This window comes from Theropithecus gelada, chromosome 6 (assembly GCF_003255815.1).
Source record: "Theropithecus gelada isolate Dixy chromosome 6, Tgel_1.0, whole genome shotgun sequence".
NCBI lineage: Eukaryota > Metazoa > Chordata > Mammalia > Primates > Cercopithecidae > Theropithecus > Theropithecus gelada.
The window spans coordinates 58622777-58694865 of record NC_037673.1 but is presented as its reverse complement, the minus strand read 5'-3'; the positions used below and the strand labels follow the sequence as shown (position 1 = coordinate 58694865).

At 42.4% G+C, this 72089-nt stretch overlaps 1 protein-coding gene and 1 pseudogene across 1 annotated transcript; one reads left to right on the top strand and one right to left on the bottom strand.

Annotated features, from left to right (window-relative positions):
* Positions 1-12047: 12047 nt before the first annotated feature.
* C6H5orf64 (chromosome 6 C5orf64 homolog) lies at positions 12048-58361 on the bottom strand. Its single transcript, XM_025389397.1, has 3 exons — positions 58316-58361; positions 29949-30136; positions 12048-12215 (listed from the first exon to the last, which is right to left on the bottom strand). Exons 1-3 carry the CDS (start codon positions 58359-58361, stop codon positions 12048-12050), a joined length of 402 nt encoding a protein of 133 aa, XP_025245182.1.
* A 567-nt stretch (positions 58362-58928) lies between these two features.
* LOC112627189 lies at positions 58929-59023 on the top strand (annotated as a pseudogene).
* Positions 59024-72089: the final 13066 nt, after the last annotated feature.

Sequence of the window (72089 nt, the reverse complement as noted above, 5' to 3'; positions counted from 1 at the left end):
AAGCACACTTCAAAGTGGGTCCAATGGACCCATGAACTCAACCTGTGGTTATTTCCCCAATGTCCAAGAGCATAATTTGGATGGATAAACAAAGTAGCAGCAGAATCCTCCCACAGGTTCCCTAGCCTATTGAGTAAAAGCCATTAGGGTAGGAAGGGACACGTGGAAGTCTCTGAAACTATCCAGCACAACCCCACCAGCCAGGAGGCTGTACCCAAGTCAGCACTATTTCAAAAGAAAATTAGTGCCACCAGCAAAGAGAATTGGTACCACCATTTCCACTGGATGATATTCTCCAGCATCTCTATATATAATTCACCTGAATGGTGCTTGGAAAACTAAACTGACAGATCATGGTGGATGACAGTGGACTACCCTAAACTTAATCAAATGGTAGCTCCAACCTCAGCTGCTGAGCCAGATGGGATATCTTTACTAAACAGACCAATAGAGCCTCTGGCACTCAGTATGTTGCTATTGATCTGGTGAATATGTTCTTTTCAATCCTCATCAATAAACGGGATCTAAAGCAGGTCTCCTCTAAGTGAGAAGGACATCAGTACACATTGATAGTCTTGCCTAAGGCTATGTGAAGCCTCTTGTGCAATGTCACAAAATAGTCTGCAGAGATCTTAATTGTCTTAATATTCCAGAGGCATATGGACTATACTGGCACACTATCTTGATGGCATTATGCAGATTTAACCTGCTAAACAGAAGTACCAACTTGAGTGTCGGGGGTGAGAATGAAACTCCACAAAGATTCCCCAACCTGCCCATCAGTGACATTTTTAGGAATCCAATAATTTGAGGCACGCTGGCACAGAGTCTTTGAGGTAAAGCACAAGATGTTAGATCTTGTACCTTATTCTGGCTTTCTATTGCTACATAACAAACCACCCCAAAACTTACTGATGCAAAACACCACAATACGGCTAAACTCATGGATTCTGTGGGTCAGGAATTTGGACAGAGAACAGCAGGAATGTCTTGTCTCTACTTTTAGATTTCTGCCAGCTTTGCTAAACTGGGCATCCATAATAGAATTCAGCTGTAATCCCTTAAAGCATCCATTTATGTGAAATGAACTAATTTCTCTCCTAGGTATTTAGAATGATATAGTGACGTGCCATACTTGGTAGAACTGAGAAAATAGTCATTCAAACCATTTTCTGTCTTCTGCAGCTCAGATAAAAAATACTCTAGTTGAGAAAGGCTGGCTATAACCTAAGTTGGAAAAACTCAGGGCTGAGGGGTGACACAAACTGGGCTGAAATCTTCTGGAGTCATCTTCATTTACATTTCTAATGCCTAAGCTGTGTCACTTGAAGGCTGGGCTCATTGAGGACCATCGAATGGAACTCCAACGTATTCCCTCTCCATGTGGCTTAGACTCTTCATAATACAGCAGTTTGCAAGTAGTTGGAAGAGGAAGGATCCTACTGAACAAGAAAGAAGTGACCTGGTCTTTTATGATCTAGCCTCAGGAGTCATATAGTACAGTACTGCACTATATGTATTTTGTGTGTGTGTGTATAATATACATATATATTTTATATATACACACACAAAAGTATATACTGTAGTATACTAAAGTTATATAGCATAGTAGCTTTCACCATTCTCTATCAGTTGAACCAGTAAGAAGCCTAGCCAGATTCCAGGGGATATGACATAGACCCCATCTCTTGACAGAAAGAATATCAAATAATTTTGAGATGTTTTAAAGCCACTTAAAATATTTAGAAGTCAGAGATAGCAAATACTTCTCTTGGGAATATTGCTGTAACTCATTTTTTGGGTAACTTGCAAGGCTGCCAGTTTTGAATGTCAGAGTAAGATCTTCAGCAGATCCAGGCTATGATACAAGTGGCCCTGACACTCATGCTAGATAGCCAGCAGATTTAATGGTGCTACTTATTGCAAATAAAGATGTTATGTGTATGGAGTCTCTGACAAGTTCAGAAAAGAGAGTTGCAGCACAGATCCTATGGTTCTGGAACTAGGCCTTCTTTCTCCAACAGAAAAGTACAAACCATTTGAAAACTAGCTCCATTCTGAGCTCTGACAGAGATGAATCTTCTGCACATGGGACATCACGTGACCATGCAGCCAGAGCTACCCCTGTTCAGCTGAGTATTTTCAGATCCACAATGTTGGTCACAATGTCAGGCAGGCACAGCAGTAATCCATCATACAACGAAATGGGCCAGAAGAGATCCAGAGGGCGCAAGTCAATTCCATCTGCCCTAGATTTCTGTTACCTACCTCTCTTGTTCAGTTCACATCTAAAGTCTTTTTTTGTTTTTTGTTTTTTGTTTTTTTTTTTTGAGACAAAGTGTTCCTCCGTCACCCAGGCTGGAGTGCAGTGGTGCGATCTCGGCTCACTGCAACCTCTGCCTCCTGGGTTCAAGCGACTCTTGTGCCTCAACCTCATGAGTAGCTGGGATTACAGGCGCAGGCCACTGTGCCCGCCTCATGTTTGTTTTCTTAGTAGAGACAGGATTTTGCCATGTTGGCCAGGCTGGTCTCAAACTCCTGACCTCAGGTGATCTGCCCACTTCGGCCTCCCAAAGAGCTGGGATTACAGGCGTGAGCCACCACGCCGGGCCCTAAAGTCTTGTAATTCCCTATAACCAACCAATGAGGACAAAAACTTGAACTGAGTTCATAGATGGGCTGCCTTAACAGGCTGGTGGTAGTGAAAAATGGACTACCACCAGGCTAGAGTTCTATGGAGGGGTGGTCCTGAGGACAGTGAAAGTTACCCCTCCCAGTAAGCAGAGCCGAGAACAATGCACTTGCTCATTCTCTTTGTAGGGTGGGAGAAGTGGTCTGAGTGAAGGTTGTATCTGAACCCACTGGCAGTGGCGAATGGCTTGCTGGTTGGGTCAGAAGCCTCAAAGCAGATGGATCTATAGTACTGGACACATAGCATGTAGATTTCTCTCTCACATCAAGGCCCACCAGAGAACCTCCTCTGCAAGTGAGGCACTAAACAACAAGGTGACAGGATGTCATGAGGATATCAGCCAGCCTCTCTCCTTAGCCACTGCATGACAGAGGGAACATGGGACAGGGATAGAGGCTCTGCATGGCCCCAATGGCATTAGTGCCATCTCACCAAGACCAGTCTAGCAACTGCTGTCCTGAATATGTGATTTTCACCAGAGAGACTGATGTGAAACACTCCATCACTCCATGTGGTACACGTCTTGAAGACCAGCCAGTCACTTGGTGATAGGCTTTTTACATCAGATGCCTTCTACACTGGAAGGATCAGTGATTCATTCTTACCAGAATAGACACTTATCTGGACAAGAGGTTGCCTTCCTTGCCCCAATGACTCTGCTAGCACCACCACCAACTTACATTCCGACATGTTTGCACAGGATGTTTGAGGAGTTAGCATTCCAGGGGAAACCCTTGACCAACAGATGCCAGAAGCCAGGAAATGTTCCTCTCTTCTGTTCTTTGAGAGGACAGTCCTGAGATATAATCTCTATAGTTCTTTAGAGAACCAAGCAGGATGGAGGCCCACTTACCACAATAGAGACCAGTTCAGTGGAGCACCTTGATCAGCCTTCCCTCCTCTTTGATATCTCTCAGTCTCCCATTCCTGGTGCGTCTATTTCCCAAAACAAACCACGTGCATTCATGCACTTTTACCAGGCTCTGCTTTCTGGAAAATTAAGGCTAAGAAGACACTGTCTCTCTTGTGCTTATTCAGAAAGCATGCTTTTTCTATAAAGTGAGAGGTCTGTGTGTTATAGTTCAAGAAATTACTCATATTGGCACCAAAGGGCTGGGTGTGTGTGTGTGTGTGTGTGTGCGCGCGTGCACATGTGTTTACGTAACAAGGTTCCTGCCTAGGTACTGTGGAGGCTTTGAAAGGATTCTGCTCATGGCTGTGGCACCCATCCCACTGGTCTTCATGTAGGTTGTGCAGGGCTGCCCTGTCCAAGTGGGCTTGGCCGAAGAGTGAGTGAGGGCTTCATTCACCAAGCAGAGCACTGTGGCACAAGCTGCATCTACACAGGGGAAGGGTGTCTGTTCCTAATTTATAAAAGGAACTGTCAGCTCACTAAGCCCTGTGCCCTAGAGGCACTTCCACCCAAGGTGGGTGTATTTTCTTTTCTTTTCTTTTCTTTTCTTTCCTTTTCTTTTCTTTTTTAATTATTTTAAGTTCTAGGATACATGCACAGGATATGCAGGATTGTTACATAGGTAAACCTGTGTCATGGTGGTTTGCTACACCCACCAACCCATCACCTAGGTATTAAGCCCAACATGCATTAGCTATTTATCCTGATACTCTCCCTCCCCCTGCCTGCACCCCACAGGCCCCAGTATGTGTTGTTCACCTCCCTGTGTCTATATGTTCACATTGTTCAGCTCCCACATGTAAATGAGAACCTACAGTGTTTGGTTTTCTGTTTCTGTGTTAGTTTGCTGAGGATAATGGCTTCAGCTCAATCCATGTTCCTGCAGAAGACATAATCTCAGTCCTTTTTATGGCTGCCTAGTATTCCATGGTGTATATGTACTACATTTTCTTTATCCAGTCTATCATTGATGGGCATTTGGGTTGATTCCATGCCTTTGCTATTGTGAATAGTGCTGCAATAAACATATGCATGCATGTATCTTTATAATAGAATGATTTATATTCCTTTGAGAATGAGTTCATGTCCTTTGTAGCGACATTGATGAAGCTGGAAACCATCATTCTGAGCAAAATATCGCAAGGACAGAAAACCAAACGCTGCATGTTCTCACTCATAGGTGGGAACTGAACAATGAGATCACTTGGACACAGGGCAGGGAACGTCACACACCGGGGCCTGTCATGGGGTAGGGGATGGGGAAAGGATAGCATTAGGAGAAATACCTAATGTAAATGACGAGTTAATGCGTGCAGCAAACCAACACAGCACATGGATACATATATAACAAACAAAACGTTGTGCACATGTCCCTAGAACTTAAAGTATAATAATAATAATAAAAGAATGATTTATATTCCTTTGTGTATATACCCAGTAATGGGATTGCTGCGTCAGATGGTATTTCTAGTTCCAGGTCTTTAAGGAATCGCCACACCGTCTTCCAGGATAGTTGAACTAATTTACATTCCCACCAACAATGTAAAAGTGTTCTTATTTCTCCACAGCCTCACCAGCATCTGCTGTTTCTTGACTTTTTAATAATCACCATTCTGACTGGCATGAGATGGTATCTCACTATGGTTTTGATTTGCATTTCTCTAGTGATTAGTGATGTTGAGCTTTTCTTCATATGTTTGTTGGCCAAATAATGTCTTCCTTTGAGAAGTGTCTGTTCGTGTCCTTTGCTCACTTTTTAATGGGGCTGTTTGCTTTTTTCTTGTAAATTTGCTTAAGTTCCTTGTAAATTCTGAATATCAGAACTTGTCAAATTGATAGACTGCAAAAATTTTCTCCCATTCTGTAGGTTGTCTGTTCACTCTGATGATAGTCTCTTTTGCTGTGCAGAAGCTCTTTAGTTTAATTAGGTCCAATTTGTCAATTTTTGCTTTTGTTGCAATTGTTTTTGACATTTTTGTCATGAAATCTTTGCCCGTGCCTATATCCTGAATGGTGTTGCCTAGATTTTCTTCTAGGGTTCTTACATTTTTGGGTTTTACATTTAAGTTATAATTCATGTTGAGTTAATTTTTGTATAAGATGTAAGGAAGGGGTCCAGTTTCAATTTTCTGCATGTGGCTAGCCATTTCTCCCAGCACCATTTATTAAATAGGGAATCCTTTCCCCATTGGTTGTTTTTGTCAGGTTTGCCAAACATCAGATGGCTATAGATGTGTGGTCTTATTTCTAAGTTCTCTATTCTGTTCCATTGGTTTATGTGTCTGTTTTTGTACCAGTACCATGCTGTTTTAGTTACTGTAGCCTTGTAGGATAGTTTGCAATTGGGTAGCATGATGCCTCCAACTTTGTGCTTTTTGGTTAGGATTGTCTTGGCTATTCAGGCTTTTTTGTTGTTGTTCTATATGAAATTTAAAACAGTTTTTTTATAATTCTGTGAAGAATGTCAATGGTAGTTTAATGGGAATAGCATTGAATCTATAAAATACTTTGGGCAGTATGGCCATTTTCACAATATTGATACTTCCTATCCACGAGCATGGAATGTTTTTCCATTTGTTTGTGTCCTCTCTGATTTCCTTGAGTAGTGGTTTATAGTCCTCCTTGAAGAGGTCCTTCATTTCCCTTGTTAGCTCTATTCCTAGGTATTTTATTCTCTTTGTAGCAATTGTGAATGGGAGTTCACTCATGATTTGGCTCACTGCTTGTCTGTTGTTAGTGTATAGGAATGCTTGTGATTTTTGCCATTGATTTTGTATCCTGAGACTTTCCGAAGTTGCTTATCAGCTTAAGAAGCTTTTGGGCTGAGACAATGGGGTTTTCTAGATACAGGATCATGTCATTTGCAAACTGAGACAATTTGACTTTCTTTCTTCCTATTTGAATACCCTTTATTTCCTTCTGTTGCCTGACTGGGGGCACATTTTCTAATCACCGGAAAATCCTCCTATGGGCAGCAGAGGCCCAGAATCCACCTACACTCCCATCTCTGCTACTCACATCTTGACGCCCCTACATTTGGTTCAAAGCTAAGAGCATTTTATGAATTAATTAAAAACTCAGAACATAGCTCAGGTCCAGAGCTAGGGAGAAAACCATATGGTTTTTTGGTTGAAAGAAACCGTAGATATTATTTAAGGTTAGCCTAACTCTTTCATTTGACAGATAAGGAAACTGTCTACAGAGCCTCTTCTGTATTGCCTCCTACTCTCAACAGTCCAGATGTCAGGCTTCAGCCAGGGCACCACTCAGCAGTATGTGTGACCCAGTTCAGTTTCAGTGAAAAACTATTATAATTGACTAAATTACTCCTTTCCTAACAGCAACTTTATAAAGATGAGTAAAATGAGAAAATGAAGCACCAACCAACATTTTGCAAACTACATTATACACTTTTACACTTTTACAACTACATTATACACTTTTCACTTGTACATGAAGTTTTTGGAAGAGTTTCTGTTTTCTATGAACACTAGGCAATCTCTTTTGACTTTGGTCACTAGGCACCTGTGAAATTGAGGACATCTTGTTGCATTCATATTATTTCAATGTACATTGAATACCAGGCCAGAAAAAAAGAAAGAAGAAAAGAATGGAAGGAAAAGAGATTTGTTGAATGGCCTCTTGATTGTTGTGTTTTCAATAAGTCATGGACATTATATTGGGGACTTTTGACTCACTGGTGATACAGCTTTCGGTGTGTTCTGTTGTCATTAGAAATTGACCATATTTCACTCAGAAATGAAAGATGAGACTGACAAAAAATCTTGTTATAAAGCCCCTGGCTAAGAGGAAGGCAAGAAAGAAATACAGGTAAGCTAGTTTCCAAGAAATGAAATAAAGAGCACGAGAGATCATGCTGTGGCCCAGGCTTAAAGAATTCTTGAATTTCCATCTGAGTTCTGTCAGTTACCTCGATGTTTCATGTTGGTTTTTCCTCATTATTTTACCCAGGTGACTGCTCCTTACCCTACATAGGTTAGGGGATTAATTGATGATGGTGACATGCTTGGCATCCTCCATGCAAGGAAAGAGGCTGCCCCATCCCCTATTTTGGCCCAGAGCAGATAGCTGAACTGGAGTATGCTTTAGTCATGACTCTCCGTGGTGTATATTTTGGAAACTAAGGACCCACCTGCTGACCTAGGCCTTGAAAACCTCACAACTCCAGTCTCCATTCTGTCTGATCCCAAGGAAGATAAGACAAAAAAGCCACTACACCCCTGCCCCCATCTGCTGCTGACCATTGCTGGGGATCTGCACTCTTCATTCTGCCTGCAGCGAGTGGGAAGTGACCCTGGAGGAGTACAGTGTGAAGCATGGATGAGATTTCTGCAGATCTTCATCTGGGCAGTGGAGAGTGTGTTCCAAAATGTGAGAGACTCATTTCAGCAGTTAGAGAGGGTGATCCCATTCTCTCTGCTCAAAGTAGCAGGGAGGGAATGAGGACGGCCCTTTTATGCAATACTGGATAGTGATTCAGAGCCTGCATGGAGGACCCCCACTTCCTGGTCAGAGTCCAGGTCTGCTGTTTATCAACTCTGTGATTTGAGGCAAGTACCTTAACATCTCTGTACCTCAGTTTCCTTATGTGGGAACTGGAGACAGGCTTGCTACATGAAGCCCAGTTCAGAACACTTTACTCATATTTCTCCAACTAATCCGCACAAACATCCCAGTAGGTAGACACTATTATTATCCCCATTTACAGATGAGAAAACTGAGTCACATAGCTGGGAAATGGCAGAGGCAGCATTCAGATCTAAGCAGCCTGGCTCCATTTTCAATGTTCTTAGTTGCTCAGTAGATTGGGGAACAATGTCACTTTCTTCATAGGGTTGTTGTGAGAATTAAATGAGTTAATCATGTTGCGTGCCTACCACAAACAGTGCCTCCCCCCACCGCTTACTCTAAGCAAGTGCTCACTAGATGCATGCTACCTCTTGTTAAGCTGTCACGTGGGGCTGGTGACGAAGACACTGAAGTGAAAGACAGCATGGGAACAAAGATGGGACAGCAGGAAGCAGTGAGGTACATCGGAGATGACTTGGGTCTTCCTTTCCCTGGCAGTCCCCTCTTCTCTTCAAGCAGCAAGGATGATAATATTGGGGTCTGAAAGTACACAATTTTATCTCTGAATAAAATTCCATGAAGAAATTTTGCTCTCAGTTTGCATTAGGTGATCTGTGATCCCATCCCCACATGTTTGAAGCTCTGAGCACAGGCAAAAAAATCAAATTACTCAGGCCATCTTGCCCCAACAGGCTCTTCCTTTCTGTTTCAGCTTCTTAAGAAATACCCCTTTTCTCCCGGGGACTGACATTCTGCTCATTGTGTTTGCTGCACAGGCCCCATGGCCAGACCCATTTTTTGCCCTGCTTTGCCCCTTTCTATGCACCAGGAGGCTGACTCTAGGAATCTCCTGCCAGCTGGCTTCCCATAGGGCTTGGTCAGCAGAAGGCACCAGCAGAAAATGCAGGAGGAAAGAGGTCAGGGCACTTCTTCCCGGCCTCACTGGTGTCTGACAAAATCTGCGATGCTTTGCTGTTGCAGCTCCCATGGAATGAGGGGAGTTCCTTCACAACTCCTGCCCCCAGGGCTCTGGTAACTCTATTTCCTCCTGTTGTCCTTCTGGCCCTAGGAGTGATCGTGGCTTCCCAGTGTTGCTGGTGTCTGGTGACTTGTCACCCTTGTTTGCTCCTTATGCCTTTGCACAGCACTGTAAGCCACACCTGATCCACACTCCATTTGTGCCATCTGGTTGAACTCAGGGCCCTGCCATGACCATGGCTGACACATCTACATGCCCAGGATCACTTTACCCATGAGGCCCAGAGGTGGAGCCATATATTTTCCATTAGCTATCATTGTAAAAGTTTTTCTCGTTGAAAATGTCAGATAGTACATTTTAAATATTTATTGACACTAAAATTAGAATTGATAGATGAACATGAAAAAGAAAACAAGTATCATACATATTCACAGCACACAAAGATAACTGCTATTTTACCATGTGCATTTTTTCCTATTACAAAAAATGCATATACTATTGTTTATTGGCTGAAATATTGTGAACAATTTCCTTCATCAATAAATATACTTCAATGTCAATACATTTATTTCTAATACTTCATCAAAATTCTTAATGACTACAGAGTCATATTTAGGCCTGTACCACAGTTTAATCATTCCCCTATTAGCAAGCATTTGAGTAGGTTCCAGTTTTTCCTTGTTATAAACAGTGCAGCAATAAACATCTTTGTACAATATAAAATACTTGAAAATACAACACAATCAACTTAGTCTTCCTAAACCAAAAGCCACACATATGCAGCAGCAGCAGCAGCAGCAGCAGCAGGGTCACTCCCTCTCAAGAGATAATAATATCTGCCTCCCCTGCCTCCCACTGATGTTGTGAGGTTCAACTGAGAAAATGTATATGTAAGTTCTTTATAAACTGTAAAGTGGATGGGGTGGTTATTATAGTATGAGCTTATTCTTTCATAACAACCCTGTAAGACAGCACTGTGGATATATCTTCAAGGCACATTGTACCGACAATTTTGCCAGACATAAAGAATTGAAAGCTTACTTTTAGGCTTTTATATATTTATTTCTCTTTAACACAACAAAGAATGGTGTACGAGAAAAGCAGCCTTCCTGTACAAGAGTAAACTACCAGCTGGCAGTGCATTCTATCTCTTCTGGTGCATGTCAGCTCATTACATCCCCTCAAGAGGACCACTGCAAACAATTGAAGGAATTTGAGTTGCCTAAAATGTCCCCGTGGCACTGAAAGTCCCTCCTGTAATACTGGTTACCCCAACTCCTAAAGCAGATTAGTCATAATGACTACTTTCCATTCCTGTCCTAATAGTCTCTTCTAAAAAGCACTTTAGATAACTCTGCTTGATTAAAAAAAAATTGAGCAGCGGTTCCGTTTCTTTTTTAATGGGAACTTTTATGTCAAGTGTAGAAGCTGCACTGACATCTCACATGAAACTATCCCATCACTCAGCAAGAGGCACTCCATTTTGGATGGATTCTTGATTTACTTTCTGTGAATCTAAGTTCATGGATTTTCTACTCTTGCTAAGGCAATACTATTAAAATGTCAGAATGCAGTTTCCCAGAGCAAGAGTCTTATACAGTTTTCAATTCTTAATGAGAGGCATCAGCCAAGTTTTTAAAATCTTGACTTGAATCATGCTTAATGCTATTTGTTAACTGGTGTGAAAAGGTTTCTATGTGTTAAAGTGGTAGCATTCTACCAAGGTAAATGGCGTTCTGGGGCATGATATTCTATCTGGCTGCTTGCTTTCTATCCCTATTTGACTTTTTTACAAAAATTCAGTGGATGGGGCATAGCCCTACTTTACAATGTTAAGAAGTGTTTTTACTTTAAGTTGGCTCAAATTAATAAAAGACACAGGGCCAGGTGCGGTGACTCAAGCCTCAGGGCCAGGTGCGGTGACTCAAGCCTGTAATCCCAGCACTTTGGGAGGCCAAGGCGGGTGGATCACGAGGTCAGGAGATTGAAACAATCCTGGCTAACACGGTGAAACCCCATCTCTATTAAAAATACAAAAATTAGCTAGGTGTGGTGGTGGGCACCTGTAATCCCAGCTACTCAGGAGGCTGGGGCAGGAGAATCATGTGAACCCAGGAGGCGGAGGTTGCAGTGAGCCAAGATCATGCCACTGCACTACAGACTGGACAACAGAGCAAGACTCTGTCTCAAAAAAAGAAAAGAAAAGAAAAGAAAAGAGACAAAGCCTCCTCTTGAACTGTTTTCTCAACTACTTGATCATTTTTGTCTCTTCTGGGAAGGATGGACAGGCAGAGCAGGGCCCAGTGCTCATGTGCTGAATGTAACTCGTCCTAACAGCACAAGAAGCCCAAGGGCTTGTTTTCTGTGTGAGTCAAGGAAACACCTGCTACCTCATGAGACAAGTCTGATCCAGGGGTATTGGCAAGGAAAGGTATGCAGGCCTTGCACAGAGATACTGAAATTGCTTTTGTTTCCTTCCTTCCTAATTTTGTCTCTGTAGATGTCTCACTGTTTCCATGGGTTTATTCATTTCCATCACCACCACTACCCCCACTTTTTTTTACAGTTGTGTATTCAACCAGAGAAAATGAGTTTAAAAAAACAATTATGATAGTGAAAAAAAAAGCAGATTCAAAACTGCCATATGTGAGGCCCATGGGAGTCCCTGATTAATTTTCATTTTTATCATTTAGTTCTGAGATTGGCCTGTTTCAGTAAATGTGAGAGCAAGTGTGGTTATGGACTTGATTTCCTTGCAACCTTAAAAACAAATGAACCAGCTTGAGTCTTTTTCTTACCGTGGTGGGTTCCTGTTAGGCAAGAACTGTAACTCCATGAGCAAGTCGTCCCAACACCACAGGGGCAGACCTTCGTCACACAGCAACTCCCAAAATGGGAATTTGGGTGGATTTTAGAACACAGTCAGCTAACTTTGAGAACATCATGGTTGTAGGCAAAACTTTCTGTTCCTCTATTTGTCTTTCTGCTCCATTCTTGGGTCCATATTCCCCTACACATATTGGATGATTGAAATACTGACTCTGAAAGAATAATCAATTAGCAAATAGTTACAAGGAGTAGGACACTCAAGGAGTCTAGTTGAAAAAAAAAGGACCAGCATGATAATTGTACAAAAAGTATTTGTAGAAATTCAAACATGGAGAAATCACTGTATATTGGGAAAGATTAGGAAAAGTTACTTATAGAACAGCAAGGTAAGCTGAGCCTTAAGCAGATAGGAAGGTTGGATGAGACCCAGCAGGGTAGACAGGAGAAGCCATGGCATATGTGGAGTATAAGTTGACAGAGGCAAGAAGGTAGGTTTGGTCAGGTGTGTTAAGGAGACAGTGAGTCTGGTTAGAAAGGAGTTTTCAGGGAGTGGAAATGGCACCTAAGGGCAGCATATTGTTAGGCACCAGTTTATTGAAAGAAAGCCTCCAAGGGCGGTGGCTCCTGCCCATAATCCCAGCAATTTGGGAGGCCAAGGTGGGCAAATCACTTGAGCTCAAGAGTTTGAGACCAGCCTTGACAACATGGCAAAACCCCGTCTCTACACAAAGTACAAAAATTAGTCACACGTAGTGGCATGCACCTGTAGTTACTTAGGGGGTTGAGGCAGGAGGATCGCTTGTACCCAGGAAGTTGAGGCTGCAGTGAGCCATGATTGTGCCACTGAACTCCAGCTTGGGTGACAAAATGAGAAAGAGAAAAGGGAGGAAGGAAGGAAGGAAGGAAGGAAGGAAGGAAGGAAGGAAGGAAGGAAGGAAGGAAGGAAGGAAGGAAGGAAGGAAGGAAGGAAGGAAGGAAGGAAGGAAGGGGAGAGAAAGAGAGAGAGAAAGAAAGAAGGAAGACAGGGAGAGAGAGAGAAAGAAAGAGAAAGAGAAAAAAAAGAAAGAAAGCCTAGGGGATTTGGATTTCATCCTACAGGCAAAAGAGTCATGGACATTTTTGGGCAGGAGACTGGCATGGAGGGAGATACTTCTAAAGATGATTAATCTGATGCGAATCATCAAAACCAGTGTCAGGAGGCTCCCACACAGTCCAGCTGTGAGGCCATGAAGCCTGGGAGACTGGGAACTGTCCACTGCCAAGAACTCTGGAGGCTTCCCAGGGTCCCCTCAGGAAACACCTTGCAGATAAAGCCTTTCCCTTTCTCTAAAAATCTCCACATTCTAATCCCCTACGGTTTGGTCGACTATGCTGTACTAAGATGTTAAGAGCAGATTATAACTTAAAGTAGGTACAAGAGAACACAAAATTTCATAGGTATGAGAAATACTAAGAAGCAGGCTCACTATGAGAAATAACTTCTCATAGAAGCCTTCAGAACATATCTAGTAACATCTAGTTTACAATAGTAAGAAACAAAAAAACAATTTGGGTGTTCTGGGATGGGGGAAGTTTCACAAGATGGCATTTACTTCAAATTTTTCTTCAAGTGGTGTCATTTGGGTTGTGGTTGATGGCTATGACACCAAGAGAAAGCAAGTTAACTTGGATTAAGTCTCTTTTCTGCTTTCCAAATTACATAGATTTCTCAGGGTCTTTGCCCTCCCCACATCTGGACTCCAGGAATGAGTCATTTAAGGAGACACCCCCAGACAGGAGTTTCTGTTCTCTGCAGTCGTTCTAATGAGCACTCTGTACTTCGACTGCCTGTCAGACGAATCAGGGAAGAAAGCAGGAGTCTCTAAAGCAGTCAAGCAGATTTCCCCAGGCTTACAGTCTCAAAGAAATTGGGCCTGGCCAAAATGACCTCAGGCATCCACTGAGGAGAAGAACTTGCTTCTAAGAACTTCTCTCCAGCCTTCCATGTTTCCTTCCATGACAGGCATCTGTGGGGTGACAATTAGGTGTGGTGGGTGGGCATTTCTGTGGGCTGGCAGCCTATTTTAACTTCCAACTGTGGGAGTGAGCTTTAACTCTGTGCTAAAATTAGGGGAATCCAGCAACTCCTGTGGTTATTTCAATCAGTTCCCACTTATTGAGTAGCAGCGGCACAGTTAAGTAATAACATGGTAACCTTGCCAAGACATAAATGAAACGCTGAGTGTTGCCCAGTTGGAGCTGAAATCGCTTCAATGATCTAAGCTGAGAGCCAAACCAACAAAACGGCTGCTGGCCTCTGGGGGTGGGGGAAACTGGGGACATGGAACAGAATCCCCAGAGCAGCTCTTTTGATGCTGGGGTCAGATTTAAGGGAGTGGGCACTGATTGGCCTGGCAATCCAAACTTCACTACAGAAATGCCAACAGCCCCAGGAATCAGAAAGGCTCAGTTTGCTCTTCCTCCAAGAGAGGGCACGTGGGCTCTGCCAGAGGAGCCCACTGCCAGACCCAGGGATCCTGGAAAGACCCTGGCCCCTGGTGCTTGAGTTCATACCGTTGCAATGAATGTAATCATGATCCAGAGAAGCAGCTCCTAAGCCACACTGTGGAGAACATTGTTCTGATTGGCTCTGCTTTGAGAAGATGGTTTCCTCTAGCTGAGAGAGACAGAGGCGCCATGCCAGCTCCCGGTTCAGATCGGCAGGTGAGGTCAACAGAAGATCAAAAGAAGGAGAAGGGCAGAACCTTGAAGAAAGGTTCTATCCAGGATTCTTAGGGCACCAAAGGGCCACCAGGCCCTAAGTCATCCCCCTTGGGTTGGGGTTAGAGCTGGGGGAGGGACCTGCGGTGATGGAGGCCACTGATAACTGCAGACTGAGCACTCAAGTTTTCAGTTCATGCAGGACTCTTTAGCTCCCCTTACCCACTCTTCTGACAGTCTTAGGCATTTTACTCTGATGGTTAAGTGGACCTGAGTTCAAATCCAGTGTGCACTCCAGGAGTCAGGGCCTACAGAAGGCCAGGAATGCCAGGAGACAGGATTGTTGGTGGCCGTCTCAGAAGTCTGCCTGCCACACATTATGATCATTTAGCCCAGGGGTGGCCAATCTTTTGACTCCCCTGGGCCACATTGGAAGAAGAATTGTCTTGAGCCACACATAAAATACACTAACACTAATGAAAGCTGATAAGCTAATTTAAAAAAAAAATCACAGAAAAATCTCATTATGTTTTAAGAAAGTTTATGAATTTGTGTTGGGCCACATTCAAAGCTGTCCGGGGCTGCCTGCAGCCTGTGGGCCATGGCTTGGCCAAGCTTGATTCAGCCTGAGAACCGAGTGAGCACCAGAGGAGAAGGAAAAAGGAAACCCGTCCACGGCACTACCTGTTTTACAGTGGCTGTCAACTCTGGCTGCATTTCAGAATTACTTAGGAGCTTTTTAAAAATACCTATACCTGGGCCCCACACCACATATTCTAATTTAACTGGTCTCAAGTGGGTGCTGGGCTTCCTCCCCATGTGATTCCAATGAGCAGCAGGCCGGGCAAACACCGATTTCATCTCTCTAGCAAAGGTTAGGTAAGGAAGGGGATTTAAGCTTTGACTAACACAAAGGATGAGCATAAACTCTGAAGGGTTTCCAGGTGGAAAGGCATGTTAAAGGTCACCAGACAGATCCTGTTCCTCCCGACCTGAGAACACCATCCCCGACACCATCACCTCCACACCACCCCCGACAAGGAGAGACACATTGACCTCTGCACCCCCTTCTCCCCCATGCACCACTCGAGGCCAGGCAGTTCACAGTGGGACACAGCTGACTGCTCAAAGGTTACCTTATGTTGAGCTGATTTCAATGATCTCTTCTATTTTTATTCCCATCCTTTGAGTTTTATTAGAAAGACATAAAGAAAATTCCACATGATGTTGTTTTAAAAAAAAAAAAATCTGAGCACCGGCTGTGTTCCTGGATTGAAGGTTTGGCTCTGTTGTACTTTCAAATAACGAGGATGCCTGCCCAAGTCAGAGGGACAGGTCTCAGCAGCTGTGAAGCTCATCTCCTCTCTCTGCCCCTGGAAACTCACCTGCCCTGTGTCCTAGCCTGTCTATACCACAGCATCTCTCATCTTCTAACAGTACCAGGGGATTAAGAGCTTAATGGGTCTCCTTGACTTTTGTTATAACAATTACCTTCACTGCCTTACAGTAAAATTGAGGCTATACAAAAAAAGTCACTTTTATATCATTAATTAAGTAATGTTTTCATTTTATAATTTTTTTTTTTTTTGAGATGGGGTCTTGCTCTGTTGCCCAGGCTGGAGTGCAGTGGCACCATCTCAGCTGACTGCAAGCTCCGCCTCCCATGTTCATGCCATTCTCCTGCCTCAGCCTCCTGAGTAGCTGGGACTACAGGCGCCGGCCACCACACCCAGCTAATTTTTTGTATTTTTAGTAGAGACGGGGTTTCACCGTGTTAGCCAGGATGGTCTCGATCTCCTGACCTTGTGATCTGCCCGCCTCGGCCTCCCAAAGTGCTGGGATTACAGGCATGAGCCACCGTGCCTGGCCTTACAAATATTTTTTTTAAAGCTTATTCTGTTTCCAGAAGTGCTAGTTTCCAGAGAAGTTAATGGTGAAGCAAAGGCAGACCCAGTTCCCCATCATGGGAACCTTAACTATATAATCACACAAACACATGTTAGACCACACCTGTGATCTGGGGTGTGCAGGAGAGGTACCTGGTGATTTGAGGGCACATCACCCTTGCCTGGGTGTCAGGGAGGGCTTCCCTTGAAGATCTGAGGCTTTAGCAGAGATGGGGAGGGTGAGGAGGAGTTAACTCTGGGGAGGGTGGGGGCCAGAGCATCCAGACAGAGGAAGCCTTGCAGGCAGAGGCCCTGGACTGGGAGGGAACACGGGTAGGAGAAATTGAAAGGAGGGTTGTGTGGCTGAGACCCAGAGCAAGGGAAAGTGGGCTGACAAAGGGGCAGGAGCCATCTTAAAGTGTATTATGACCCTAAGAACAATGGGAAGACATCAAAAAGTCTTTACTAGGCAGGGGAAAATGTTTAAATGTTAGCAGTAAACTTCACATAAGGTACTTCCTCACTGGCCAATTCATACCACTATTCTGCATTTAGGTTTTAAAACATGGAAAGTTTCTTTTAAAAGCCAAAACATTCTTTTTAAATATCCAAAAACCTCTATCATTTATTCATTCATTTGTTCATTCTACAACTATGCTTGAGCACCCACTATGCACCGCAACCTGCCTCTCAGTCACCGCCAATATGGAACTTACACGCGGGTGACAGAGACAGACAAGGAACAACAGCCATATGGCCAGGGGTCTCTCCAGGGCTCTTGGTACTCCAGTGCCTCCCTGCACCCAGCCATCCTCAAAGCAACATTGGTATGAATGAGGCTGAGACTCACAGAGAAAGACAATCAATAGTGAACAAAACAAAGTCGTGGCTCCCCGCAGGCTGACAGCCTAGTACAGGGAGCTAAGAACACATAGCAGATAAATAGCTATACACACACCAGGTAGTTATAAATGCTATGAAAAATAAAACAGATAAGAGGAGTACAGAATGATGAAGGGCTTGCTGTTTTATATACGATGGTCAAGAAAGTCTCTGATTAAGTGTCATTTGAGCAGAGAATGTGCTAGGAAGCTCTATGGAGGAACAACATTCGAGGGAGATGGAATCACAGATGCCAAGATTCTGAGGTAGAGGCACGCTTGCTTTGTTCTGGAAACACAAGGAAGTCAGTGTGGCTGGAGGGGTGCACAGGGAATGGCACGGAAAAGGGAATTGTCCCTTAGGAGCAGAGGGTTATGATGTCAGAGGTGAGGCGTGAAACAGGTCGCATAGCACTTTCTAGGACATAATAAGGAGTATGGATTCTATGTTGCCATGGGAAGCCGGCATCCTTGCACGAGGTGGTTAAGTGCTGAGAGAAAATAAATCAGGTTAAGGGGCTAGAGAGAGACTGGAAGGCTGGGGAGGCTATTTAAAACAGGCAGAGGAGCTCTCTCTGAGGAAGTGACTTTAAACCAGGCAGAGGAGCTCTCTCTGAGGAAGTGACTTTAGGACTGAGTCTTGAACTATCTGAAGCAGCGACCATGCAGATTTCTGGGAAAAGCCAGTTCCAGGCAGAGAAAATAGCACTGAAGTGGGAATAAGCATGACATATCCTGGAAAGAGCAAGAAGGTCAGCATGGCCAGGGCACAATACCAGAGGAAGCAGGGGGAGGAGGACAGCCCTGCGGAGGCGGTGGGATGGTACTTGGCTTTTATTCTAAATACACTGGGAAGATTTTGGAGGACTGTAAGTAGAAATGACATGGTATGTGTTTTCGTCGGATTACTCTGATTGCTGCATTGGGAATAGACAATAGCAGGGAAGAAGTGGAAGCAGAGAGACCAGATAGAAGCCTGTTGCAGTAGCTAAGGCCTAAGATGGCAATGGCCCGGACAGAGGTGGCTGCAGGGATTAGGCTCAGGACCTATTTTGAAAGCAGAACTGACAATACTCACTAATGAATGGGATATGAAGGTAGAAGAAAGAGAAATCAAAGATGATTTCTGTTTTTGTTGTAGCTTGCTTGTTTGTTGAGGGAACTGGCTGAAAACCCAGTAGATTTTGGTGGCCGTTCTTGACTAAGAAGAGTGTGGAACAAAGCCACAGAGTCACAGCCCCAGACAAGACCTGAATGAAGTGCTACAGCCTGGTGGTGGCAAGACCAGGAGGGAAACAGAAGAGCACTATGAGACAGAATCCAGAAGCAAGGAGAGGAAGGAAAGGCCTCAGATCCCCTAAGGAGAAGGAGGTTGGGAGGACCTGAGGGAAGACTTCACAGCTGTGCTCCCTAGATTACTTTTGTGATCGTTATAGAGTAAAACTGACTTTGTGTCTATATGTATTTACAGGTCTATGAATTTTAGCCATTGTACAATATATATAAATAACCACAACCACAATCAGGATACAGAAACAATTCCATTGCCCTAAAAAACTCCCTCATGGCATCCCTTTTTTGTTTGTTTGTTTGTTTGTTTGTTTTGGTTTTTTGGAGATGGAGTCTCACTCTGTCACCCAGGCTGGAGTGCAGTGGCGTGATCTCAGCTCACTGCAACCTCTGTCTCCCAGGTTCAAGCAATGATTCTGCCTCAGTCTCCTGAGTAGCTGGGACTACAGGCATATGCCACCACACCTGGCTAGCTTTTGTGTTTTTAGTAGAGATGGGGTTTCTCCAATGTCGGCCAGGCTGGTCTTGAATTCCTCATCTCAAGTGATCTGCTCCTCTTGGCCTCCCAGAGTGCTGGCATTATGGGCGTGAGCCAACGCACCTGCCCCATGGTATTCCTTTGATCTGTTCTCCATTACTATATTTTCGTGTCTTTTTGAGGTTGCCATAGAAATTGAATCATATAGTACATAATCTTTTGAGACTGGATTCTTTCATGCATAATGCCTTTCAAAGGCCTCTGAGACTCATCCACTTGTTGCTTTTTATTGCTGAGTAAAGATTCCAGTGTATGGATGTACCACAGTTTGTTTATCCATTCATCTGTTGAAGCACACTTGCAGTATTTCCAGGTTTGAGCAATTAGGAAGAAAGCTTTTGGCAGGCATGGTGACTCATGCCTACAAGCCCAGCACTTTAGGAGGCCGAGGTGAGAGAATCAGTTGAGCCCAAGAGTTTGAGGCCAGCCTGGGCAACATGGTGAAATCCCATCTTTACCAAAAATAAAAAAATCAGCCAGGTGTGCACTTGAGCCATGGAGGTCGAGGCTGCAGTGAGTCATGATCATGACACTGCAATCCAGTCTGGGTGACAAAGTGAGAAGACTTGGCCTCAAAAAAAAAAAAAAAAACAAAAAAAAAAAAACAAAAAAAAAGCTGCTAAAATCATTCATGCACAGGCTTTCATAAGAACATAATTTTTCATTTCTCTAGGGTAAACACCCAGGAGCAGGATTGCTGGGTGATATGGTAAGTGCATGTTTAACTTTGTAAGAAACTTCCAAACTGTTTTCCAGGATGGGTGCTGCATGTTGCATCCCCATCTACAATGTGTGAGAGTTTCATTTGCTCTGTGTCTTCACCAGCACTCTGTGTTGTCAACATTTTTCTTTTACTTCAATAGATAGAAGTTAAAACCACAATTAGCTATCACTACATTTGTGGTGGTAACTTACCCTCTTAAGTTTTTAAGTGCACTACATTTGTGGTTTTAATTTATATTTCCCTTATGACTAATGATGTTGAACACCTACTTAAGTGTTTGTTTGCCATCCTTATATCCTCATTGGTGATGTGTTCAAAACCTTTGCTCATTTTTTAGTGGGTTATTTGTTTTCTTCATATTAAGGTTTGAATAATCTTTACATAATCTAGATACAAGTCCTTGGTCAGATAGGTAATTCGAAAATATATTTTCCCAGTGTGTGTATTGACTTTTCATTCTCCAAGTTAGATCTCTCACAGAGCAAAAGTTCTTCATTTTGATAAAGTCCATTTGTCAATTTTTAAAAATAAATTGTGCTTTTAGTGTCATGTGTAAGAACTCTGCATAACGACAGATCGTAAAGCTTTTTTTCTAGGTTTTTTTCTAAAAGATTTATAGTTTTACATATTACATTTAAGTCTATAATCCATTTTGAGTTAATTTTTGTATGAAGTGTGAGGTTTAAGTCAGGGTTCTTTTTTTTTTTTTTGCATATAGGTTTCCAATTGTTTTAATACCATGTGTTGACAAGATTATTCTTTCTCCATTGCACTGTTTGTGCACCTTTGTCAGAAATCAATTAGCCATCTGTTTTGGGGTCCATTTCTAGACTCTATTCGGTTCCAACAATCCTGAGCCTTTTCCTTTGTCAATACTATACTGTCTTAATTACTCTAGCTTCATAATTAGTCTTATTATTGGGTGGTGTGATTCCTACAGTCTTATTCTGTTTTAAAATACTTAAATAATTGCTTCGAATTTTCATATAAACTTTTTATGACTTTTTTGTTTTTTAAATGTTTATACAGATGTAGTTTTTTTTCACTGTTGTGAGAACACTTAACATGTCAACATACCTACCCTTTTAAGTTTTTAAGTGCACAATATTAACTGTAGGCACAATATTGTACAGTAGATCTCTAGAACATATTTGTCTTGCATAACTGAAACTTCATACCCATTGAAGATGAATCCCTTATTGCCCCCTTCTCTTTATCCCTGGCAACTACAATCCTACTCTCTTATTTTATGTATTTGAGCTATTTTAGATACCTCATATAAGTGAAATCATATAGCCATTTGTTTTTATGTGACTGGCTTCTTTCACTTAGCATACTGTCCTCCAGGTTCATTCATGTTGTCACATATGGAAGGATTTACTTTTTTTTTTTTAAGGCTAAATAGTGTTCCATTGTGTATAAATACCACATTTTCTTTATCTAATCATCTGTTGATAGACACTTAAGTTGATTCCATATCTTGGCTATTATGAATAATGCTGCAACAAACATGGAAATGCAGATATCTCTGTATATTTTCTTAGGAGATATGTCTATTCAAGGTTCTTTGCCAGCTTTTTAGTTGGGTTATTGTATTTTTATGCTATTCAGCTGAAGGCATTTTTAAATCTTATTTTACATATTAAACTCTTATCAGAATATGTATACAAATATTTTCTTCCTTTCTGTTGTTTCCTTTGTTATACAGTATCCTTTCAGTTCGATGTAGTCCCAGTTGTCTATTTTTGCTTCTGTTGCTTGTGTTTTTGATGTCATATCTAAGAAATCATTGCCAAGACCAATGTCATGAAGCTTTTCCTCAATGTTTGCTTCTAGGAGTTTTAAAGTTTCAGGTCTTATGTTTAAATCTTTAACCCGTTTTGCATTGATTTATATGTATGGTGTCAGATGAGGGTACAATTTCATTCTTTCACATGTATACATACAGTCTTCTTAATAAATTTAAAAGGCCATATACCATGATGAAGTGGAATTTATCCCTGGGATGCAAGGATGGTTCAACATATGCAAATCAATTAAAGTAATACAGGACATTTAAAAAGGATTGAATTTTCTTTTTTTAAAATACTTTAAGTTCTAGGGTACATGTGCACAACCTGCAGATTTGTTACATATGTATACGTGTGCCATGTTGGTGTGCTGCACCCATTAACTCCTCATTTACATTAGGTATATCTCCTAATGCTATCCCTCCCCACTCCCCCCACCCCGCAATAGGCCCCGGTGTGTGATGTTCCCCTTCCTGTGTCCAAGTGATCTCATTGTTCAATTCCCACCTATGAGTGAGAACATGCGGTGTTTGGTTTTCTGTTCTTGCGATAGTTTGCTGAGAATGATGGTTTCCAGCTGCATCCATGTCCCTACAAAGGACACAAACTCATCCATTTTTATGGCTGCATAGTAATCCATGGTGTATATGTGCCACATTTTCTTAATCCAGTCTGTCACTGATGGACATTTGGGTTGATTCCAAGTCTTTGCTATTGTGAATAGTGCTGCAATAAACATACATGTGCATGTATCTTTAATAGCAGCATGATTTATAATCCTTTGGGTATATACCAGTAATGGGATGGCTGGATCAAATGGTATTTCTCGTTCTAGAAAATTACGTGATCATCCCAATAGATGTAGAAAATGCATTTAACAAAATTAAAAACCTTTTCATGAAAAAAAAGAAATCCTCAACAAACTAGATATAGAAGGAATTTACCTCATCATAATAAAGGCTGTATATTAAAAGCTCACAGTGATGTCATACTCAATGGTAAAATAACAAAAGCTTTTCCTGTAAGATCAGCAAGGCAAGGATGCTCACTCTCAACATAGTACTGAAAGTACTTCTATGCAACATAGTACTGGAAGTCCTAACCAGGCCAGAAAAAGAAATAAAAGTCATCCAAATCAGACAGGAAGGAATAAAATTACCTCTTTACAGATGGCATTATCTTATGTGTAGAAAGCCATAAAGACTCCACAGAAAACTATTAGAACTAATAAATGAATTCAATAAAGTTGCAGGTACAAAAATCTGTTGCATTTCTATAGGCTAATAATGAACTATCCAAAAAAGAAATTAAGAAACAATTCCATTTACAATAACAACAAGAAATAAAATACTTAGGAATAGGCAACGATGAAAGAGTTATATACTGAAAACTATAAAGCATTGATGAAAGAAAGAAGAAACACATAAATAAATTGAAAGATATTACGTATTCTGGATCAGAAGACTTAATACTGTTAAAATGTCTGTATTACCAAAAGTGGCCTATAGAGTCGATGTAATCCATATCAAAATTCCAAATGGCATTTTTTTAAAAAAATAGAAAAAACAATTTTAAAATTCACATGAAGCCACAAAAGACTCCAAATAGCCAAATCAGTCTTGAGAAAGAAGCACAAAGCTGGAGACATCACACTTCCTGATTGAAAACTATATTGCAAAGCTACAACAATTAAAACAGTATAGTATTGGCATAAAAACTGGCATACAGATCAATGGAACAGAAGTGAGGGTTCAGAAATAGATCCATATATATATATACAGTCATCTGATCTTCAACAAGGGTGCCAAAAATGCACAATGGAGAATGGACAGTCTCCATATAAATTTTAGAATCAGCTTGTCTCTACCTACAAAAATGCCAAGTAGGATATTTTGACTGGAATTGTATTAAATCTACAGATCAGTCTGAGGCTAACTGACCTCTTTACAACTTTGAGTTTTTCAATCCACTAATGGGGTATGCCTCTTCCTTTATTTAGGTCTTTGTTGATTCCTTTAATTATCATTTTGTAGTTTTTCACACAGATCCTGTGGGTGTTTTGTTATATTTATAGCTAAATATCTCACTTTTCAAAGCTACTATAAATTTTTAAATTTGTTTTCTAATTATATATTGCTATTACATGAAAATATTATTAATTTTTCTGTACTTACTTCATATCCTGCAATCTTATTAAACTCACTTCTTTGTTCTAGGAGACTTTTTTGTAGATTCCTTGGAATTGCCTTCATAGACATATATGAGACGTGGTGAACAGGGGCAGTATTATTTCCTCCTTTGCAATATATATGACTCACTTTTTTTATTTGTCTTTTTTATCTGTTGTCTTTCTTGTCTTTTCTTTTCAACATTGTGCTTGCTTGAACTCCCAGCACAATGTTGAGTAGGAGTAGTGAGTATGGAAATTATTGTCTTGCTCCCTATTTTAGAAGCAAAATACATAATCTTTTATCATTAAGCATCATGTCAGCTATTAGTTTTTTATACATGTTATTTATTTGTTTGAAGAAGTCCCCTTCGATTTCCAATTTTCTAAGAGTTTTTATCATGAATAGATGTTGAATTTTATCACATGATTATTCTGCAGCAAATCAAATGAATGTGTGATTTGGGTTCTTAAACTGTTAATATAGTGGATTACACTTGGTCATGGTATGATAATTCTTTTTATGTATAGCTTGATTTGACTTGCTAATATGTTGAAGAGTTTTTTGTGTTTATGTTAATCAGGAATACTTCTCTGTAGGGTTTTTTTGGTTATCTTTGTGTTTTTATCATCTTTGTGTTTATTATGTTTTTTGTATGAACCTTTGTAAGATGCAGATGCAGGTAAAGCAGTGATTAGAGGAAAAATTCTACATTAAATGCTTATTTAAAACATTTAATAATGCTAGGAAAAAAAGAAAGGATTTAAGTCAACAATGTAAGCTTTCATCTGAAGAAACTAGAAAGAGAAAAATCCAAAACAAGCAGAAGGAAAAAAGCAATAAAAAATAAGAGCAAAAATCAATGAGACAAAACATATGTGTTTGATATCAGGTTGATGCTGGCTTCATAATATGAGTTATGAGTGTTCTCTTTCATTTTCTAGAAGAGATTGTGTAGCGTTGATCTCATTTCTTCTTTAAATTTTAGGAGAATTAATCAGTGAAATCATCTGTACCCTGTAGATTTTATTTTTCAGACGAATTTTAACTAGAAATTCCATTTGTTAATAGTTATAGAACTATTTAGGTTATCTATTTTATCTTGAGAGTTCTGGTAGTTTGGGCTTTTCAAGGAATTGGTATAGTTCTTCTCAGTTGTTGAATTTATGTGCATAGAGTTATTTGTAGTATTCCCTGATGCTTGTTTTTTTATTGAGTTGTTTGTAGTATTCCCTGATGCTTGTTTTTTTATTGTGATATGTAGGATCTATAGCAGTATCTTCTCTTTCATTCTTGATATCAATAATACTAGTCTTTCTCTCTCTCTTTCTCTCTCTCCCCCGCCCCTTTGTCTCCTCCTCCTCCTCCTCCTCTCTCCCCCACCCCACTTCATCTTATTAAAGGCCCATCAGTTTCATCAATTTTAATGATCTTTGCAAATAACCAACTTTTGGGTTCTTTGTTTCTCCTCTACTCTTTTTCTGTTTTCAATTTCATTGATTCTGCTCTTCATTGCTTCCTTTGTTCCTACTGCTGCCATTAAGAGATTGCTTGGGGGCTGGAGTATGAGGGAACTGAGAAAATACAAAAGTAATAATGGATTTTTGCACTCTTTCCGAGAGTTAGAATCTCCCACTCCTTTAACCAGCTTCTCCTGGAGTTCTCTCTGCTCCCTGGTGCCCACTTCTGGCTTTCAGGCCACGTTGTGTTCAAAATGGGAGACCTCAGAGAGGAAAAATAATAAATTCACCATAAGTTCAGTGATACTCCAAATTCTGGCCTTTTTCCTCAATTTGTTTTCTACTATTTAATTTTTGTGTTCCTTATACACTCTGTCCAGGTTCTATAGTTTCCTCAGAGCAACTAGGTGGAGTGTGTTTCTTTCATCTGACCCCAAACTGACCCCATATTCTTTGAGCCAATTCAAAGAAGGGCATAGGACCTGATATATGGAACCATCTTATCTTCCACCATCACTATCATTGTATCTCCATGAGCGTATCTTCCACCACCACTCCATCTCCATGAGTTCCATAGAGATCTCCTGCAGTGAGATTAAGATGACTTGAAAGTACTGTGGCACTATTCACAATAGCAAAGACTTGGAATCAACCCAAATGTCCATCAGTGACAGACTGGATTAAGAAAATGTGGCACATATACACCATGGAATACTATGCAGCCATAAAAAAGGATGAGTTTGTGTCCTTTGTAGGGACATGGATGCAGCTGGAAACCATCATTCTCAGCAAACTATCGCAAGAACAGAAAACCAAACACCGCATGTTCTCACTCATAGGTGGGAATTGAACAAAGAGATCACTTGGACTCTGGAAGGGGAACATCACACACTGGGGCCTATTGTGGTGTGGGAGGAGGGTGGAGGGATGGCATTGGGAGTTATACCTGATGTAAATGACGAGTTGATGGGTGCTGACGAGTTGATGGGTGCAGCACACCAACATGGTACAAGTATACATATATAACAAACCTGCACATTGTGCACATGTACCCTAGAATTTAAAGTATAATAAAAAAAATGAAAAATAAAAAAATAAAACAACAAAGATTGGCACCCCCATGACTAGACAGATCCTAGAGAGCTTAAAAGCATTTTTTCCTTTTAGAAATCAATTCCTACTACATAAGAATGGGTAGTTTGCCCCAAAGGGGATATTTAGTGAATACCACCTTGGGACACTATGTTCAATTGTGGTATAGGTTGCCCTGAAGGCCTATGGTTGGTTTCATGAAATTATCTTCCAAGCCAGACTGACAGTTTTTGAGATGACTGGATTTTTCTTCAAGGAAAAGCAAGCCTACCTGTTCTCCAGGCTCATGCATACTTCCTGTGGTCTTTTCTGATGCTAGGTAAATTTGTTCCAAGTTTCCCATGCTCTACTAAGAGTATAGGATCAACAAGAGCTGGGAATCCACATCATCCTTGTAAAGTGGAGTACCAATTCTCCTAGTGCAATTAGAGAGGAAAGCCCCAGTGGCAATACTCTTGCAGGCTTTATGGAAAGGTAAGTGCGGAGGAAGCCTAACACTAAATGAGAAATCCATACCTTTCCTACATGCCTGCCTGAACCAAATAAACCTTGTGTTACTATACAAGGGCTTGTCTTTTTAATATATTTTAAAACTGAAGTCAACATGGACATAGGGTGGGTGGCTCAAATTGAATGGTCATTGTGCAGAAGGCTAGATGTCTCACTGTTAGTTACACAATAAAAGAGGATCAGATAAACACAGACATAACCTCTGCCTCCACTGATAATGTAAATCATCCCTTGTATCATTTGTCTTTCCTTCAGGCTGGATACAAAAGGCATAGAAATGAACAATTCATGCCTAAACACAGAAGAGCTTGAAAGCTAGTGTATGTCAGATGTTTATTCTAGGTCATCATTAAGGGGTTGAGTGGATTTGCTTATAAACACAGGCTATTCTGTCAGAGGGGAGTGGGAGAGATAGAGTGTGTTTTGCAGTTGGAGACAGCTCTTTTAAAGCCACATTGCAACTTTTTTGCCATGCACAGTAAGTTATATAGATAATTCTTTTTATAGGTTATGAAATGTTGTCCCCTGAGCAGTGGAAAGTATAATATGCTATAGAAACAATGCTTTTTCTCTCCACTTTGTGCAAATGCCATTTTTCATTACCCACTGAGTGAGAGCTTGCTAGAGATTGAAATGAGAGCAGGGTTGCCCCTCCCACTAATGATCAGGCACTTCCTGACACAAACTCAGCAACGACCTCCGTGGGAGCCCGAGGAGGTCTCCCCAAGCAGCTTCCCCCACAGTGAAGTCTGAAGCGCCAAGCCCTTGAAGGATGTCACATCTTTTCATGTTACCCATTTCCACCAGCCTCATTCTCTGCCTAGGGTTTTGTGGGTTGTTGTTGTTTTTCCCACCCAGTCCAACCAAAGCAGCTGAAGAAAAAGTGCCAAGACAAACAGAATGAGAGCCTTGGGGACCCTGTAATGGGTACAGAGCATGAGTGTGGTAATCATTCTTTTGATTTGTGCTCAGATATGTTTTCTATTTGCTTTTGCACAGAATGCACATTTTCCCCCTGGATCGCAAATAATCTGAACCAGGGTAAAACCATTACAAAGTGGCCTTCAAACATCATGTCTGTATTGGAACTGAATGACTGATCAGACATTTAAATACGGAAACTGGGAATTCAGGTAAATGGCACTGATACGGTTTTGTTTTTTTGTTTTTTGCTTTTTGTGTTTTAAAAAAAGCATGCTCCAAGTTGTTTAAATAATGTTTGTTTGCTTGGGTTCTGTCTCTTTTTTCTTTCCTTTCTGTCCCTTCATCTATCTTTTTTAAAAAAGAATTCTGCATTTTTCCCTTTTAATTATGTTCTCATTTCAATGATTTGGTTTTATCCACAAAGCCAAAAATAAAGAAATGATTTTTATATCATTCCTAACAATTAAGACAGGGAGAAAAGATAGAATTCACAACACCTCCCATGTCTGGTCATCTCTGCTCTTTTTCTGGGGCCATACTTCCTGGGACAATCTTCATTTTCTTACATTGTCATTGGTGTCTCCTGACCAGCCTCTTTTGAAGTTGATCGCAAGTAAAGAAAAAGTACACATAGAATGACTGCTTCAGCTGACTGTCCTCCATTCTCACCCAGGAGACGGGGGAAGAGGAAAAGCCCGGTTGGGAAATAAAGATGAATGTGCTCCCACGGTGCTGGGCAGGGCTGTTTTGTGCTGGAGCAGGCAGGCAAAGGAATCCCACCACGGCGCTCTGAGTCCCAGGTTAATGTCAAGTGCTGGGTTTTCTTTTAGTTACTCAAGGATCAAAGGGAAATTATTCAATAAAAAGAACTTAAAGGGGACTTCTGTGCCCACATAAACCTTAATCAAAAACACTTGTTCAAATGTAGCTTCCTTGACCTGCCTTTTCATATTGTCTTTTCAGCTCTTATACATACACATTTGTAATTAAAATAAAGATTTTCTCCATCACCATTCAGCATTTCCTTTTCCTCTCAGCTGACCAGAATTTCACCAGGGTGACATGACAGTTTGTTGCTAAGGAACTGAAGACTATGTCATAAGTGAGCATTCTGATGAAGAGGAGTGAACAGTTGGCAACAGATTGGATATTAAGAATAAATCAGCTCTCTGTGTATGTCCCTGTGTGGTGGTATAACTGACAACAGGTGAGAAAGAGAAGGCTCAGGGCATTCCTGCTTGAAATGTGAATTCTTAGCCACCTCCTCTGTAAAAGCTACTACTCATCCCCTCAATTGCCTCTTACTTGTAAGAATGTCCTCATGCATTCGAGCTTTTCACTTCAGCTTGTTTTGCTTCTCTCTGCTTAGATCCATATTCCTTCACACAGTCATGTCAGAGATTTATCGCACTATGACCTCAGTCATATCCTCCTTTAAAAGGAGTCAAGCACAAACTTCACAAAGCCTCTAATATTCTAGGTATTCAGCAGGGAGACTGGAACATGAAATTCCTCCCACTTGGAGCACACCCACATCAATGTTTCTCTAAAATCTATTTATCTTAGTCACGACCTATGAACACGAATAGAATGTGGTGAATGTTCCCTGTCTCTCGTGTGCCTGAGCACTGGGAAAAGTTAGAATTTGTACAGTTGTAATTTCTAAGGAGGAGTGCAATAACTTCACAGTTTTTTAAACAGAATCATTTAAGAAGGAGAGCATTTTAAACGTGTCCCTTCTCTTTTGCACCATTTAAAAAGATCTCTGCATCTCAATGTGGTTCTTCTGCTATCAGATATGTGGCTGATTTTGTGATTGTTAGGTTAAGGAAAATGGGAAAATCTGACAGCAGATGATTCCACAAATGAATGATACACATACAATAATAGGTAAGTACTCACCATGAGTAAAACAAACAAATATATACAGAAAAGGAAACAGTGATCCTTTGAGAACTGAAGATAAGAGCTTCATTACCTACACAGAAAACTACAGGAAGATCTGATCTAAATTTGATTGAAGGGAAGTAAACTTCAGTGGTCAAATCCTTGGGTGGTGGGCCAACATTCTGCTTGAACTCTGTCTCTACTGCAGTGCGGGGCAATTTGGAGTAATGCATGTTTGTTCTGCCTAATTGAGAAGGTTGGAAGCTAATGAGTTTTCTGAACACTGCAAAGAAGAATGTTACATATGAAAGAGAAGCCAAGGGGTATATGGAAATGAAAATGAAAATGAAAAAAAAAAAAAAAAAAAAAGTCCTGAGAACATGGGAAAGTTCATTGTGGTGGGCTGGGAGAAGTCCAAACAAAACAGGTTTCAGAAAGAGGTGAAACGGTTAAAAGACACTCACCCTAGCTAGAACAAAACTATAAATGTAGAGTTTGACCCTGACCTCCCGTAAATGATGCAGGCATGTGTTGACAAGCAAACAGACCTACAGCATGTCATTTGATTCTGCCCATTGTTTATCCCATTACATGGGAATTTCTTTCTGTTCTCCTTGGGGTTTTTTCCCACCCACCCCAAATGTTTAAAGTCTATATGTAATCTGAGAATAAAAAGTAAAAGCTACCTCAATTTACCTAATTTAATCTAAATACCTAATTGAAAATGTGTAATTGGACAGACAAGCCTCTGATTAGTGCCAATATAAATTTGGATTAAAGAGATTAGGGCTATTTAGCCTCAAGACAAGAGTATTTAGGAGTCTTAACACAGATTGAATTGTTTGTATTCAGGGCTCTGCCAAAATGTAGAGGGATTAAAAAAAAAAGAGTAGGAAATAGGCTCTGCCCTTGGGGATTTGGGACACAACAGTCTAAAACATATCAAAGAGGCACACAAGATTGCCCAAGCTAAGGGTTCCAAGAGTAGCTTTGGCCAAACACACTGCAGAAGAGAGGAGAAATCAGAAAAGCCTATCAGAAAGGGATATTCTTGTCCTGATCATCAAAAGATTTAGAGATGATAAGAAGGAAGAGGGTGTCCTTGGGCTACAGAATGCTATATGGAAATGGAATGAGACTGAAATACCTCTGAGATGACTAGGAATATTCTGGTTCTTTGTTGGTGTGTGACAAACTACCTCAAAACTAAGTGGATTAAATAAAAATTATATCTTGCTCACAATTTTTGTGTTGCAGTCATTCAGGAAAGGCTCAGCTGGGTGGCTTATCTCTGCTCTACATGGCACTAGGGTCCATTTCTAACATTGCTTCTTCACTCATAAGTTTGGTGCTTGGAGTCTGTACTCTCTCTCTCTCTCTCTCTCTCTCTCTCTCGCCCCACCCCCTCCCCACCTTCCTCACTCCCTATTATCTTCCCCATGTCTAGGGCTTCTCACAGTATGGCAACCTCAGGGTAGCACGATTTCTTACAAGGCAGCTTAGGGTTCCAAGAGATTGTTTCCAGAGACACAGGCAAAAGCGGCAAGGTTTCCTATGACTTAGCCTTAGAAGACCCAAACATCATGTCTACCACATTCTGATGTTTAAGCAGGTCTTGAAGTCCAGCCTATATTCAAGGGAATGGGAATTAGACTCCATCTCTCAATGGGAAAAATAGCCAAAAAAAAAAAAAGTTTTGCCATCTTTCGTCTACCAGAGGGAACAATTAATAAGGCAGATGGTTTAAGTGAGTGGTCAGAGCCACAGCAGGACAATCATCAGAGCGAGAGGTGGAGGATGAGTGTCAAGGACTTTAAAGGTGAAGTTGAGAGATTTGAACACTTAAAGAATAATATGTTCTTCTCCCAGCATAGTCTGTCTTGTGAAATTGCACTCAGCTGGATGGAAGAGAACACATGATCTCCTAGAGTTCCCAGGCACTGAACTAGGGCAATGAAGGAGACTAAAATTCTCCGTCTGAATCTCTCTAACAGGAGACTTTCTAGACAAAGCGTATTTGGTTATGAAAAACAGAAACTCATTCAAGCCAGTTTAAGAAAAGCAAGGACCAATTCAAAAGCACTGCAGGCAAGCATAAGAGCATTCCAGGACAAGAGCTAGGGGAGCTGGGCCACAGGAATTCTGACAAGTCTGATACTGCAAACCCCAGAGCCAGGGTTACTCTTCTGTTCCTGATATGGGCCTGAGATCTCTCATCTCTTTGCCAGCTTTGATCTCTTTCTTGTCTTCATGGACAAGCTTTCTCCACTGACTGACTCATCAGAGTACACATGGCTGAAAATGACTGACCCAGGCCTGAGTGACCTTTGATTCCCCTAGGACCAATATGCCTTTGCTTCCAAGCACCCAATAGTATCTGATTACAGGTTGTGTATCTCTGGACTTGAATTCTGGAGATGAGGCATTTAGTTGGATTAGACCAGTCTATGGATTGGTTCCTCTTGAGAGAAACATTCACTTTTGGTTCAATCAGCGATGGCTGTAGAACAGGCTTAGGTGTTTAAAGACAAGTAACATGAAAGCATCATTGCCTAGCTCCCCTCTCCATATCAGTGAGACGCCATAGGTAGGAAGCAATTCGAGAGAAAATGTGTAGGATCGCTAAATGACAAGAAAGAATGACCAGGTGGGAAACATGCCTGGGGCTGGAGCTGGGAATAAGGACATAACAGGCTGGTCTCCAAGCCATTCTTCATTCAAATTCCAAACCCCTTCCCTGATAGAGTCAGACTCATTCCCTATTGAACTTGTCCTGGCAGTCTTGATGTATGAAGCAGTAAAGTAATGGACAGTAATGGATGGTATCAAAGAAGGTGCCTTCTTATCTGACTCTCACAGAGGATTTTACAACAGTGTTGGGGGGTATTGGCCCTCTCTTTCTGCATTATTCTCCAGCATACATATCTATGCTCAGGTCATAAGGGAAAGACTGATAGCATAAGTGCTTTAATAATTTTAATGAAAATTATTAGGTTTTACTTAACATAATTTACATATAGATCACCTGCCTGCACAGAGCTCCCATGTAGAGATGGCAGGGATCCCTGCATCAGGGATAACCCCAGGAAGGGTAGGAGGGAGAGGGAGGGAGGGAGGGAGGGAGGGAGGAAGAAAGGAAGGAAGGAAGGAAGGAAGGAAGGAAGGAAGGAAGGAAGGAAGGAAGGAAGGAGGGAGGGAGGGAGGGAGGGAGGGAGGGAGGGAGGGAGGGAGGGAAGGAGGGAGGTGGGGAGTCAGGGAAGGAAGGAAGGAAAAAATAATATGCACCAGGTAAAGAGGCTGGAAAGTGGGTTACTTCTGGGCAGAAAATAATCAGGGGTTTGTTTTTTTTTTTAAGAAATCTTATAATATAAAATAAGTATTGCTTAGCATAAGAAGTGTAGGAACGGGAAGAAAATTAAATGAGGGATCTAGATCCATGGAATTCAAGTGAACTACAAATTTGGTAAAAGTTTCATTTGTTTTGAAATTTTAAAGAGAATAATTTGTAAAATTTAGAAATAAACATCGATTTGGCATCTTTAAAAAACAAAATAATTAAGTTTTAAAAACTGAGTAAGAAAACAAATCCAGTTGGAGGAAAGTAGCAATGGCACCGCATACTGTCATGAAAGAATGCAAATCGGTATTTTCCTTTCCCCTAATTAGCAGACATAAATCAGGATAAATTTTAAATTGATGAGACTCTTTCAACACAGGAGAAAGATATTGACCTTCTTGTGGTAAAGGTAAGTATGAAGTACATTAAAATCACCATTTTGGCATAATCAAGTTTACCTCTACATTAACTTTGGACTATGACACCCCTTCAGAAATGCTGTCTGCTCAAAATTCTCCAAACACAGCACTGAATGGAATTCTGCTGGGGTAGAAGAATCGTGACCAGGCAGTCAAAATCAATTTGTTCCTGTGATTGACATCAGGGCCTGTGTGTCAGCCAAGCTCTCTCATACCATCTGTGCTCTGATTATGATCAATAGGTATTTGTGATATGCCCAGGAAATGTGCTGTTTGATTACTTTTACATGGGAGAAAAGACAAAAACGTCTCAACCTGGAGTCTACTGATGTGGATGCAGAAGCTGGTTGATGAATTATTAGAATATAGAGTTTGCACTGATAAACTTTTGAACTTTCATTGAACTTGTAGATTAAGAATAGGCAGTTTTTCCAAGAGGAAAATTCACCAGACAACCAACAATTTTTCTTTCACATATTTAAGCAAGATGTTCGATCTGGTAAGGAAATAATAGTAATTTATGTCTTTGATAATTGAGAAGGATTATAGTTCTATACACAGAAAAAGCAACCATCACCCGAGCCCTGTGAGTCACAAAGCCATTAAAGAAGAAGCTTCCAGCTTAAAAGCAGATGAAACCTCCGGATTTGGAGGGTGGTGTTCTTCAAGAGAGAATTAAGAGACGGGAAAGAAATCCCCACGTACTTGTAAAATTAGGGCCCTCTCTCTGCCTCCCTTCTGAACAAGTATAATGACACTTTCAAGATTCAGCTTGATAACCCACACTAAAAGAAAAGCATGCATACACAAAACCATTTCCCTTAGTGCACATGGCTCCCCTGCATATACCACCATGCCCACACAAGCAGAGACCCACACTGACCTTCAGTGGGAGGCAACCCTCCAAATAGTAACAATGAAGCTGCATCCTTCAACCTGCAGAGACCCATAATTCTCAGAACATCATTTGTCTGCTAATCTGTAGGAACAGCCTGGAGCAGATTAAAGGTTAAGAAGGAAGATTGCTGACCAGCTGGAAACATGTGTTTGGTACATCCAACTAACTATAAGAAATTATTTTCCTGATAAAATAGCATCAGCTGAGATCAGGTTTCTGAGAGATGGGTATCATTAATTTTGCTGCTACAACATTGAACAGCTTGCATTAAAAATACACACTAGATTGTGGCTCTTTGGCTTGATTGGTACAATGCACCAGAGATTTCAAAAAAATGCTGACCACTCCACGGTTCAGTTGCCCTTATTAATGATAAGTCCTGTCACCTCCCTTTACTTTAATGCTTTGCTTCCCTATAATTCAATTTGAATCAATCTTACGATTATTTTTAAGCCTGTACCTTGCTAGTGCTCAAAAAATGAGAAGACACAATCTTACTACTATTTGTTAGTATCTGGTGTTTATAGCATCACAGGTGTTATAATGTAAGCCAGGGAAACAGTCAACAAGAATGAGGACCATAGTCTCAAAGAGAAGGCTAGGGATGGAGACAGCTCCACCTGGGGATCTAAACTAGGGTATCTTGGTTGCCAGTAATGGACACTTACTCAATTTTTCTCAAGTAATGTAAATTAGAAGATGTTACTGTAAGAACCTATGACCTGGTAGACAAAAGTCATCATGAACTTGGACAGATCTGGGAACCCATTTTTCTCTCGATCTCCTCTGTCTTTCTCTCATGGCATGTCTACCATGTCCACATGTTTGCTCCATCCTCCTGTCTTTAACAACTTGGCTACTCAAAGTTTCTGTTTCCTCATAACCGTAGTTTGCACATGACCTCTCATGACCTTCATTCTATCTCCTGGTGTTTAGTGTTAGTAATCGCTGCTTTATTTAAATTCTAAAATGGAGAGAGAATTTTATTGTCACTACTCACATTTCATGTGACCACATTCTGGGTTACTGGGTGGCCACTAGCTGAACTGCTCTAATGTTGATTATCCAACATGGACCAACTCCCTATAGCTTAAAGGACCAAGTGAAGGGATATAATAAAACTACCCTTTCATCAAGGGGAAGTTCAATTTATAAAGGGCAGAGTAGGCATTCTGAAGATTAGTCTGCCTGGTCCATGGGATAATGGGGAAAGGTTCTGTGGAGGAGATAATATATGAGATGATCATAAAAGGGCCCCATGTGTGGATAGGCAAAGACGAAGTAAAAGTGGATATAGTAGCATAGGGAAAAACCAGAAATAGGAAAGAAAATATTACGTATTTTAGTTTGGCTACAGCACTTCTCAAGCTTTCTGTGCATATGAATCACCTGAGGATCTTGATAAAATGCAGATTCGTATTCAATGGGTCTGAGATGGGGCCTGGGATTCTGCAACTTTAAACAAGTTCCCAGGTGATGCTGATGTGTTGGTTCACTCTGAGAAGTACAGCTAGAAGAAAGAGCCTTGAATGCCAAGCTAAGAAAGTGCTACTTACTCTACTTCAGTAAGTAATGAGAAGCCTTGAAGGATTCGGGAGAGAAGAATGATATAATCAGAGTGGTGTTAAAGGACAATTGATTTGGCAGTACTTTGTGGGATAAATCAGAAGAGAACTGGAAGATCAGCTATTTAGCAATTGTAAAGGCCAGGAAAGAGGTAATAAGGACTAAATCAGTATGATCACAGTGGAGGGGAAAGGAGGGCTATGCGAGATCAGCTATACAGCCAATTGAACATGCCCTTCCCACTGTCCTTACCCAGTCTTGCTTTAGTTGACAAGAGAAGCGGCTTCTTCAGGCATCATCTGGTGACATCTTTGTCCTTTCTGGGGTGTCTGCTTTTCATTTCAAATCACATCTAAAGATACATCCTCTCTTTTACCTCTAACCCTTAATTTCATTCTCTCTGCCTAACTGCATTTTCTATTGTGTGCAACTTGCTGCATGATTTAACTATATTATAACCATGTAACTATGTTATTTCACTGTTATTTCATTGTGTACCAGTAACCAAATTCAGTAACTGTATTTGTTCTGCTGAGGAGTTTTGTAGGAAGCATATCTGAAGGGCACCAGGCAATGAAGTAAAGTCTATTACCACCTTATCACCATCAGGAAAATGATCTGTTTGTTTGCAGTTCACTGAAGTACATAGCTAAAGAAATTGAAAGAGAGCTTAGGGAGTGTCAAAGTGAAGTCCAGATATGGAGACGGATGGATACTCTGAATACTAGGCTGTGGTTCAAGACCCAAAAAATGGCTGTGACACTGTGCAGAAGAGAAGTTTCCAAATGATGTTATAGACAGGGAAGAAGAGCTGGGAGAGACATACCTTTTACGGTAATTCAGAGCTTCTCTTACTACCTGGCTTACACAGTCCCTACTATCCATTTAAAGCCAAACCAAAGATAAGCTTGCTGTTAAATACAAATCCCAACTGAAATTTTCCTAAAGCGAAAGGCTTCATCATATCCTGTGATTATAGATATAAATGAAGAAACCTGGTGCTTGCTTATTGAATTGTTCATGCCATTTTGAGGTCAACCCCTGAACACTGAACTTTGGTTTTCTAAGGCCCCTGTGCATTAAATAATTTATACGACATGCAGGACTTTAAATCCATTCCTTTTCTTCCTAATAGGATGGGATTTTGTGCACATGTACATACTTACAGCTAAAAAATAAAAAATCAAACAGTTGTCACTGATCAAAACAACAATAATTTGTCCTGTGGGAAAAAAGAGAGAGAGAGAGAAAGAAAGAAAGAATAGAAAAGAAAGAAAGAAAAAAGAACTGTCCAGCCCTGGAGACTAGAGCTGTTTTGATTGCACAAGAACATAATCAGAGTCAGGAACACAGTAAAGGAAATATTCCCAAAGGAAATCAAGATTAAGATGCACACTTTGGCCTCTTCCTACAAGCACCAACCTCCCAAGCCCACAGGTCATTTTGTTTGACAATGTCACATCGATTTACATTTCACAATGCACTCTTAACTTCAGAATCTTAATGTGCTGGCTGGAATTAACTGTATCTTTAGAGAAGAGTCTGATCTTGACCATGTCCTCCTTTGGAAAGACTTCCTAGTTGGTTTGTTATTTTGGTAAATGAGAACCCAGGAAGAAATTAAATCAATTTTATGGATACGCGCATGTGTGTGTGCGTGTGTGTGTGTGCACGCGAAAGTGTCACTGCAGGACAGACACTAGGAAACTGTGCTTTGAAGAGAACGAACCCTTTCAGGAAAAGGGTTTCATGTTCAAAAGGAAATGAGGAAATGTGACTTCTAGCCCAGATATTGCCAGGCCCACTTCCATCCTTGGTTTCGCTCCACATTGGAGCTCAGGATTCTGGATGTATTTCCTTCTGAGTGTCCTGATGGTGGCGGAGGGCAGGGTGGGGTAGAGCAAGGCATAGCCTGCCATGCGGGGAATCTGTGCTGTTTCAGGTCTTTCCTCCAGAGGCAGCCGGAGGGAGATACCCAGTGTCATAAATTACCCTGCTTCCTCCTTCCTTATGTGCCACCTCTTTTCCTAGTCCCACTACTTCAGAAGTAAATCACCATCTTCATTGGAAGTAACCTTCTTCCCTAGAGAGGTGAAGTGACTGGTCTATGGTCATGCAGCTATTAAGAGCCTGTGACAGAAAGAAATCCAACCTCTTCAGTTTCAGGTCATTGCATGTTCTTTCCTCCTACCTTGTAAGCAGAGCTTCAGTCTTTGATGTGGGCCCTGCGTCCTGGGCCACAGAACAGACTTAGGGTTCAAACCTCCCTGGGCCTCACCTGGCATTTCCACGCCAAAGTTGCATCCTGCCCCTCTCTGAAGGGTCACCCTCTAGCCTAGTCATTGTGGATGGAACCTACTCCTCAATCCCAACATCACCACAAACACCCACTGCCCCTACAAGGGACAGGAGGGCTGAGATGTAGGGACCCAAGTATAGATGCAAATTAGAATATTTTTAATGTTATGAGAATGATGGTGAAAACTCTTTGAGGACAAGAGTTATATTTAGTCTGCAAATATGTATTGAGAAGAATCCCCAAAAAAGTTGCTATTAAAGAATAATGATAAAGATTCATGCACTTTAGTTGGGGGAAGAGTTTAGGGGTGGCATTATGAAAAGTTGTGGGGATTTTGAAGCAGCCTTTACTCAAGAGATGGTTGTGTGCTAAGGGAGAGAAGATTTGGAGCTATTACTCACAATGCACCACCAGAAGATTCCAAGTAGGAGAGCCTAGGCAGAGAAGTTCCATGGGGTGTGGGAAGGTGGGGGTATGGTAAGAGACAGCATGAGAATAGCTGAGCTGAGGCTGGGTGGGGTGCTTGTAATGTCCAAGCTCATGCTTGTAATGTCCAGCACTTTAGGAGACCAAGGCGGGTAGATTGCTTGAGCTCAGAAGTTTGAGACCAGCCTAGGCAATACGATGAAACACCATCTCTACAAAAAATACAAAAAAAAAAAAATAGCCAGATGTGGTGGCATGCACCTGTGGTGCCAGCTACTTGGGAGGCTGAGGTGGGAGGATCGCTTGAGCCTGGGAGGTCAAGGCTGCAGTGAGCTGAGATTGCACCACTGCGCTCCAGACTGGGCAATAGAGTGAGACCCTGTCAAAAAAAAAAAAAAGAATAGCTGGGCTGGACACACTTCACTATTCACTACAGAGACAGCCATTCTCTCCAGAAGCCAGCATGAGGCAGAACCTGGCTGCCAGACAGGAGAGCTTCTTCCCCATCTAGAGACCAAAAGGTCAAGTGTAGAAACTCGGTTGGGTAGATGTGAAGGATGCTGTGGGCCAGTTGACTCAGCCTCCATTCCTAACTTCCTCAGGGAACCAGTCTATACTGTAGACACCAGAAAATGAAAAACTAACTTTCCCTTCCTCCTTTGCAGGTAGAGTCCCTTATGGGATTGGGTTCCGCCAATAAGAGCCACTAGCGTGAGACCTCAACTGAGAGCCAGGTCAGTAGGATGGGAGGCACAGCACGAAGTCTTTACTTTGCTGGCTCAGATCATGGCAGAATGGTGGGCTCTGCCACAGACAGTGGGGGAAGGATGTTCCCTCAATAATATCAGAGCATCATCCTGGGAACTGGAATTGTTTCTGAAAGCTCCAACTAGAGTCTGCTTGTTCAGCACTTCCAAAATGTTCATAGGCCAATTAATACCTGATTATCAATGCTCTCCTGTTTCAATAAACTGGAACAATTTCTGTCATCTGCATCACCATGGACAGTGGCCAAGATAACATATCTGACTCCCCAAACTGATCATTTTTTAGTACACTCCTCTATGGGACAAAATTACTTTCAGAGATAATCATGTAATAATCATTAATTATTATTACTCTCATGATTCATTCATTAGCTTTAAAACAATAATTTAAACAGAATAAATTTTAATTTTCAGGATATTATTCAAATCCAGTCAAATATCTCATGTATGAACTAAAATTTGCATTTACTAAACTTCAAACACAAATTAAAATTCCAAGTGGTTGCGCAGAATGACAGAATTAAATTAACTCAGGTTTTGTATCTTGGCTTTGCAATCACCGTGCTATCATACTTTATCGATTATTTAGATGCAGGCATACTTACTACCACAGGGGCTGGAGACACACACTGTGCCTGAAGCCAGTTCGAACCATCTTGAACTATTCTTTCTTAATGGAAGTTCTCCTAAGTTACTTTCACATAGACTATAATATTAGTAAAAGGATAAGTAATTAACTGTGCTAATTTGAAGCATATATATGTATGTGCGTATATATATATATATATGGGAATATATGTATACACACGCACACAGACATATATGAATGTATAGAAATAAAATTCAATAGTCACCACAGCAATTGTTTAGAAAGTGGACAAACAAAAGATTTGTGGGAGGATTATTTTATCACTGACATTGTTTAGAATTACTGGCGTGGGGATAATAAAAAGCAAACTGACTCATCGTCGATTTTATTATTGGTTTTAAATTCTCTGCAGGCAATGCAGCTGTGTGCATCTTGAGGGCGGGTGCACCCGCCCCTGGTTGACAGGTGGGGTGAGCCTGAAAGAGCCTGATCCTAAGCCTGAGGGCTCCAGAGGATTGTGGGCTTGAGGGGAAGTGGCGTGGCGAGGGGGGATTCCCAGACCCCAGCACCATCCCCACCAGATACTTCCCGCCTAACAGGAGACCCAGCCTGAGCTGCTCATGACTCCCCAGATTCTCAAATACTGCTGAAACATAAAGATCCCCACAAATTGCCTTTGGTGATGAGGAACCAAGAGCCCAAAACTGCTGAAACCCTGGTACCCAGTTCTCAGTAGTGAAGTGACTCACCCACCCCATGTGAGGGAAATGTGTGCTTCAGCACAATTAAACCTCGTCTCCTGCCACGGGCCCTTGAGGGCACACACAAGTTGTTGAATTTATGAATGTTAACTCTGCCAATGCCGAAATTCTACTTTAACCTATACGTGGAATGTCTTTGTTCGCTGGCAGATGAGCTGCACCTTGGGTGTCTGCAGGGGACAGGGTGAGTGAAGGTCCCCACAGAGCTCTCAGCCTGTGAAGGCCCTGATCCAGGGCACTGTCTTTAAAAACAGAAGTTTCTCTCTTTTCCCCTTCAAGTGGTGGCCGCACTGAGAGACATCTGAAGTTCTCTGAGAGCAGAGACAGAGTTTATTTCCGGTGTCCTTCATGGTCCCCAGCAGTACAACTCTCATAAAAGGTTAACTTCCTAGTTCTGGGTAGAGTCAAGTTTGTCTTTTCTCCTCTAGTTGAGGGGTCTTTAGCATAAAGGTACAGTCTCACAGAAGATGACTAAACACATAAGCCAATTTTAATGCTGTATCCTGAGACCCCAAGGGAGTCCAGGGGAGAACATCTCCCCAGACAAAGGAAAGCGGTACCTCCCCACCCCGGGGGAACACTGTGGACAAGATGCAGGTGGGCAGCGCCTGATATCCAAGGACCCGTGGAAGGCTGTGACCTTTCTCCTCTGAGCAGCAGTAAGCCAGATGTCCACCAACAGGTCCCAGAGACGCGGCCACAGCAGTAAAGCTGCATGCCAGCCTACTTGCCTGGCACTGCCCAGGAGAGTGCCACTAGTCCCCATCCTGTAGGACCAGTGGGTGCTGTCCTCCTCCATGCAGAGTGGCCAGGGAGGAGGGGCAGGACCATCTAGCCATGTGGTTCATGCCTAGGTGTCTGGGAGCAGGAAGACATGCATTTCCAATCTAGCATTGGCACCCAAACTCACATTGTTGTTTTCCTGTCAAGCAGTGTTAGCCAGCCTTATATCTAAGGACTACAGGCTTTAGTTACTCCAGGGAACAGCCTGGTAGCCAAACAAAGAAAGGCTTGTTACAAAGGCCCCTTTGTTGAAAGGGCTTTTGTCCCAGCAAGAGGATTGCTCTAGGTACCCCTTATAGGCCACCAGCCCAGAGGAGGGAAGTAATACTTGTCCAACTAACCCTCGGGTGTTTCAGAAGACCTGGACTCAAGTCCTCACAGCCCAGGTTTGCTGGCAATGTAGTCTGCTGTAAGTCACATATCCTTTTTAAGCCCCAGTTTCCTTACCTATCAAAAAGCAATCATTTATGTGAATGTCACCCTCTTTTTTCCAGTCCTGGAGGCTGAGTCCCCCAGGCTGCTGGAGGCGCTGAGAATACCTGGTCCCTACTAGCACTGCAGAGAGGTGTTTACACCCCTCTCTGGCAGAAGCCACTTCCCGTCTGGAGAGCCAGGAAGGACACCTCCTGTCACTCCCTAGAAGCAGAACAGCAGGCTGCTGACCTTCATCTGGCCACCAGTGCTCCACCCTGAACTCAAGATTCCAGGACACGAGAGAGAGGCTTCAGGAGGAGAGAGATTTCTCCTTGGAAAGCTGGAGGAGCTGAGAGGAGAGTAGGAGGCAGTGAGGAGGGACCTGCAGCAGGTCTCAGGGACTGTACGGGGTGTGGACCTGCACTGTACTTCTGCCCCCTGACCCTCGTTCCTGATGCTTTTCTGAGCTTGGTTCTCCAGCCTTCTGACAATTCCATAGGCTACTGGATAGATAGCCTTCCAGTAAATTCCCTTTCTGCTTAAGCTAACTAGATTTGAGGTCTGTTGTTTGTAACCAAGAGTCCTACCTGATACTGTGTAAGATACAGCCAGAGAGGAAATTACCCCAAAAATATATATATTTTGGGGGGGGCCCACCCCAGATGGCCGAATAGGAACAGCTCCAGCCTCCAGCTCCCAGCGTGAGCAATGCAGAAGATAGGCAATTTCTGCATTTTCAACTGAGGTACCGGGTTCATCTCACTGGGGCCTATCGGACAGTTGGCGCTGGTCTGCGGGTGCAGCCCAACCAGCAAGAGCTGAAGCAGGGCGAGGCATCACCTCACCTGGGAAGTGCAAGGGGGAAGGGAATTCCTTTTCCTAGTCAAAGGAAATTGAGACACACAACACCTGGAAAATCAGGTAACTCTCACCCTAATACTGCGCTTAATCAAGGATCTTAGCAAATGGCACACCAGGAGATTATATCCCACACCTGGCCCAGAGGGTCCCACACCCACAGAGCCTCCCTCATTGCTAGCACAGCAGTCTGAGATCTAACTGCAATGTAGCAGCGAGGTTGGGGGAGGGGCACCCACCATTGCTGAGGCTTAAGTAGGGAAACAAAGCTGCAGGGAAGCTCGAATTGGGTGGAGCCCACCACAGCTCAAGGAGGCGGGCCTGCCTCTGTAGACTCCTCTTCTGGGGACAGGGCATAGCTAAACAAAAAGCAGGAGAAACCTCAGCAGAGATAAATGCCCCTGTCTGACAGCTTTGAAGAGAGCAGTGGATCTCCCAGCACGGAGGTTGAGATCTGAGAACGGACAGACTGCCTGCTCAAGTGGGTCCCTGACCCCTGAGTAGCCTAACTGGGAGATGTCCTCCACTAGGTGCAGACCAACACCTCACACCTCACACAGTGGGGTATACCCCTGAGAAGAAGCTTCCAGAGCGAGAATCAGACAGCAACACTCGCTATTCAGCAATATTCTATCTTCTGCAGCCTCTGCTGCTGATACCCAGGCAAACAGGGTCTGGAGTGGACCTCAAGCAAACTCCAATAGACCTACAGCTGAGGGTCCTGACTGTTAGAAGGAAAACTAACAAACAGAAAGGACACCCACACCAAAACCCCATCAGTATGTCACCATCATCAAAGACCAAAGGCAGATAAAACCACAAAGATGGGGAAAAAGCAGGGCAGAAAAGCTGGAAATTTAAAAAATCTGAGTGCATCCCCCCCTCCAAAGGAACACAGCTCACCACCAGCAACAGAACAAAGCTGGATGGAGAATGACTTTGAAGTGTTGAGAGAAGGCTTCAGTCGATCAAACTTCTCAGAGCTAAAGGAGGAAGTACGTACCCAGCGCAAAGAAACTAAAAACCTTGAAAAAAGAATGGATGAATGGATAACTAGAATAATCAATGCAGAGAAGACCTTAAAAGAACTGATAGAGATGAAAACCATGAGACGAGAAATACATGACAAATGCACAAGCTTCAGCAACAGACTCGATCAACTGGAAGAAAGAGTATCAGTGATTCAAGATCAAATGAATGAAATGAAGTGAGAAGAGAAGTGTAGAGAAAAAAGAGTAAAAACAAATGAATAAAGCCTCCAAGAAATATGGGATTATGTGAAAAGACCAAATCTACGTCTGATTGGGGTGCCTGAAAGTGATGGGGGAAAGGGAACCAAGTTGGAAAACACTCTGTAGGATATCATCCGGAGAACTTCCCCAGCCTAGCAAGGCAGGCCAACATTCAAATTCAGGAAATACAGAGAACACCACAAAGATACTCCTTCAGAAGAGCAACTCCAAGACACATAATTGTCAGATTCACCAAAGTTGAAATGAAGGAAAAAATGTTAAGGGCAGCCAGAGAGAAAGGTCGGGTTACACACAAAGGGAAGCCCATCAGACTAACAGCAGATCTCTCGGCAGAAACTCTCCAAGCCAGAAGAGAGTGGGGGCCAATATTCAACATTCTTAAAGAAAAGAATTTTCCACCCAGAATTTCATATCCAGCCAAGCTAAGTTTCATAAGTGAAAGCGAAATAAAATCCTTTACAGACAAGCAAATGCTTAGAGATTTTGTCACCACCAGGCCTGCCCTACAAGAAATCCTGAAGGAAGCACTAAACGTGGAAAGGTACAACAGGTACCAGCCATTGCAAAAACATGTCAAAATGTAAAGTCCATCGATGCTAGGAAGAAACTGCATCAACTAGCAAGCAAAATAACCAGATAATATCATAATGACAGGATCAAGTTCACACATAACAATATTAACCTTAAATGTAAATGGACTAAATGCTTCAATTAAAAGACACAGACTGGCAAATTGGATAAAGAGTCAAGACCCATCAGTTTGCTGTATTCAGGAAACCCAACTCACATGCAGAGAAACACATAGGCTCAAAATAAAGGGATGGAGGAAGATCTACCAAGCAAATGGAAAACAAAAAAAGCAGGGTTTGCAATCTTAGTCTCTGATAAAACAGACTTTAAACCATCAAAGATCAAAAGAGACAAAAAAGGCCATTACATAATGGTAAAGGGATCAATTCATCAGAAAGAGCTAACTATCCTAAATATATATGCACCCAATACAGGAGCACCCAGATTCATAAAGCAAGTCCTTAGAGACTTACAGAGACTTAGACTCCCATACAATAATAATGGGAGACTTTAACACCCCACTGTCAACATTAGACAGATTAATGAGACAGAAAGTTAACAAAGATATACAGGAATTGAACTCAACTCTGCACCAAGCGGACCTAATAGACATTTAAAGAACTCTCCACCCCAAATCAACAGAATATACATTCTTCTCAGCACCACATCGCACTTATTCCAAAATTGACCACATAGTTGGAAGTAAAGCACTCCTCAGCAAATGTACAAGGACAGAAATTATAACAAACTGTCTCTCACACCACAGTGCAATCAAACTAGAACTCAGGACTAAGAAACTCAATCAAAACTGCTCAACTACATAGAAACTGAACAACCTGCTCCTGAATGACTACTGGGTACGTAACAAAATGAAGGTAGAAATAAAGATGTTCTTTGAAACCAATGAGAACAAAGATACAACATACCAGAATCTCTGGGACACATTTAAAGCAGTGTGTAGAGGGAAATTTGTAGCACTAAATGCCCACAAGAGAAAACAGGAAAGATCTAAATTTGACACCCTAACATCACAATTAAAAGAACTAAAGAAGCAAGAGCAAACACATTCAAAAGCTAGCAGAAGGCAAGAAATAACTAAGATCAGAGCAGAACTGAAGGAGATAGAGACTCAAAAAACCCTCCAAAAAATCAATGAATCCAGGAGCTGGTTTTTTGAAAAGATTAACAAAATTGATAGACTGCTAGCAAGACTAATAAAGAAGAAAAGAGAGAAGAATCAAGTAGATGCAATAAAAAATGATAAAGGGGATATCACCACCGACCCCACAGAAATACAAACTACCATCAGAGAATACTATAAACACCTCTATGCAAATAAACTAGAAAACCTAGAAGAAATGGATAATTTCCTGGACACTTACACTCTCCCAAGACTAAACCAGGAAGAAGTTGAATCCCCGAATAGACCAATAGCAGGCTCTGAAATTGAGGCAATAATTAATAGCCTACTAACCAAAAAAAGTCCAGGACCAGACGGATTCACAGCCAAATGCTACCAGAGGTACAAGGAGGAGTTGGTACCATTCCTTCTGAAACTATTCCAATCAACAGAAAAAGAGGGAATCCTCCCTAACTCATTTTACGAGGCCAACATCATCCTGATACCAAAGCCTGACAGAGATACAACAAAAAAAGAGAATTTTAGACCAATATCCCTGATGAACATCAATGCAAAAATCCTCAATAAAATACTGGCAAACAGAATCCAGCAGATTCTGTTTGGTGGATAACATCAAAAAGTTTATCCACCATGATCAAGTGGGCTTCATCCCTGGGATGCAAGGCTGGTTCAACATACGCAAATCAATAAACGTAAACCAGCATATAAACAGAACCAAAGACAAAAACCACATGATTATCTCAATAGATGCAGAAAAGGCCTTTGACAAAATTCAACAGCCCTTCATGCTAAAAACTCTCAATAAATTTGGTATTGATGGAACATATCTCAAAATAATAAGAGCTATTTATAACAAACCCACAGCCAATATCATACTGAATGGGCAAAAACTGGAAGCATTCCCTTTAAAAACTGGCACAAGACAGGGATACCCTCTCTCACCATTCCTATTCAACACAGTGTTGGAAGTTCTGGCTAGGGCAATCAGGCAAGAGAAAGAAATCAAGAGTATTCAGTTAGGAAAAGAAGAAGTCAAATTGTCCCTGTTTGCAGATGACATGATCGCATATTTAGAAAACCCCATTGTCTCAGCCCAAAATCTCCTTAAGCAGATAAGCAACTTCAGCAAAGTCTCAGGATACAAAATCAATGTGCAAAAATCACAAGCATTCTTATACACCAGTAACAGACAGAGAGCCAAATCATGAATGAACTCCCATTCACAATAGTTTCAAAGAGAATAAAATACCTAGGAATCTAACTTACAAGGGATGTAAAGGACCTCTTCAAGGAGAACTACAAACCACTGCTCAGTGAAATAAAAGAGGACACAAACAAATGGAAGAACATACCATGCTCATGCATAGGAAGAATCAATATCGTGAAAATGGCCATACTGCCCAAAGTAAATTATAGATTCAATGCCACCCCATCAATCTACCAATGAGTTTCTTCACAGAATTGGAAAAAACTGCTTTAAAGTTCATATGGAACCAAAAAAGAGCCCACATTGCCAAGACAATCCTAAGCCAAAAGAACAAAGCGGGAGGCATCACGCTACCTGACTTCAAACTATACTACAAGGCTACAGTAACCAAAACAGCATGGTACTGGTACCAAAACAGAGATATAGGCTAATGGAACAGTACAGAGCCCTCAGAAATAATACCACACATCTACAACCATCTGATCTTTGACAAAGCTGACAAAAACAAGAAATGGGGAAAGAATTCCCTATTTAATAAATGGTGCTGGGAAAATTGGCTAGCCATAAGTAGAAAGCTGAAACTGGATCCTTTCCTTACTCCTTATACAAAAATCAATTCAAGATGGATTAGAGACTTAAATGTTAGACCTAAAACCATAAAAACCCTAGAAGAAAACCTAGGTAATACCATTCAGGACATAGGCATGGGCCAGGACTTCATGTCTAAAACACCAAAAGCAATGGCCACAAAAGCCATAATTCACAAATGGGATCTAATTAAACTAAAGAGCTTCTGCACAGCAAAAGAAACTACCATCAGAGTGAACAGGCAACCTACAGAATGGGAGAAAATTTTTGCAATCTACTCATCTGACAAAGGGTTAATATCCAGAACCTATAAAGAACTCAATCAAATTTACAAGAAAAAAACAAACAACCCCATCAAAAAGTGGGCAAAGGATATGAACAGACACTTCTCAAAAGAAGACATTCATACAGACAACAGACACATGAAAAAATGCTCATCATCACTGGCCATCAGAGAAATGCAAATCAAAACCACAATGAGATACCATCTCACACCAGTTAGAATGGCAATCATTAAAAAATCAGGAAACAACAGGTGCTGGAGAGGATGTGGAGAAATAGAAACACTTTTACACAGTTGGTGGGACTGTAAACTAGTGTGATAATTCCTCAAGGATCTAGAACTAGAAATACCAATGCCTCAAGGATCTAGAACTAGAAAATACCCATTACTGGGGATATACCCAAAGGATTATAAGTCACACTGCTATAAAGACACAAGCACACCTATGTTTATTGTGGCACTATTCACAATAGCAAAAGCTTGGAATCAACCCAAGTGTCCATCAGTGACAGACTGGATTAAGAAAATGTGGCTCATATACACCATGGAATACTATGCAGCCATAAAAAAGGATGAGTTCGTGTCCTTTGTAGGGACATGGATGCAGCTGGAAACCATCATTCTTAGCAAACTATCACAAGAACAGAAAACCAAATACCGCATGTTCTCACTTATAGATGGGAACTGAACAATGAGATCACTTGGACACAGGAAGGGGAGCAACACACACCGGGTGGGGGGAGGGATAGCATTATGAGATATACCTAATGTAAATGACGAGTTAATGGGTGCAGCACACAAACATGGCACATGTATACATATTTAACAAACCTGCACGTTGTGCACATGTACCCTAGAACTTAAAGTATAATAAAATATATATATTTTTTTATTCTACCTACACAAATATAGTAACCACAGCATTATTTAAAACTGTGCAAATGGGTTTTTTAATCCGCCTACACAAATATACTAACCACGGCATTATTTAAAACTGTGCAAATGGGAAACCACTGGACAGTAGTGAGGTGGTTAAGTGGAGTCTGATCCATTCACTCGGAAAAGCAAGCAATCATCAGAATAATGGGTATGAAGACAATGCAATGACAAGGGAAGTGCTCCTAAGATCAACTGACAAATGACAACAGGATAAGAAATTGAATATGCAAGACGTGCCCCTCTCCCCCTACCAAGAATAGAAGCTCCGTAGGAGCTAGACTTTTGATCTATTTTGTTCAGGGTCCTATCTCCAGCAAGTGGCAATGGTAGACACCCAACTAACACTTAGAGAATGAATGAATGAACTATTTGCACAGGGGAGGAGTGGGTAAAAACACCTTCAAATGCTGTTAGTGACTAGTACAGGTTACTCCGATTTTTTAAAGCTGTTGTTCTCTTTCCTCTATTTCCAACATTTTCCATCATGTGGTTTTATTCACTTTCCTGAGAAGAAAAAAAATGTTTTTCTTAGCCCAAACCATTGGTAGGTGGCCTGACTTCCCTAATATTTATGTTCCTTCTTGAGAGGCCTAAGTTGCAACTAAGCAGGGTGGCAAGGGCAAAGGAACATTTGCTCTCCTTTCCAAGTAGAAATGCTCAGCTGAAGCAGTAATTAAGGAGCCTGGCTCTGCTGCCCGAGGATACACTTCCTTCCCATGGGCGGCGAGCGCCGAGTGACCTTCACAGCCCCTGGGCTGGATCTTGGAGCAGGAGAGTCTGTCTGGGGCCATAAAGCGTCGCCAGGTGTCCAGGCCAAGTCAAAGGCCTTCCTGCCCTCCCCTGTTCCCCTCCGGTTGTCATCTCTTGCTTCCTCACCCGGGCTTTGTCACCGGTCCATGCACACTGCAGGGTCTGAACAATGGCAGACTCAATAGCCAGAGGGAGTTCAAAGGGGTTGATCGCCCCTTCAGATTGGCATTCAGCAGAGGCAGCCACTAGCTTAGCAAGTGGGATCCTGTTCCACCTCAGAGTGACTAAGCAGGGAAGTGGAGGAGTCAGCACTCCACAGAAGTCAGGAGGTTGGCCTCAGGCTGGCCATGAATTCTCACAGCAGGAAAGGGCAAAAGGAGATTAACCAGCCAGGTGAGCTATGAGGAAATGAAATCTGCTGCAGATCACTGGGCAGAGCCAGCTGTGCACACCTGCTAAGATCACCATCTTATGACCACCACTGGCTTGCACTCACTATGATATTCTTTTTCTCTCTCTCTCTGTCTCTCTCACACATGCCCGTATTTTCACCGTGATACAATGAGAATAAAATCATGCAAAGGAAAATGCCGAATGCAGAGAAAAGAAGACACATAAACACACACCTGCAAAGGCTCTGATTCACTAACTTCATGCCCCTTTTTTACCTGCTCATATCAAAACATGCTTCGTCCTGGTTGGATCCAACAAAAGACTACCAGCCCCACTCTCAGGGCACATCCTGCAGGCACTTTTTTCTGTTTTATAAATAGCGCTGCAGTGTTTAGTGGGTTGCTCACAGTTTAGGACCACCTGGGAGGAAGCCCCACTCAACATTGTGGGTCCCAGCTCTGCCGGCTTTCTTCTCCAAATTCCAAGGGTACAAAACCAGTTGGACGGTGTCCCCGCTTAAGAGCTCTGAGTCCCAACTCTATGTGATCCCTCCTCAAGCTGCTGAGGTTCCGCACCAGCCTGGGAAAACCCTCCACCAGAGGCCTGTGTTCCAGCTTTGCTGGGCCCTTCCCCTAAGCATCTAGGTTCGATTAACTCCAGGCTCTTGCTTTGTTTCCTCAGCCCTTGGAGTGGTAGCTGCTCCCTGCAGTTACTATCACTGAGATATCTCAGGCTTCCTTTTTTGCCTTTTCATTCCTAATACTAACCTAATAATCCCCTTTATTAAATTATCTCTGTTAAAATAACTTTGGTGATAAACAGCTTACTTAAATAATGTTTACATGATCAAAAGATTTTCTGTAGTAGTATTAACAGTTCTGGTTTCCTTGGTTATTTTAAGTGTATTCAATTTAAATTAAATTCATTGAATTTTTTTCCAATTATGCTTTCATTTTGTAGTCATTAAAAAATTTAAAAAACTGGCCAGGCGTGGTGGTTCACGCCTGTAATCCTAGCACTTTGGGAGGATGAGGTGGATGGATCACTTGAGGTCAGGATTTCGAAACCAGCGTGGCCAACATGGTGAAACCCTGTCTCTACTAAAAATCCAAAAATTTAGCTGAGCGTGGTGATAGGTGCCTGTAATCCCAGCTACCTGGGAGGCTGAAGCAGGATAATTGCTTGAACTCAGAAGGCAGAGGTTGCAGTGAGCCAAGATCGTGCCACTGTGCTCCAACCTGGGTGACAAAGCAAGTCTCTATCTAAAAAATAAAATAAAATAAAATAAAATAAAAATAATAAAAAGATGGTGCTCTCCTGATTGGACTTTTACTGATACAGGAGAAAAGCTAGTAGGAAAAAATTAAACCTGCTAGTGAAGACAGGTTTCTGTGTGCTTTGACAGAGTGATCCATCTCCTTGTCACCACGGATGGGAAAAAGAGCTTTACATCTGTTATGTTTAAATGATATTCCCCAAGGAACAGTGTTCAAGAGCTACTTGATGGTTACCATCCACTAAGCTGTTCAAGTTATTGACCATTATTTACTTAGATTCTGAGAAGTTTTAGATACAGTTAAACAATGGAGGAATATATGGTCTTTAAATAGCCAGGGATTACAGAACAAAATAAATACATTCTGAAGAAAGAGAGTCTAAGTAAGGAAAAGAATACCCAGCTGGAAAGAGAATGCTGTAGAACAAATATACAGAAGGAGTTAAGCAATTTAGCTATTCAAAAAGACCAAAGGGAGGCCACCACACTATAAGTCGGGGTGGGGAGGGGGGAGCGACTATTAAAATCACAGGTGGTTGCAATAACCACACATACATTCGGTGCTGAATTTCCAATCCCTATCTCCTTACTTTGGGAGCAATTAGTCTCGGGTGAAAAATTGCACTTGTAGCTAATTGCACCTGCAATTACCTACTTCCGGGTGCAATTAGCCACTTGAACCTAATTCTGAGTGTGCAAGTGTTTAATTGCATATGTGAGGAGGTGATTCCAGACACAGTTAGTTGTGCCCCCAGTCTTTGCACCTGCAACTAATTGTGACTAATAAAACAAGTCTTCATACAAGTCAGGTTGAAGGTACATATGGTGACCCTGTTTGGGGAACCAAGAATTGGATTGGTTGGGCTAATAGAAGTACAAGTGCACTAAAGAGAACAAAGGGACAAATTATTTAGAAATTGTCATTCTTTGGATCTATGGTTACATTATCCATGTCCCTTCCTGCAATCATGCTCCTCCCAGACTACAGAATATAAAGTCAGCTGATTAAAGGCAAGCATCCTGTCTTGGCTGACGTAGTTCTTTGTAAAGACAAAAGTAATTCTTCTGCTGACATTGAGGAACATCCATAAGGTGCAGGTCAGAACCATGTTGCAGCCAATTCTCCATTATTTGTGTTAATTCCAATGAGGTTATTCAAAACACTGGGCAACAGGTATTTATTGAACTGAGTCATATCACAAATCCAGAAATTAACAGATATGGCTCCTGCCTTCAATTTCATGTCAGTTCCACAAATAATTATTAAGTGCCTACTATCTGCTTGGCATGTCGAGGTGCTCATTTACTTATTAGGAACATTCATTTGTTCTTTCTACAAACGCCTATTGATGTGGTTTGGATGTCTGTCCACTCCAAATCTCATGTTGAAATGTGATTCCCAGTGTTAGAGGTTGGGCCTGGGGGGAGGTGATTGGATCATGGGGGCAGATCTCTCATTAATAGTTTAGCACCATCCCTTTGGGGACAAGTGAGTTCTCACTCAAGTTAGTTCATGAGGGACCTGGTTGTTTAAAACTCTGGGACCTCCCCCTTTTCTCTCTCTTGTTTCTGCTCTCACCATGTGACATGCTGGCTCCTCGTTGCCTTCCACCATGATTGTAAGCTTCCTGAAGCCTCACCAGAGACAGATGTTGCAGCCATGCTTGTACAGCCAGCAGAATCGTGAGCCAATTAAACTTCTTTTCTTTACAAATTACCCAGCCTTGGGTATTTCTTTACAGCAATGTAAAAACAGCCTAACAAACCAATTTATCAAGCCTTCCTGGAACTCACATTCACGTGGGAAAGAGAGATGCTAAACAGCTGTTTATACAATTAATGTCTTCATTACAGGGGCTGGGAGAGTGCACAACTAGGGCCTGCCCTGGTAAGAGTTTATGTTAGGGTGTTCTGAAGACTTGACACTTGAGCTGAGATTTTAAAAATCACTAGGGGCTACTTAGAAAAGAGAGGGACAGCAGACTCCGGACAGGGAGAATGAAAATGCCAAGGCTCTGAGGCTGAAAGGAACTTCCCAGAATTGAGAATGGAAAGAAGGCCAGCGTGGCTGGAGCGGAATAAGGGGGAGAAGTGGTTGAAGGTTATGTGATGAGTGGGAGGAGTTTCCTCTGGGTTGCCAAAAATGTGCCTCATGAAAGAACTCTGCCAGAATGAAGGGCATTGCATGGCCTCTCAACCACAGCCAAGAGAGAATCTTGATGTGAGATGTTTTTCTGTCCCTCTTCCTCGAATCTCACCAATATCAGCCTGGATCCTGGAAGAGCCAGAAGAGAGATGAGGTAGAGAGAGAATAAAATTGCCAACCAACCCCTCCTTCCCAACTGCATGAACCTGAGCTTCAGCTGATATCACTAACTTTGATTTGCAGGTGAGATTGAAGTTTGACATTAAGCTGAACTGGACCTTTAACACTGAAAAGAAATCTCATTATCAGAATTGAGGCTTTTCTAGTAGTTGGAAGTAATCCAGAAAGCCAAGGCATCTGCACGAGATGTCTCCAAAGCACAGGAAGTAGGGACCTGCCTGAGCATATCTGAAGCTGGGTAGGAGAAATGTACAGCCTCTTTGTGACTGTACCCCCTTGAGCCAGCCTATTCCACCAGTGGTACATAGGAACAATGCATATGATCCCCCAGAGCTGAGGCCCCCCAAGGCAGCAAACTTCCACAAAGATAAGAAGGACTCATAAGATTTGGGTGGAGAGGAGGGACCAGGCACTGCAAGAGAAGAATGAGAACACAGGAGAATGAAGTTCATTCTCTATTGGATGGGAAGGCTAGAGAAGTCTGGCCTGGCTAGAGCAGATGTTCTGAGATGTGAGAAGCAATGTTGGATAGAACATGAGCTAAAGACAGATGGAAGGAAGTCTTGAATGCCAGGCAATAGGAGTTAGGAGCCTCTCGCATCAAACCTGGCTCTTCCTCCAGATTCAGAACAAGCAGCAAAATAACTTGGTTTGAGCTTAAAGTGAAAGGCTCATCTTCCTGAGCTCCCTTCAAGGGCTGAAATGGTGACCTTTTCCCCAGTCTTTCTTCTCCGTGTACTGTCTAGTGGAGATAATGAGAAGTCATCACTGTGAGGACATTACCTCCTCATCTGAACCCCTTCACCAGCACTCCTGGTCAAGATGGTACATGTGCAGTGCAAGTCTTCAAGGATTTGGGGAGAGCAGTAGAACCCCTTCTTTTATGCCTTTTTCTCTTTTGGCAAAAACTGACTCGATGCTCACCAATTAGATTAGAGTCATGTCACTGGATTCTAGTCAGGTGGCCAGTACAGGGCTGGCCTCTAAAACATTCAACACAATATTCCACTCATTCTCCCCTTCCAATTTGTGAGACTGAAAATAAACGACCCTGCGATGGTGGAGACACATAACAGCAAGAATCTGTATCCCTACTCAGAGAGGAGCATCAGACTGGCATCAGACCACAACACGAGCAAGAAAGAAACATGTGCTTGGTTAAGCCATTGAGATGGGGTGCTTACTCATCATTGCAGTGCAGCCTAGTCTATTGTAACAGATCTATCCACCTCTGACCCCAGTGTTCCCCATCCTCTGATCTCTCTCCCTTCTGTACTCTTTCTGCAGCCACCTTGGCCTCAGTCACTTCCTTACAGCGGAGTATTCACCGTTGCAGCAGAGGCAGGGGAGGAAGACCCAAGAAGGGAAGACCTGGACACTTCTCTTCCCCTAGCATGCTATTGCATTGCCTCTCACCCTGGCTGTTACTCTCTCTGGAATACTCTTCCTCTAGATGTTCACTCCTGGCTTCTCTTCAGCTGAAATGACTCTTTCTCAGAGAAGGTTGCAGGCACCACCCACCCACAACTTCTAAACACAATACTCTTTCCTGCCTTCATAGCAATACATTATTCATGAAATTATCTCATCTGTTTATTGTCTTTCTCCTTGTAGGATGTCACCTCCACCAGAACAAGGACTAGGTTTTGTATGTTGCTGTTCCTTTAGTGCCAGAACATGCCCACCCCTGCTCAGTAAATAAGCATTAAGTGAATGAATTAATAAGTGAAAGGCTGTAAGTACTTTGACCTGCAGGTTATCTAGTCTCACTCCCTTTACAGATGAGGAAATTGACTCTTTTCCCAGAAAAGAGGAAGCAGAAAAGCAAAGGCAACTCTCCCGTTCTAGCTGTTTCTGGAGTGCTGAACTTAGATGTGATTTATTCAAATGAAAACTCTTGGGAAATTGTTTCAGAGGGATCCATAAAACAAATGCCATTTTTACCTAGAGAATTCACTCAACCTTCCAACCAATTTCAAATATAGTTCTTTAATGCAGATTTGACAAATCTGAAATCTCTTACACAAAGCCATTTATCATCTAATGTGCGCCTGCCCTGCACCACAGTTTAAGTTATAGCTTTTTAACGGGGTAAAACATTTCAATGAAATCATCAAAATACCTTAAACCAAAACTGCTTATAAGATATTGATGAGTTTCAAGCATTGATTCTACCCCTGAAAATATCAACCTTGCCATTGGCACCATGGGTACTTCTAATAAAAGCAGCCAAGGAGGTATAATGAATATCTAATGAACCATTTTGTATGTCTATGTTGCTTCTCGAATTGGAAATAAATCAATGAGCCTTACAAAATGCATATTTTAGTTATATCTCTATAAACAATAATCTTGTTTTTCTATCATGACTTGAATGTCATTCTTTTTATAATATAATTGAAGATTTAATAATTTATTATATAGGTTGCCTTCCCGTTTAAGCTCTAGGTTATGTGTGTATACATAATACATATAGGTTGCCTTCCCCATTTAAGCTCTAGGTTATGTGTGTGTATATATATATGTGTACATATATATAGTGTATGTATATGTGTGTGTGTGCATATATATATACACACACATAACCTAGAGCTTAAACGGGGAAGGCAACCTAGTCCAATGTCTGATTTTTAAAAATTTTGAAATGTCCTTGTATGTAGAAGCTCTGTGAGTCCTAAAAGTAAACCAAAATGCTGACATTCCAGGAGCAAACATAGGGGCACATGAATAGTAACTAGTAAACAAGTCCTAGATGCTTCCATGAATATAATACCAGGAGAAGGCCTAGATCCAGTGCCAAGGGCTAAATGAAGACTAACAGAGGCAATAATCCTGCTTCACAGGCACTATAGCTGAGCCCACACTCACCTGGCCAGTCAGGCCAAGGCCGGTCTCCTTGGGCTGGAACAAGCTCCTCTGGGAACAGTGTGGTGTGTTCACCTAGAGACCTCTTCCTGACAAAGGTTTCGGCTGTGTTGTCCCACCTGCTTCCTCAGCTGAAAATGGGAAATGGGGCAAGTTGCTTCCCCTCCTGCTGGCTCAAATCCTATGACCCAAAGTACGGTCTCCATCTCAGCAACTTCCCTTCCAGAGGCCAAATATAGCCATCCCTTTCCTGGCTCGCTAAAATTCCAGTCAGAATGCTGTGCATAGTGACAGACGGCCAAAGAGCATCTCACCAGCCTAGCCACAGCCAAAAATAACAGCCACTTGGTTAGCATAGACTGTGGAGTTTTTCTTGTTTTCTGCTGAGACTTTGTACTGAGTTATTTTTTTGTTTTGGTTTTGGATTTTTTTGTTTTTGTAGTTTGAAAGTAGATAGAGTAACTGAAGAAGTGGCCACACCAACTTCCTACATGAGGTTCCTGGGTTTAGTTAGTTCCAGCAGTGATGGGTCATGACCAGAAAGGTACTCACCTCTTAAATCTCCCCAGCCACCTACCCAAAAGGAGGGGCTGATAAGCGCGTTTTCTCCCCACTCTGTCCAGGAGTGCCTCCTGCACACCCCAGGTCATGCTGGGACCCAACCACCATGCTACATTTTCTCTTGGGTCTTATGGAAGGAAGACTGGGGGAGGCTCTCCTGTGGGCTGGGTGGGGACATTTCCAGACTTGCACTCATTATGCTTCTGGGCAGTAGACAGGCCCCAACCCCAAGCTGTCAGTCTGGTGCCCTCCACAAGTTCTAAAAGGCGTTAAATTATTAATTTATTTCTTTAAAAATACACAGTGCTGAACGACAACCAAGCCCACTTTTGATCTGCATCATGACACACAAGGCTCTTGTCAGCCAGGTTTTGTACAGGCCAACAGACACATCTTATTAAATCTCACCTAGCCGGTGACATGAAACTGGAGCATACTAAAGAGATTTAGGCTGAGAAAGATGATTTTCTTCTCCATGCCCTGTTTCCAAATGCAATGAATAATAAGAAATTTTGCAAAAGTGTAACATTCAACTGTTGGAACATCTTTGTACTTTTGTTCTTCAAAGTCAGAATGTTTTCTGGAATTATGTTTCTACCTGAGGAAAAAAAATACTCCTTCAATTTCTACATGTGCAAGCATATCACACAGATACATCTCATTTCTTGTCATGTTGTATGCCGTCCCAAGACCAATAAATAATTTATGCATTAAATGCATTTATCAGCTCTCGTGTGTGTGTGTGTATATGTATATAATCTCCTATGTGTTAATGTCAAAGATGTCTTCTATATTAACAGAAAGCAAGCAACCTCTTGGGTGTTTTACCACCATGAAATTAACTTTGTATCTTACCCATCAAATGAGTGAAAAGTGAGAACAGGTCCCTGCTCTTTACAGAAAACTAAATGCTAGTCTACAACAGAAGAGGAGTTACAGTAGAAATTTCTCATTACATATCTGCTGAAATTGCTCCCCTCCCTTATTTTTTTTTTTCCAAAGAAGGTCTTTATTACTCCAGGGCTACTTAGATTGTAGAGGGAATACGTCTCCTAAATTTCAACTTGTTCTATTTAAGTTGCCTTTCCTTTGCTTCCCACTTTGAGTATTTATCATGCTTGTCATTAAGAACTGCTTCTGAGCCCTCACAGTGCCAAGCCTGGGACCAGGTGCATGCGTTTGGCAGTCCTCACCTCCACTGCCATCCACAAGCTCCAATTTGGATTTAACCGTGGTCATCATTCACACCCTCATGGCAGCAGGATCTAGGGGTGCCACCAACATGATGACAGGCAGTGAGCATGAGCACTGGCAGCAACTGCTTTCGGCAAAGTCACGTGGCTGCACCTGGCTCCTGCTTGCTGTTCTGAGCCTGTCCCCTCTTTCCACCCATCCTCCCCATTTAGAAGGCTTCTGTGTTTCAGTGATGCCATGAAAGAACCCCCAGACTGATAGAATCTGAGAGGAATGGAACTCAAAAATAATCTAGTCCAACCTGCTCATTTGAAAAATAAGGAAATGGAGGGCCTGAGGGGATAACGTCCTTGGCCGCACTCACACAGGTAGTTGCTGGCAGAGCAGAGACTGGAACTAAGTATTTGAACCCACTTTCAAGGCTCTTTCCACCATACCAGTGGCTCCCAACATTTGCTGGCACAACCCACAGTCAGAAGGAAACTTTACATCCTGATTCACACTTATACACACGTTTGCAACTTATACAAACGTTTTACAAAACAGTGCTTACTATGTGACACCCTTTGATCTTTTATATTGTAGTAGATTCATTTTAAAATATTCTGGAGATTGCTTAACAGCACGTAGACTCAAATTGGAACAGTACAGAGAAGATTAGCATGGCCCCTGCACAAGGATAACATGCAAATTTTTTCCATATTTTTTTGTACATTTACCAAATGTTACTTTTCTTTCCAGGGATAACATTTATAGGTATACAGTCCTATAGCTTGCATTTTCTTAGTTAGAAACATCCACTGAATATTTAGGAGGACGGGGGTTGACTTAGATACAGAACAGGGTCCCTTTTAGGTCTAAGCATCATGCTCCTGGTCAGGAATGATCTTCCTGTCTACCTGTCCTCAGATTAGAATGATGTGAAAGACAGAACGATCTAGTAGACAGAATACTGGACTGACAGTCAAGGCCCAGCATCTAGTCCTGGCTCCACCAACTGCTAACTGTGTAACTTTGGGCGAGTTTCCTCTGGGTTCCGTTAACTCATCTGCATGATCAAGCTGTTGCTAACTGACAGAGTTCTGAGGAGTAAATGAAATAATGCAAATTAAAGCAATAAAAAGCTCTATGCACAAGACTTGTCCTGGAATAGCAATGATCTTCCATTCTCACATTTCAGAGAAATATGGTATCTAAAGAGGTTTCTGGATTGTCATCAAAACACCTGCATAATGTATTATGAATAAATTTGGTAGATTAAAGAAAAACCATAGCCTGAAACTACCTTATTTTTAAATGTGTTTGCAGGTGTTTGAAGAGGAGGGGCTCACTCCAAATCTTGAAGATGTTCAGCCTTGAAAAAGTAGAAGTCATTGTGACCAAAGATGATGCCACCACAGCTTTGAAAAAAAGGTGATGAGTCTCTGATGGAAAAACACATTCAAGAAAGGTCAATACTAGCGAGTATGAATGAACACACAGCAAAAATTTCAGATGGAACAGCCATGCCAAGGGCTTGTGGGACAGGTGAGGCCGAGTGAATAAAAAGAAGCAGCCCCAGAGACACTCAAGGTGGTTCCAGCTGCTTGTGAAGGAGGCTTCTTTCTAAGAGGTGGCTGGGCTTGGTTTCGGTGTCTTCCAGTTTGGGACTCATGAATTGCAACTAATAAAGATCAAAAAACTGATACAGAAATTGTTTTATAAAACTTTCAAAATGCCTGCAGTGACCTTCACAAGAGCAGAAGTTAGGAGGATCCCTGACAGCCGAGAACATTGTGCGAAGCCCCTCAGAAGTTAGTTGTGAAGCCCTGCTGGGAGATCTTTGGCTGCACGGGGGAGAGGGATGGTGGGGAGGCGGACAGGCATAATCGTCACTATTATGGTATAGGAAGGGCTGCTGCTTCTCTGCCCGAAACAGAGAACACCTGTTTCAGAGAAGAAGGTGTCAGGAAGATCCTAAAGGAAAGGACCCTGGCACAGGCAGAGTGGGTGGAGGTGGCATGGGAGGCGGTGAGTTCTAACTCCTTAAATAGTGCTTTATCACTACTCAGGAACTGTTACAGGAAGCTCAGAGTTGTGTTTCTCACCAATAATCTCAGAGAAATCACTTCAAAAAAGAGACTAAAGAACAGGTTGCAGGTTTCAGTAAAGGGTTCCATTTGACAAGGTATAGGATGGTTGATGGTTTGCAGTTGTCATTGTCCATGCCTACTGATAACGTATTTTGTGTTTTTGAATGAAAAGACATTTGTACATTCCTTACAATAATAATAATGTTAAAAAACTGGTGATGCTCACAAAATCGATTCCACAAATCCCAAGCAGAGTGTGTGGAGGCAGCGCACACTGGAGGCGCAGGCGGCATGAGCAGCCCTCTGCCGTCCCCTCCCCTCCCACAGGCTCCCGCCAGCTGCTCTGACCCCCGAGACACCCACTCCTGCTGCATCCCTCACATCCAAAGGCTCTTCCAGTGCCCTCTGGGACCTTGGTTCCAGGGTGAGCAACGCACCCAAGCTCGTGGGGAGGGCAGAGCACTCCTTCCTCTTCCTGTGTCCGCAGGGACTGCGGCTCTCCCCGGTGCTGCCCAGCCTACCCCAGGTAGGGAGTGCTTCATGGCCCCATCCTCCTGGGGACTGAAAAGGGCTTTGTGTCCTTCTACCTGTATGTAAATCCCTCTCTCTCTCTCTCTCTTAGCCACCTGGTTGCCCAACACCACCTGAACCTTCCACTCACATCTTGGGAACTTACCATCTTCTTTTCTGTCCTAGATCTTGCCATCGGCATGGACACTTCAATGTCCCTCCCTGTGGGCAGCACATCCAATACATTTGCTGTCCCTTTCTTTCCCTCCCTCACCTGGTGACACCCCTAACCTGCCAATGGCCTAGAGTGGTCCCACCTGAGATATTTTCAACCTGTATCTTGATGCCTCACCACAACCTCCTCTCCTGGGATCCTGGTTCCCTTCAACCCACGGCCCCTGACTTTCAATCTCCCTGAGCCCGTCCATCCCTGCTCTTCCCATTTCCTCATTCTCTCATCCCCCTTTTGGTTTTGCTTCCTTCCCCCTCCCACCTACACTCCAGGGCCCAGCACTTCAGCCCCATTTTTGACAACAGCCCCCTTCCTAAACCAACACACTATGAACCTGCTTCGTAGTGCACAGCCGGCAACGAAGCAAGACAAGAATCGAGCACATAGCCCCAATATGTTCATAAATCGCGTACATTTTACTACTGGGCTGACATTTTCTTCATTTTAAAGTGTATCACAAAAATGGAAAGGCACAAATGACATGATTTTAGAAGGCCAGTATAACAAGTATTTCAGTAATTTCTGCCCATTCCCATTGGAGCATTTTATACAGCCCCTGAGGGTGTGTGCACTCCAGTTTAGGGACCATAGCCCTAAACCCTATCACTCTTCTCCCTCTGTCACATCCACCCTACAAAGCCATCCCTGAGCCCGTCTAGTCATGAGTGTCCTGTTCTCTGCCAGGTGGCTAAGTGGTGTTAGAAGACACACTCAGTCCCACGTAACCTCTGGATATACTCTTTCAGCTCAGGACAATGCCACTGAGAGCCTTCAAGGGTCAACAGTCAAGCTGGTCTGCAAGAAAATTTCTTTCATCTTCATCTATTGCCAGCACCCAGCACAGTGCCTGGCACTAGCCTGTGACCATGAATGCATTGATCTGTGCACACATGTAGCATCCACATCACTCTGTCTACGTGGTTACCAAGGCATGAAGAGCACAATAGAGAGAGCCGTGACAGGTCAGGACATCCCAGCTGGGGCGCATTTAGTTCTGAAGCTGTGTGAGGGTGCCTTACCGTCACAGCACCTCTGTCTGCCCATGGTGGCCCAAGCAATAGACTGGCCCTCAGGATGTGCCTGAGGCAGTTTAATTAAGGCCATTTTGACACCTTAACTATTCCAGAAGGTTGTATGGAGGTGAGAAATAGGGCTCTTTCAATCTTCTCTTTAATACTTGCAGCAACTCTGGCTCAGGGCACAGCTGTAGCCCCTTTTCCTTCAGATGTCGCCTCACAGAGGATGCTACTGTCAAAGGAAAGGGGTGAGGAGAGTGACAGAGCTTACACAGCAGCCTCCAGTGGACACAGCGTAGACTGGATTTGAGCAAGGCCTCCAGGGTAAGCACAAGGAGAGGTGCTGGAAGAGCCCAGGAGATCTGTTTGACCTACCTTCATCTCTGGACATGGAGGGCATCTCTCTCTCTCTCTCTCTCTCTCTCTCTCTCTCTCTCTCTGTCTCACACACACACACACACACAGAGAGAGAGAGAGAGAGACAGACAGAGAGAAGACAGCTATGGCACTTTCTCAGGAGGTAAAGATGATTTAGGCAAAATTCCCTCACTTCCTACAGTTCTTTCATCTTCTCTTTCTCCCTTCCTCATCCAGTGTTTCTTAACAACTGGTCACGGACTGACCCCTGAATCAAAGTCACTAAAGCCCTGTTATCAATGCAGATTTCTGGCGACATCTCAGTCTAAGAGAATTAGCAACTCTGAAACTGGAGCAAGAGACTCTGCATTTAAACAATATTTTGCCCATTAAAGTTTGAGCACCACTGAAAAACCTCTCTTCTTCTCCTGTGTTCTTCCCAACTACGCATCCCTAATCTGTGGCCCGCATCCATCTTGCCACCATTCCCCTCTGCCCCTCCACTCCTGAGGCCATCATGATGAAGCCGGCGGGAAATCCAGTGGAAGGACCAGACAGGAATAAGATCACCTGGGCCTTCATCTTCCTTCACCGACCAAGAGCTCTTCTCTTCCTGTGCTTTTATTTTAATCTAGGACATCCCCTGTCTTGGCTCCTAGAGGCCCTGCTTCATTTAATTTGGCCTCCTTGCCCAAGCAGAATCCTGGGCAAGCCTGGGAACTTAGTATCCTGAATTCAAATGAAGTTGCCTGGAGGAAACTGAGGGAATCAGGGAGCTAAGGTTTGGCCTAATGTTGATCTATTTTTGGCCAAAGCCAGCCTCCACTAATAGGTCTCTACTAATAGACTTGCAAAGATGGCGCTCTTAATCAATGCTAAACAAGAGTTATAAATCATAAAGACATTTGCTGTCTTCTTACCTCCCAGGGATGGAAGTGAATGGGAGAGGACTCTGACCATGAAGCGTTCTAATCTAAACTCAGAGAAAATTCTCCGAGCCATTCTTCCGCTCACAGAATTTCCGGGCACCAGTCTCCCTGCAGCTTTGACAAGTGAGCTATTTTGGTATGAGAACAAGTAGAGTTATTGTTATCTCTGCTCTGAATCAAGGATGAAAAGAAAAGGTGAGCGGGAGAAGGAGGGTGTGAGAGAGAAGAACTGGGGGTGAGGTGCGGAAAAGCAGAAAGGACTTCAGATACCAAAAGAAAAGGAGCCAGATGCTCTTCCTGGGAAGGAAGTCACCAGCCGGCCGGTTTAGAGCTTGAAATCAGCACGTGACCCTCAGCAACCATAGTAACAGTCCCTCCCTCTGGTCTCACAGGGCTCTGGAGGGGCGAAGACTGCAGGATACACGCCAAGGTGCCTTGTCAGTGGTCAAGTGTTTTCTACACAGGGTGGCAGCTCCCTATCTGTGACCAGGGAGCTACTGCGCCTTTCCCACAGCCCCACTCAAAGACTCAGCACGGCCCAGGCCAGAAGGAAGTTTAGACAGCAGACCCTCCGTCAGCAGATACCTTTCCCTGCCCTTCCTACCGGGTCACGTAGGCCCTTAACAAGGGTGCTATTTTAGCAAGAAACTGAAAATGAAAAGAGAATCTGCCCTCCAAACATGCTGAACACTTATTTTAGCACACAGCCTCACGGAGGGTCAGTGCTCCACGCATGTTTTAAAGCGTTTGTGCCTATTTATTTTGAGAGCGGCAGGGCCTGAGCCACAGCTTCCTGCATTCTGCTTTGTCAGCACGAAAGATTTGCTGCCATAGGCATGCTGAGCTCCCTCTGGGGCCCCCCTTCTCCTGGAGTCTGACTGAGAGGAGATGCTTATCCCAGCCCTTAAATGAAGAGACTTCCTCCAGCTCCCACTTCTGCCTCACCCCTCCGCCTCCCACTGACAAACAGGCCTGGCTGCAAGGTGTGCGTGTCACCAGGACCTGGCCACCAGAGGGCGACAGAGAGCAATGAGGGCCGAACAGTTTCCCAGAAGGAGCCAAATCCCCTGCCACATCTGCTCCCTCCTCCAGCCCAGAAGCTGCCAGACTTGCTAGCATTTGCCAGTTCACCGAAACAAACATCTCACCGTCATCGTACAGTTCCTTGGTAAACTCTTATTTTCTTCTTTATCAAGTTTGGATGGAAAACAAAACAATTAATTTTAAGAGCAGCACACAAGAACCTAAACATTATTTATGTCTCTAATTATCTTGTTCTGGTGGGTATTTTAGTCCCTGTCTGGTCAGGACATTAATTATCTTCATAACTACAGCAAAAGTTAAATAATAAGCACCCAAGGCTACAGCACTACTGTAATGTGCAAGCTTAAATGAACTTATAAATTTTATTAATGGATGCTTTATACAACTCCATATATTATAAATCAAACAAGAAACCTATTTCTATCTTTTAAGGGTACGGTGAAAAAGCTTTAACATTATTGAGGATAATTTTTATTAAGTTTAAAACTCCCTTTTTCCAGTAATGAGACTGTTATGAGGATAATTTAATCTAGTTTGTCATGAGGCACCCCGGCTTGTTAAATAAGTTAATAAATGACTGTGCATTAATCAAAGTGACAAAGCTATGAAGAGCTGGGGATGGGAGACAATTCTGGTGATAGTATTAATTAGTATTTAATTAGAAACTTAGGACCCATAAATAAAAAAAAATCATGGTAGAGACATTTATGCAAATTGCTCAGCGCCTGCAGTGGAGTTAGCTTTGCTTTAAAGAAACATGATTTTTTTTTTTCTAACATACTGTACATGGCAGCACTGTGGCCACATCACGTGGCTTAAACGAGCTCTTCTTTTGTTTCCAATTTGTTCCAATTACAGGCCTGTAAATTCAAATCATTCTTTTGACTGTCTTGATTGAAATGTAGAGTTTCCACAGTTTCTACTGGGAGTTCTGGGGTTTTTTTTTTTCTTTTAATAAAAAAGGAGAAATGTTTTAAAGACATAAAGAAAGAGCTTTAGATTCTTTTTCTGCTCTTTTAATTAAGATGTGTGCCACCATTTTCTAAGAACAATTGTGGATTCCATTTGGTACACAAACAATGCCTCCTTTTTCAATCCTGGTGAGCTGTAACTAGGTTTTGTTATGTGATATAATATTGAAGACTGCATAGATTCAACTGCCATCATTTTTATGATAATCACAGCACTTTTAGCTTTTCCCTCAATAACGTACTTGGATAAATGGGCAATTTTTGATGGCCCAAAAAGATAATAACTGTTTGGTTCTGAACGCCACTGCTTTCCTAAGGTACATGTTCCCCCTTTTCAGACTTTATTATTTGTTGCATTTATTCAAGAAAGGTTATCCACAGTAAAACTGCTTTTTCTATTCAACAGTCTATCTCTGTCATGGTTCATTTATGTGTGAGCATGACGGACTGAAGCCCATATTATCCACAGCTGACAAGTGTCAGGCCGACAGTTCAATCAGCCCTTCCTCGAGATGATGCCCAAGGCCCCGTGTTTGAAGTAGGACAATAAAGCAGGCAACACAATCAGGGCAAACTGATCCGATCCCTGTATGTAAAGAGGATTCTGCCTAATAACACAGTGTGTTTTTTTTTCCCTCTCCAAACATATTAGTCCTTAAACAGTGACTTGGCCCTTAAGAAAATCTGTGACTGACATGAAAATGCTGAAGTTTTAAGGTGGTTGGTTTATCCATAGCCTCATGGGGCTGCTTCTTTGTGCAGACTAGTTTTGTCAAAGTCAGAAAAATAATGTATTCAGTGTCTGATCATTTTTAGGGAGTTATTTGAATGGGATTTTAAGTCAGACATCCTGATGTTGACACAGGGATCATTTTCTTGTCCTTTTGTTTTACATTTGTGGAACAGATCATTTGCATTGGCTAATAAAATTAAATCTCTGAAATGCATACAAAAGTGAGTTCCCTTCAGCAACACTCCTCAATTCCCTCCACCAGCCGAGTAAGCAGAGTTGCTGGGTGTGTTTCTTTATATTAGGTCTCTCTAGAACACAGGCTATAATGCAAACATATCTTCAAAATTAGTGCTTCTTCAGCCTGGGTAACACTTAGACTCAAATGTATATTAAAGCATTTCACTACAGATCCTGACAATCAACAGCAGGGCCAAAGTCGATAAAATGCTAATAACCTGCTGTGGTCTGTTCCTTGAAGGACTGGAGTACTGCTGCTATGCTCTCTTCCAGCCTTCAGACCATTGCAGGCGACAACGGGCAAGGGAAGGCGGCTCACCCCTTTGGAAGGGGCCAAAACACTGCATACCTTTCATAAAGAGGAAGCCAAAGACCCTCTTAAAGCATCATAAAACCTTCAAGCTAGAAGGCACAATGCAAAACATCAAACCCAACCTCTTCCATACTTGATAAATGAGGCTCCAAGACATTTTGTGACTTCCAAGGTCAGAGAGCTTGTAAGTAGCAGTGGAAGGAAAAAGTTAGCAACAACAACAAAGGAATCCTCTGAATTTTGCTTCTCGTTATATGACTTTACTAGGCTGGGCAAGTTAGTGCAGAAGGGATTGATGAAAAGCAGAATCCAGAAGTCAGAATGTGAGGAATGATGCCAGCAACTACCAAACATGACTTCTGTCAATTTCCTTCTTGCACAATGCTGGAAGTCCTAAGTAACGTATTTTCTGTGAATGTGTTTGTTCTGTGAATGTTGGTTTTTCTCCATCTACCCTGCTGTGTCCCAATGTACCCATTTACTGCATTTTCTCCCCCACTTTGACCCCACAGACCACATCACCCAAACACCCATGACTGCTGGCTTCCAATTGTGTTAGAGATGAGGGGAGGCACTAACGGCCAGTCAAGTGGGAAGAGAGAGGCTACACTGTGTCCTTGTCCCCTGCTTGGACTCTCCATCTCAGAAGAAGACTGTCCCTTCAGCACTCCTGCTTCCACCGAGAGGCTCTTCCTCCAGGGCTCCAACTGTCATGGGTCCCAGTCCCTCAGTTTCCTCCCCTTGGCCCTTCAGTCCTCGGGGTTACCAGCTTCCCACTGGTGCTAAACTTGGGGTGCCTCCCATCTCTTGTTTGTCCACCTACTTCTGCCCACACTTCTGAAGTAGCCCCTTCTTTAAAGTCTCCAGCAGAACCATCTCCAGTGAGTTCTGTTTCCTGCTCGGACTCTGATGCATTGAGTGATTTACATTGCTAACTGATCCTACTTCTAGTTCAGTAGTTCTTAGGATATTCTGAAATCCCACAGAGAATCTGATGAAAGCTATAGGCTCTCTCCCCACACACACACAAAAGTCACTTATGCACATATGCACAAAATTTCAGACAATTGTGGCGTGTTCATAAACACTTAAAGGCTATTTATAAATTTTCTGGGACATCCATGAAACCCCCAATATCGAACACCCATTTGTTCCACTTGATCATACCACGTTTCTTCTCAAAAGCCTCTACTGATGTCAAACCAACTACCAGAAAGCATGAAACCCAGACTCCTCAGAGCAGCATTTCAGGCTAAATCTGCCAGGGCTCCATTAACAAAAGAGCTAAGGGGAAATTTAATACAGGGGAGTTGTTGCAAGGGTGGAGAAAGAGGTGAAATGACAAGGGCAATGGTAAGGCAATACAAAGATCAGCACCAGCAGCAAGCCAGGACTGAGGCCTGGGGGTCAAAGGGAAGAGGCGATGTCACCAGAGCCCAGGAGCCAGGGCTGTGCCGGGGAGCCAAAATCAGAGCAGGGGCCTCTCAGCAGGAGTTGGAGTCCAGAAAAAAAGACCCAGCCACAGCTGGTGATGCTGCCAAAGCAGAAAGAGAAGGTGAGGACTCTCTGGGCTTCTTTTCTCCTACAGCTCTCCAGTCTTCACAGACCACGTGACTCAGAAGCCAGCTAAGCAGAAGCCTGCAGGGATGCCTGAGGACCAGGGCAGGGGGAAGGCTGTGATGGGCCTAAGATACAACAGGCCAGCCCGGGCACGGCTTCTCGTGCCTGTAATCCCAGCACTTTTGGAGGCTGAGGCAGGTGGATCACCTGAGGTCAGGAGTTCAAGACCAGCCTGACCAAAATGGTGAAACCCTATCTCTACTAAAAATAAAAAACTAACCAGGCGTGATGGCCGGCGCCTGTAGTCTTAGCTACTCAGGAGGCTGAGACAAGAGAATTGCTTGAACCCAGGAGGCGGAGGTTGCAGTGAGCCAAAATCGTATCACCGCACTCCTGGGCGACAGAGCAAGACTCTGTCTTAAAAAAAAAAAAAGATACAACAGGCCAATGAGTCACACAAAAGCCCTTCATGACCTGTTCTCTCCTGCTCATGGAGCCATGATAGAACCTGGGTTTTCATATCTATTGTGCACTAAACTGTGTGTCAGGCACTAGTTCCAGGAGGAAAGCTGCAGAATTCAGCCCAAGAGTTGCAAGTAAATATTCAAGACCGAGACTGGTCTGCTCAGACTGAAAAGAAGCAAGGGTGGTAAATTAGAGTGGGAGACCACAGAAGCTTGGGGAGGCTGGTGGGACAATGTCAGGAGTTTATTCCAGAGATAGAAAGAGAGAGAAACTTGGAATGGATTAATCAGACTTCAGACTTTGGAAAATGTGATTGACAGATTGGGAAGAAACCAACAAACCACACCCCCGGACATTCTACTCCAGTCTTTAAGGGGCCAGATGTACTGTCAGCAGTGGTTGTTCCTTGGAAATCTCTGGGGAGCTTTAAAAAAATCATGATGCCTGGGTCCACCCAGTGGTGTGCTAGAGCCAGTTCTTCCCAGCTCTGAAAAGATGGCTGTTAAATGTTCAGGAATTTTCAGAGTCAATTGTTAAACACAGTCATTATTCAAGATCAGAAGACATAAGCTTATAATTAAATAAATCATTGAAAATAAAGGTAATAAATACTCAAAACTTATCATTTTATAATAATTTTACTACTCCTATGCTTTTGAGGTTGCTTACCACATCTGAATGGTGGCAACACTATATTAAGACGTGTTGTTATGCATCTCTTCCCAATTCCATGTTCAGTGCCATCACATCGACAGAAATTAGCAAACACTATAAATCAGAGCTTGATTTATTGTGTTGTTGATTGTTTACATAAGAGGTTGGCAAATTACAGCCCACAGGTCAAATCTAGCCTGAAGTCTCTTTCTGTGTGTCCTACAAGTTTGTACAGTTTTAAAGGATTATTTTTTTGAAGGAGGAGGAGGAAGACATCATTTGTGGTCCACAAAACATAAAATATTTACTATCTGACCCTTTACTGAAACACTTTGCCAAGCCCTGGTCTATACTTAAGAAAATGTGAATAATGCAAATTAAACTTAATGTACATCATGTCTGTAACCATTACATTATAAATAGCACAGAAAATCGAGAAAATATTCTCCCAGTGTTGAAAACTATTACCTCATCAGCAAAGAAGTCTCTCATGTCATTAATGAACGAGTAAAATTCCAACATTTATCTTCATTGTTATACTTTCATGTTATCTGTTAATGTAAATGAAAATACCAACCAACATTCATGTTGGAATTACACTCATGGGTCAGTGACTGAATTTGGACAGTAGTCAAGCATTTATTTGTAGAATGATTTTGTCAAATCATGGTTGAATTGCAGCCATAGGTTAACTACAGACAAAAGAGTTCAGCAAAAATGCAGGAAAGCATTACCTGAGAATCAATTGCAGGACAGCATTCTGTAATGAAGAGTATTGTATATTTCCTTATTATTTGTAAGTTGTATACCATACATCCTTTTCATCAGTAAAATTATAATAAATTTCTGTACATACATACATGAATGCTTGTTTTCCAGAGAGGTGGTTATTAAACTTTTTCCAGCACACATTTACCCTACTCCTAGAGTTCACTTTAATTGTTCTGGGATGTGACCTTGGCATTAAAGTGCTTAAAACTTCCCCCATGCTACTCCAACGTATAGCCAATATTGAGAATCTCTGGCTCGGGAAAAAGGCAAAAATGCAGGGCATAGAATCCCTTAAGATTTTATTCCCTTTGGTCAGAAAGTCGATTTAAGCCTGCCCATGATGGCCCTGGGAGTGAGAGTGAGGTGCGTGTGTTAAGAGTAGGGGAGGACAGGGGACTGCCTGCCTCAGGAACTGGACACACCTCACAGGGTCAACTATAAATCAGCTGTTTGATTTATAGACACATCTGACCTTTATCTATCTTCTCTGAACAAAATTTTCCTGGAGCAATGTTCTCACAGTCTCCTAGACATGCTCTATTCTTTCTTTTCCCAGAGTTAATCTCAGTCTAACTCCACCAAGGACCACTTTTCCTCTTCTGTTTCTTACCTCAATTTTATCCATCCCTCACACTACAGCTAGATACCCCCTCTTCTATCCGACCTTCCCCAGCAATGACAGGCCCATTCATGGCCCACTCCAGTTTTGTTTACCCGTTGCTAATGAAACCTTGTTTATTAGGACAGCCCTGTGCCCAAGCTAAATATTGTTTCCAGGCCTCCTCTGTAGCCAAATGCAGCCAGTGGGACACAGTTTTAGCTAATGAGACCTAAGGTGAAGTCTGATGAGGGTTTGGGGCAGAGCTTGTGCTTTCCCGATAGACATGTTCAAGGCAGCTGGTGCAGACTCTGCCCCACTTCTCTACAGCAGTCATTTCCAGAGCATGGGGCAACCAGCCCATATGCAAAGGATGGAAGAGTAGAAAAGCAAAAGGAGCTGGTGCTTTGATATCTTCACTGAGCCACAACCCCAGCCCCTGGTTTCTTGCCATTGGAAGTCTTATTCTATGAGAAAAATAAATCCCAAATTGTTCAAGTCACTCCTGGTTGGACATTCCATTGCTGCAACCAGATGCAATCCTAAGAGAAATGCCAGTCCAGCAATGCCACAGTGATTGCACCGTCTATAACTGTAAACTCCTACAGATTTGTTCTGCAGCACCTAGAACAGCAATCTCCAATGAGTGAATCGGTCATCTCCCAGACAATTAATTGTAAATCAGTTGTCTGGTATTTGGGTGCACTTCCCCTCTAAGATTGGACTATTTCAGAAACTCCAGAGCAAAGGTTTATAGTACGTCAACTCCTGGAATAATGAAGGTGATTAGAAACAACATTTAGGCAGATGTAAGCTCACATAGCTTCATGAAGAAGTTGGGTCTCCAACAGTGATTTGTAAATAGAGAAGATAAAGTAAAGAATGATTCCCAAGGATCTGACTTTTGTCCATGACTTACTTTTGAGGCGGAAGGAATGTGTGTAGTTACTGCATGAACTCAGTGGGTGCATGTGCTTAGATCAGAATGTAAAGGGCGTAGAGCTTGGAAAGGCCACATCTTAATAGTGCATGAGTCAGTGACAATTGTACACTGAGCTTAGCAGACCACATTAGCAATAACTATTACATACACGGTTGCATTCTATTTTTGTATCACATTAACGGATATATTATTGGTAATTGTTCTTAATAGAATCACAGAAATGAGAGATGGAAATGCTATACGGTATGATGGAATGCCCTTCTTTTACCATTGATCATTATAATAAGCCTACTCAGTCATTACTTACCAACCATACTACAACTTTGCCAATGAGGCAGACCAAAATGAGGAGATAAACAAAATTGGTT

Excerpts from the sequence above, each read along its gene's own strand:
- C6H5orf64 (XM_025389397.1), bottom strand. The coding sequence starts at position 58,361 with ATGACCACGGTTAAATCCAAATTGGAGCTTGTGGATGGCAGTGGAG. Across the intron at positions 30,137-58,315 it reads GCTTGTGGATGGCAGTGGAG|TGTTCAGAAAACTCATTAGC; the intron begins GTGAGGACTGCC and ends TCTTCTTTGCAG. Across the intron at positions 12,216-29,948 it reads ATCTTCCTGTAGTTTTCTGT|AGTCAGTATTTCAATCATCC; the intron begins GTAGGTAATGAA and ends TTATTCTTTCAG.